We start from the raw sequence: 72,089 nt of genomic DNA on the forward strand, positions 1-72,089 counted from the left end.
GGACAATCTCATTGATCTTGCCATTTGGCTAGACCATCTGCTATCCAGATGCCCATCCCTCCAGGAGGAAGCCAAGCCTGCTATGACCCCTGATTCTCCCTCTCCCATGGAAGTATCTCATGCTGTCCTGAAATGCTCCAAACAAAATCAAAGAAAGAAGGAGGGCTTCTATTGTGGGAGCTCCAGTCACCCTCTTGTCCAGTATCCAGTCCGCCCACCACAAACCAGCTCCAAGAAGACCAAGGCTGATTCAGTGAGTCCCACGAGATCATTAAGAGCTCGATCTTTCAAGCTTCCAGTATCAGTGAAAATATCTTTCTCTACCCATGTGCTGTCTGCATTTATCGACTCAGAGGCAGAGGGAAACTTCATCACCAGCTCAGTCATCCAGAGGTTCGATATGCCCACAAGCTCACTGCAGAGCCCACTCAGCATCTGTTCCATCAGTGGAGGTCCCATAGGGGAGGGCCTTGTCACCTCCTGGACTGCTCTCATGCATATTCAGGTGGGAGCTCTTCCCTCTGAATAAATCTCACTCCTCATCACAGCTACCAAGCATCACAACATCATCCTGGGCTATCCATGGCTACAGCTTCATGACCCACTCATCTCCTGGCAGAACAAGGACATTCTCCAGTGGTCCTTGACTTGTTTTCAGAACTGCCTCCGACATCCTCAGTTAAATCTTTCCTCCACCTCCGTAGAGAGTCCTCACCCTGACTCCCTGGAACGGATCCCTGCATGCTACCTGGACCTAGGGGAGGTCTCCAGCAAGGGCAAAGCATGCAGCCTACCACCACATCATCCATACGATTGTGCCATCGACTTCCTGCCTGGTACTTCTCCCCCACGCAGCCGCATTTACCCTCTGTCCCCGAACAAACAAGCTGTTATGGAAGAGTACATACAGGAGGCCCTCAAGCAGGGGTACATATGTCTGTCCAGTTCACCAGTATCAGCAGGATTCTTTTTCGTGGAGAAGAGAGGGGGCGGACTTCATCCATGTATAGACTTTCAAGGACTCAGTCTGATATCAGTGAAATACCTGTATCCACTTCCACTTGTGCTCTCTGCATTGGAACAGCTCCGCAGCGCCACAATCTTTTCCAAGCTTGACCTACTTAGTGCCTACCACCTGGTCCGCATCCACGAGGGCAACAAGTGGAAGACTACCTTCAGTACTAGCGCCGGCCATTTTGAGTATCGGGTCATGCCTTATGGCCTCTCCTCGGCACCAAGTATGTTTCAGTGCCTCATTCATGACATGCTGCAAGACATGTTTGGGATGTATGTCATAGCTTACATCGATGACATCCTGATCTACTCCCCTGACGAAGAGTCATCTTAACCACATTCGATCAGTACTCAAACACCTGTCTAAGAACCATCTCTATGTCAAGGCTGACAAGTATGAATTTCACATGCATAAGATCTCCTGCCTGGGGTATATTGTCAGTGCTGAGGGGTCAGCGTGGACTCCTCCAATGTAACTGCAGTCACATCCTGGACTGTACCCACCTTGGTGAAGGAGCTCCAACGTTTCTTAGGCTTTGCAAACTTTTATCATTGTTTCATTAGAGGGTTTAGCACCCTCGCAGCACCCCTGACCTCCCTCCTGAAGAAGGGACTCAAATGCCTCCACTGGAACCCTACAGCCAAAGAGGCCTGCAACAGGCTCAAAATGGCTTTCACCACAGCCTCTATCCTCCAGCATCTGGACCCAACCTAACCTTTCATGATCAAAGTGAATGCCTCTGCAATTGTTGTAGGAGGGATTCTCTCCCAACACTTTGGCAAAAGGACCAAGCTCCACCCGGTAGCGTTCTTCTCCAAAAAGCTCACTCCAACAGAAAGAAACTATGATATCGGGAACTGAGAGCTACTGGCCATCAAGCTCACCTTAGAGGAATGGAGGCACTGGTTGGAGGGGGCCACAAACTCCTTTGTCATTTTTACTGATCATAAAATCCTCAAGTATCTCAAGAAGGCAAAGAGACTGAACCCATGCCAAGCCTGATGGGCACTGTTCTTCACCTGTGTCAACTTCATGATATCTTATCGGTCTGGCACCAAAAACACCAAGGCTGATGCCCTGTCATGCAACTTCAGCCTGTCTCTTCATGACCAGGAACCTTGTCCCATCCTGACACCTGAATGCTCTGTCCAGGTGATCACTTGGGACCTCGACAAGGAGATAAAGGACTCACAACCACCAAATCCTCCAGTCAACTGCTCACCAGGCTGCCTGTATGTCCCTAATCATCTCAGGAGCAGACTCATCACATGGGCACACACTTCTCCTGCCACTGGTCATACCAGCAGCCATCGCACCCACCAACTGCTGTGAAACAAGTACTAGTGGGAGAACATGCTGACTGAGATTATTTGTTTCATCTCTTCATGCACTGAGTGCGCTCAAGACAAGGTCCCTTGAACTCCTCTGGCTGACAAACTATGCCCTCTTCCTGTGCCTCAGAGACCATGGTCCCACCTGGCAATCAACTTCATCACTGACCTGCCGCCATCCCAAGGCAACTCCACAGTTTTGGTCATCATTGACCGCTTCTCCAAGGCGCTGAGACTCATCCCATTATCTGGCCTACCCACAGCATTTCAGACCACCAAATTATTGTTCCAGCATGTGTTCCAGTACTTCGGCATCCCAGAACACATAGTCAGTGACCGTGGCTCTCAATTCATCTCTCATCTGTGGGCCAGCTTCATGGAGCGGTTAGGGGTCTCAGTGAGCCTCACTTTGGGATATCATCCCCAATCAAATGGCCAGGTAGAGAAAACCAACCAAGAAATAGGATTCTTTTAAGTTCGTTTCTTAAGACATGTATTTTTAAGTATGTTACCTCGCGGCGGCACGGTGGTGTAGTGGTTAGCGCTGTCGCCTCACAGCAAGAAGGTCCTGGGTTCGAGCCCCGGGGCCGGCGAGGGCCTTTCTGTGTGGAGTTTGCATGTTCTCCCCGTGTCCGTGTGGGTTTCCTCCGGGTGCTCCGGTTTCCCCCACAGTCCAAAGACATGCAGGTTAGGTTAACTGGTGACTCTAAATTGACCGTAGGTATGAATGTGAGTGTGAATGGTTGTCTGTGTCTATGTGTCAGCCCTGTGATGACCTGGCGACTTGTCCAGGGTGTACCCCGCCTTTCGCCCATAGTCAGCTGGGATAGGCTCCAGCTTGCCTGCGACCCTGTAGAAGGATAAAGCGGCTAGAGATAATGAGATGAGATGAGATGAGATGTTACCTCGCTTGTTGACAGTTTCGGCGAACACTTCCGCCTTCTTCAAAACAGTCACCAGATGTCGAGTGGTGACGTGCCTTATCAGCTGATGTTACTCTATGGAGGCGTGAACGTCCCGCCCAATTTGACAGGTAGTCCACGCCTCCTGCTGTCAGGTCGCTGCCCCAGGACTGCGCTCCAGGTGTGTGACAGCGCGTACGCTCCCTCATCCCGGTTCATGGTCCTCTGCGCCCGCTTACGTATCTCCACTGCCTCTAAAATCCAACGCTGGTATCTATTCTCTTCAGCGCGAATGACTCTGGCCTCTTCCCAATTCATAATATGATTTTTTCGTTTGCAGTGGTCTGAAATGGCTGATTTTAAGTTTTCTTGGTGTGCTTTTTCTTTTTCGGATCTTGTGAGTCTTTTTGTTGTTTCTTTTTCACATTCTAATTGGTGTTCTTTCCTGCGAGTGTGGAAGCATCTGCCCGTTTCACCAATATAGACTTTATTGCATGAACGGCAAGGGATTTCATATATGATATTGCATTTATTGTCCAGTTGTATTTTATCTTTGGGGTGAACTAGCAGCTGTCGGAGGTTCTTGTATGGTTTGACCGGGGTGTTGATGTGGTATTTCCTCATGGATCGTTGGATGCGTTCTGTAACTCCTTTTATGTATGGTAATGTGACAAAGCCCTGGTTTGTTTTTTCTGTGTTTTTTCTTGTTTGTTTGTTTCTTTCCTTTTTTTGTGTCTGTGATTTTCCTTTTTGAATTGCCCACGGTGGATATTGGCAGTTTTTTAATGCCTGTTGGATGTGTTGTTCCTCCTCCTGTCTGTCTTTCTCCTCCGTGATGTTCTGTGTTCGGTCGTATAGTGTTCTGATTACTGACATTTTGTGTGCGATGGGATGTTCAGATGTCCAGAGAAGATATTGGTCGGTATGTGTAGGTTTTCTGTATGTTGTAATTCTGATGTTCCCTTCTTTTGTGTGGTGTATTTTTAGGTCCAGAAATGCTACTGTCTTATCCGTTTACTCTTCGTGTGTGAATTTGATGTTGCCTGTCTTGTCTATGGAGTTTAGATGATCCGTGAGTTGTTGTGTGTGGCCTGTTTTGGTTATTTCAAGAATGTCATCAACATATATTTTCCAGAAGATAGGTTTGCAGTCATCCGGTGCTGTTTCTATGGCTCGGGTTTCCAGATCCTCCATAAAAAAGTTGCATAGAGTGGCAGATAGCGGGTCCCCCATTGCAAATCCCTCTTTTTGTCTATAGATTGTACCTCTGTATTGGAAATATGTGGACGTGGAAATGAAATGTAATAGTTTTGTTATGTCCTGTGCTGTAAGTTTTGTATGTTTTTTCAGGGTTCTGTCTGCTTTTAACCGGTTTTCTACTATGTTAAGAGTGTTTGTGACCGGTGTTTTTGTAAAGAGGGATATGACGTCATGTGATACAAAGATTTCATCCTTTTTTATCTTGATTTCCTTTAGTTCTTTCGCCAGGTGTTTTGAATTTTTGCAGTGGTATTCCGTAAGTCCGAGGAGTGGTTTAATTATGTCTGCCAGCGTCTTGGAAAGGTTGTAAGTAACTGATCCTATACTGTCTACTATGGGTCTTAGTGGTGCTCCGGGTTTATGAATTTTCGGTGTGCCGTATATCCGGGGGGTGATGTCTGCTGTGGGGATGAGGTGGTTGTATGTTTGTTTATCAATTTTGTTGTCATCCATTAACGGTTTGAGTAATAGTTTTAGTCTTTTTTTCTTTTCCTCCGTCGGGTCTTTTTTGAGTATTTCATATGTGTTTGGGTCCGTGAGCATTTCATTCATTTGTTTTTCATATTGATTAGTGTCCATGATAACCGTGGTCCTCCCTTTATCAGCCGGTAGTATTGTTATTTTCTTGTTCTTTGCGAGTGTTCTGATGGCTTCCATTTCCTGTTTTGTTGTGTTTCTGGGTGGCAGTTTAGCTGAGGTGAGGATGCCTGCTATTTCGTTCCTTAATGCGGCTTTCTGTCCTTGGTCCTGTAACATGTTGCATGCTAGTTCCGTAGCCAGTATGAATTCTTCATTCGGGATTTTATTTGGTGTGATGGCATAGTTTAGTCCCCGTGAGAGTATAGTGCGTTCTGCTGTTGTTAGTGTATGTTTAGACAGGTTGCATATCCATTTTTCATTTATTTGTTTGTCCTTGCATTTATTTTGTTTCTTTTTGATAAGCCTATTTAGTTTTTTAATATGGCGTGTTTTTGTTTTTGAGAATTCTTGTTCTTGTATTGCATTTAGATGTTCTTCCATACTTTTTTCCATGTCACTGCTGAGTTTGAACCGGAGTTTGAAATCTTGTGTTCTTTGTGTTATTTCTGTATTTAAATTGTTGATTTTGTTTGTCGTGCATCTAATTCTTTCTCTTACCAGAGTCATTCGCGCTCTTTCGATGGTCCTTTCCGCGTTTTTTGTTGGTATTGGATTTTTTATGTAGAGGCTTGCTGGAATGACGCCTTCGTCCCGGCAGCGGAGATTGAAGCGGAGATGGTTTCTTTGTCGCGCCAGTTTTTTCTTTAGTTTTTCCAGGCAGCGTACCTCTTTGGCACAATCTTCTCCATAACTTATTTTTAATATGTAGTGAAAATTCATTATGTCTGATAATTATAACTATTCTTTTAAGTTCGTTTCTTAAGACACGTATTTTTAAGTATGTTACCTCGCTTGTTGACAGTTTCGGCGAACACTTCCGCCTTCTTCAAAACAGTCACCAGATGTCGAGTGGTGACGTGCCTTATCAGCTGATGTTACTCTATGGAGGCGTGAACGTCCCGCCCAATTTGACAGGTAGTCCACGCCTCCTGCTGTCAGGTCCTGACAGCAGGAGGCGTGGACTACCTGTCAAATTGGGCGGGACGTTCACGCCTCCATAGAGTAACATCAGCTGATAAGGCACGTCACCACTCGACATCTGGTGACTGTTTTGAAGAAGGCGGAAGTGTTCGCCGAAACTGTCAACAAGCGAGGTAACATACTTAAAAATACGTGTCTTAAGAAACGAACTTAAAAGAATAGTTATAATTATCAGACATAATGAATTTTCACTACATACAAGAAATAGGATGTTTCCTCAGAATCTTCTGCATGTGAAGCCAAGGGGACTGGGCCTGAGTCATCCCATGGGCCGAATACGCGCAAAACTCTCTCAAGCACTCAGCCACACAACTTACACCCTTCCATTGTATGCTCCGCTACCCACCTCCCCTGTTTCCTTGGGACGACTCACCAGCACAGGTACAGGCTGTGGAAGAATGGTTCACCCATAGCCAGTCGATTTGGGAGGAAGTTCACCAACGCATCATGCCAGTTAATGCCAAGTACAAGGAATATGCCGATAAGCACTGGAGCAACAACCCCGAGTACTCTCCTGGCAATTGGGTATGGGTGTCCACCAGGGACCTTAGGGAACCCAACACATGCTGAAAATTACAGGCATGCTACATCTGACTGTACAAGGTGCTCCAGCGCATCAACAAGGTTTCCTATAGACTTGAGCTCCCACCTCACAGTTATCTGTCACCCACCTTCTACGTCTCCTACCTCAAACCCTCCATCCAGGTTCCCCTGTCTGAGAACATGACCACCCCTGACCACCCATCTCCTGACCCAGAAGGAGAACCCATCTACCAGCTAAATCAGATCCTAGACTCAAGATGTAGAAAAGGTCAGTTCGATTACCTGGTAGATTGGGAGGGCTATGGACCAGAGGAATGAAGCTGGGTGGGAGCTAAGGACATCCTTGACACTCTCCTTACTCAAGAATTTCACAACCAACACCCTAACAAGACCACACCCAGAAGGAGGGGGTGTCCTAGGAAGAATATAGCTCCTGGAGGGAGCTCCTCGGGGGGGGGGGGGGGGGGGGGTCTGTCAGTAATGAGATAGAGAGCGCCACTTCCAGTCAGACTACAAACATCGCCAATCTGAACTACAACACCCAAGAACCACAATGCCCTCTATCACCTGCCTATTAATTATACCTGCCATTCATTTCCTGGTTTATCAGCCCACGCTATATAAACACCTCTCCCACACTCACTTGATGCAAAGTATCATTCAGTGTCATACCAAGCCTTGTTATTCTGCCTACCTTCTCGTGTTCTCAACCCTTGTTATTGTCTCGTTCTCATTACTCTTTATTCTCGCCCTTATTACTCTGTCTGCTGATCAATCAACCCCTGCCTGTCCCTCTACTTTGATTTCATCTAGTGTTTTGGATTTTTTTTTGCCAGTCTGCATTCCCCGCTCTCCTCTGCACAAACATCCGTAAGTGTCTGCATCCTGACACAGGATAAACTTGAGAATTTTCCTTTTTTTGGTAAAAATTCCTAATGTATTATTTTCTATTTGTACTGGAGTAAATTTTCTCTGTCATAATAGTACTTCTCTTTCACGCCCTTCACTACATTATTTATATCTGTTCCCAGATGTTTACAGATTAAAAATATACCTCACCCAGCCAGTCATACTCAGATATATTTTTAATGACTAAAAGGCAATTACACTCATGTATATATTTACTGGTGGCTTTAGATGTCTTAAAATAATAAAAAAAAGAAGATATAGTGAAATTGTTAAAGACTATCTTCTTCTTTTAAGAATTCTCTCTTTAATGAGACTAATGCCATTTGAAATGCAAAATCCCCAAACACACTTTACTCACACTACAAAACTCACAGCATTTATTTCATCTTGAATAATGAATTAAAAAAAAGGCATTGTATTAGTACTGATGGTTGACCCACTGCATGGAGAAGAGTGGAACTCAAGTTTTTAACTGAAGTTCCTCTCTCTACTTCTAAACGCATACACAGATTTACCCACTCTATTTCTCTTTTATTCACTCTCTTTTGCCAGTGATCTGGCTCGCTGGGAGATGCTGCTGGGAGGTTAAGAGGGGAAAGGGACCACAGGGGGCAGCTAAGAAGGTGATAGGGAGCGTAATTGTGCCGGCTGCGTGGGGCTTGAGGAGCTCACAAGGAGCCGAAGGGGAGGCGACTACTCAATTACCTGTGCTCTGTATAACCTCCATCCCTCACACTTTCTGCCCCTTACCTCTCACAAAAGACCCAGTGTCTGAGCAGTACATCCCCTGCACAAATTACTACTCACTTGCTTTCTGAAATATAGTGATACAGAATGAAGGTGCGAGTTGGTGAAATAATCATGTCATCATGTTCTCCACATTATTGTCATTAGTATTATACTGATGTTGTTTCTGGATTACATTTACTGGATAGTTTTTTTACAGGATAGTTGGTCAGCTTTGTTATCATACCAAAATGTAAGATGCAGAGAACCATATCATTTACACTTAATTTTTCCTACTTTCAAATTTTTGTGTCAAACTGTTTGGAGCTATAGGAGGAGTACAAATTTATAGGATAGTTGTGCTACACCAAGTCAGCTAATTTATAGCCATGGTAGATGTGCAGGGTGTGATGAGCTGTTTGTAACAATTTATTGTTTGCTGTTTCCCCATCTAAATAGGTTTCCTCTAAGTGTCCCACACACAGCCTTGATGTGATGTCTTAATACTCTGGCCGTGTTGTTTGGACAGGACAGCCAGGCGTGTTGGAGGAGGGCTACAGATCCTATCATTGTGCTGCTGTCAAGCCTGCACCTCATAAGCAGATGAAGCTGTCAGATTATTCATATATGTATAGTGGAAGCCTTCCCCACCCCAATGTTCATACCCCTCCAAAAACCCACACTTGCCTCTGTCAGTGTTTCTCTCAAAAACAAAAGCAAAAAAGAAGAAAAAAAAAGCTTGCATTCAAAGAAAAGGGTTGAGAGGCTGGACACCAGGGGTCAAAGGACAAATACATTTTGAAAGCAAAATTCTCTTCCTTTTGCAACCTGTTTCACTATGCGTCTGACATCTCCAGCTCTGTGTGAGATTCAGGGTCAGCTTTAGTCATGACTTCAAGCTCCCGGCTTGCTGAGCCACCACCACCATGTGTCCCAGGGAGCCCAAATTACAATGTGAAAAGCCTGGCTGACCGGAGGCATTCCTCACGCCCCCTTCCCACACAAACGTTTGTCCTTTCTCATGACAGTTCCACTGAGACTGCTTTATGTTTTTCTTTCATGTTTGCCACCCCCCAGCCTATTCTCTTTTGACTTGATTATTAAACAACATAGAATTGGGCCTGTCAAGACAGCAAGACACTTGACTGACAACTGGAGGCATCAGTGCAGACAACATGGGGTTAAATTCGATTTTCTGCATGTTCCCCTACTGTTGTCTGGAGGCATTTAAAGCCATTTGCCTGATGTGGTTTTGATGGATCAATTATCTATCATAATGTGAAGTGTAGCTAGACTCTAAACAGAGAGGGACACAAGACATCTGTCAACACTGTCTATTAGCAAGAGGAAATTAAAATGATTCAGTGACAACTAATTAATCTGCAGCAGTCTAATAATTGGTTGGTTTAAAATAAATGTTAAAAAAATTTACAAGTCATAAATTAACACCTTAACATAAATGTTTGAAGTACAGTAAAAGAAAAAGTTAAATTAATAATAATAATAATAATAATAATAATATCAGTTAACCTATTAAAAAACACTAAGTGCAAGTATGTAATATAGCAACTGACAAATGACTAGTAATTACTAGAACTTATAGCAGTACTCATTACAGTATGTATAATTTTGTGCAATATTGCAAACAATCTCTAAAAATAAAACAAAAACCAAATAAGCAACTGCTGTATGTATGTGAAGTCTGCCTTCTTCAAGAATTCTTACAAACACTAGAAATGTGAATGTGTGTCATGTGAACGTGAGAAAGATGCGTGGGAGCATCTTGACCAGGATATGTGCCAGTGTCTCAGGCTTTATTGGGATTACTGATGGTATAATTTACTTTCAATCAGAATAAGAAAAGATGTGAGGAGATTCTTAGTTTTCTCAGAGGAATGCACTGAGTTGTCTCTCCAGACCCTTTTGAAACAGACCTGCTTGTGTCAGACCCCCCTCATTCTTTGCAATGATCTCAAAACTAATTTAGAGGAGTCGTTCAGGGTCCAGTGCGTGTGTGCATGTGTATGTGTGTGTATGGGATGTGAGAGATAGATAGAGCTGTCATCCTTCAGATGTGGAGGGGTAATCTCTAGCCAGGCCCAGACCAGCAGGCCTCTAGCCTAAAGGGATTGATTCAGTGTCAGCACCTTTGGCTCAGGGGTCATTTTCTTCTCTAGTCTGTTCCCTCTGACAAAAGCAGATTTCTCTCTTTCTGTTTCCCTCTCATTCACTCCTCACTCTCTCCTTGCTGAATTTATTCCTCTCTATTGAAATCATCAGTTGCGAAGGCACCTTCATTTGAGATGTGAAGGTTTTTTTTTTATCAAAAAGTGGCAAAGGAAGAGAGAGCTGAGGACTGGAGACCGAGGAGTGAATGACAACTTTGCAGATTATTTCTCTCTGGGTCGCGCGCACACACACACACACACACACACACACACACATATATACACACACACACTGTTTTCTCAGGACAGACTGATTGAAATCAGCACTATGCCAGGGCTGTCAAATTGCACACAGCCATAAAACAAGTGGGAATATCAATAAGCAACAAGCTCATGACAGCTTGTCCACACATGGTGAATGAACTAGGAGAGATAGAAGGTTGAGGAATCTAGGGTTTAGGGATAAAACCCTTTACATTTTAATATGTCTATTTTGTTTTCTCCAAGACCTCATGTTATTGCTCATATCGTTTTTGGACAGCATGGCCACTGAGACCATTATTGTGCAAGCCCTTAGCCAGAATATCTAACATCTAAAGTCAAGGTTGATCTAATGTACAGTGTCTTGCAAAAACGTTCATCCCTTTGGTGTTTGTCGTGTTTTGCTGCATTACAAGCTGGAATTAAAATGCATTTTTTTTTTTTGGGGGGGGGGGGGGGGGGGGGGTGGTTAGCACCATTTGATTTACACAATATGCCTGCTACTTTAGAGGTGCAATTTTTTTTTTTTTTATTGTGACACAAACAATAATTAGGATGAAAAAAACAGAAATCTGGAATGTGCATAGGTATTTGCCCCCTTTTGTATGAAACCCCTAAATAAGAGCTGGTCCAACCAATTAACTTCAAAAGTCACATAATTAATTGATTAAGATCCACCTGTGTGCAATCAAAGTGTCACAGGATCTATCACATGATGTCTGTCTAAATCAACCTGTTCTGGAAGGACCCTGACTATGTAACACTACTAAGCAAGCAACATGAAAACCAAGGAGCCTCCAAACAGGTCAGAGACAAAGTTGTGGAGAAGTATAGATCAGGGTTGGGTTATTAAAAAAAATATATCCCAGGGAGCACCATTAAATCCATTATAGCAAAATGGAAAGAATATGGCACCACTACAAACCTGACAAGAGAAGGTCACCCACCAAAACTCACAGACTGGGCAAGGAGGGCATTAATCAGAGATGCAACAAAGACACCAAAGATAACACTGAAGGAGCTGCAAAGATCCACAGTGAAGATGGGAGTATCTGTCCATAGGACTACTTTAAACCATACACTCCACAGAGTAGGGCTTTATGGAAGAGTGGCCAGAAAAAAAGTCATTGTGAAAGAAAATACATTTGGAGTTTGCCCAACAGCATGTGGCAGACCCACCCAAACACATGAATGAAGATTCTCTCGTCAGATGAGACTAAAATTGAACTTTTTGGCCATAATAGGAAATGCCATGTGTGGCGCAAACCCAACACTTCCCATCACCCTGAGAACACCATTCCTACAGTGAAGCATGGTGGAGGCAGCATCATGCTGTGGGGATGTTTTTCATCTGCAAGGACCGGAAAGCTGGTCAGGATTGAAGGAAAGATGGATGACACTAAATACAGGGCAATTCTGGAGGAAAACCTTTTTGAGCTGGCCAGAGGTTTGATACTGGGACAAAGGTTCATGTTCCAGCAGGACAACGACCCTAAACATACTGCAAAAGCTACAGTGGAGTGGTTTAAAGGGAAACATTTAAATGTCTTGGAATGACCTAGTCAAAGCCAAGACCTCAATCCCATTGAGAATCTGTGGCATAACTTGAAGATTGCTGTACAACACCGCAACCCACCTAAGTTGAAGGAGTTGGAGCACTTTTGCCTTGAGGAATGGGCAACAATCCCAGTGTCTAGATGTGCTAAACTAATAGAGACATATCCCAGAAGACTTACAACTTTAAAGTGGTAGGCATGCTGTGTAAATCAAATGGTGCTTACCCCCCAAAAATAAATTTTAATTCCAGCTTGCAATGCCACAAAACAAAACAAACACCAAGAGGGATGAATACTTTTAAAAGAAAGAAAGAAAGAAAGAAAGAAAGAAAGAAAGAAAGAAAGAAAGAAAGAAAGCAGAACTTTATTCATCACACACTTGTGAAATTCCTATCTGCATTTAACCCATTTGAAGCAGTGAACACACACATGCACACACAGGTGAGCAATGAGCACAAACACATACCCAGAGCAGTGGGCAGCCATGCTAACAGCACCCGGGGAGCAGTTGGGAGTTAGGTGCCTCGCTCAAGGGCACCTCAGCCCAAGGTCATCCCATATTAACCTAACCGCATGTTTTTGGCCTGTGGGAAAAACTGGAGCATCCAGAGGAAACCCATGCAGACAATGTGCAAACTCCACACAGAAAGCCCCCCCCCCCCAGCTGCTGGGCTCGAACCCAGAACCTTCTTGCTGTGAGGTGACTGTGCTAACCACTTATACCACTGTGCCGCCCAAGACAATGTAATGACACTCATTCTCATTATCTCTAGCCGCTTTATCCTGCTCTACAGGGTCGCAGGCAAGCTGGAGCCTATCCCAGCTGACTACGGACGAAAGGCGGGGTACACCCTGGACAAGTCGCCAGGTCATCACAGGGCTGACACATAGACACAGACAACCATTCACATTCACACCTACGGTCAATTTAGAGTCGCCAGTTAACCTAACCTGCATGTCTTTGGACTGTGGGGGAAACCGGAGCACCCGGAGGAAACCCACGCGGACACGGGGAGAACATGCAAACTCTGCACAGAAAGGCCCTCGCCGGCCACGGGGCTCAAATCCGGACCTTCTTGCTGTGAGGCGACAGCGCTAACCACTACACCACCGTGCCGCCCTAATGACACTGTATGACAGTTTTCCAGGACATTAGCTTTTAGGCAGAGAGTAAAAATATGTTTAATATGTTTTAATATTTATGCACTGTTATAGATACCTTGGTAATCATATCTTCCATCTAGCACATAAATACTGACGAGTTAGCTTTTGCTACCTTGTTAATGTAATGGAATATCACTGATAATAAGGGCATGAAAAACTAAAATTACCCAGCCACAGAAAATCTCACAAAGTCTACCTTACCCACAAGAAATCAGTAGGCTAAGTGGCATTTTCTCACTTTTTGCAATGTAATATAATTGCTGAAGCAAACACTCTGCACTTTCAGGTAGCTAATGGTCAAGAGAAAAGTGACAATAGCGCAATGAAGTGAAAAGTCACAAATAATCACATCCACTGGCTGTCTTTTGCGGCTGGGCTTTAAGACACTAATAGGACTCCAGAGGGACAGCACACACCTTCACACCCTGCCTCAAACCTGTTAGCGTTGCTAATGAGCAAACTTAGCAGACCAGCAGAAGCACTGAGTTGTACTATTCAAACTAGACTAATAAAGAGCTTTCCTTTTTTTCACATGACTGACAGTAAAAGTAATCAGTTAGGGCAGAAACTGACTATACTGTATCTTTTCAGATACAGTGACTGCCTTAATGAGATGTGAGTGCAGTTTCAGCACAAAGAGTGTGGCTATTTAGTGCAGCTTATTCGTACATGACAGAAAGTTTCCTCACTGTGGCAGTGACAGTGTTTACATGTCTGTGGTAAAGGTAAACATATCTTTATGGACTTGAGCCCATCTGCCTGTCATGTGGAGCCATCATTTATCATTTGGTATCTGGTTAAGGTTAATCTCTCTCTCTCTCTCTCTCTCTCTCTCTCTCTCTCTCTCACACACTCACTCACTCACTCACACACACACACACACACACACACACACACACACACACACACACTTTTTGCTCTCACTTACACACAGACCTGTTCTTTCTCCATCTGTCTGCTGTCCATTGATCTGCCTACCCACACATCAGTCTGTTTAACATCTGCTACAAGTAGCTGGAGCTCAGGTAACTAGCTCTCAGCTCTGCACTGCTTATTGATCCCTGTGTCCACCTGCATTAACATCTGTTCCAGCATGTCTTTTGTCAAACAAACATCCACCTTTCACTTTCTCCCATTGTGCTGACAACAATCCTGCTGCTCCTGCAAAGCTCCACTCATTCAATATACACATATTCCTATGCATACGTGTGTCTCTGTTTGCATATGTGAGTAATAAACTATCATTTCTTATTATCTTAATAATTGCCATATAATATGTAATGATAGTGATTGGTATTAATAGTATTAAATTAGTCATCCAACAGCAATTACAACTTGATCAATATATAATTACAGAATAGGAAATCAATTTATATTGTGACATTTTTTTATACAAGCTTTCAGTTCAATTCAGTTAATTAAATTAAACTTTATTTTCATCATACATACACTGGTGTACAATATAACAAAATATAGGTTAGTTATCCTCAGTTATAAACACATAACAAATAGCAAAAGCAAATAACATAGCACACAAGACATAGGACAAGTCTATACCCTAATACAGGTCTAGTCAAGGTTACCAAAATTTCTTTGTATGTATTTTGGCCAGCACGTGCATACACACACACACACACACACGCGCGCACACGCACACTTTATATATATATATATATATATATATATATATATATATATATATATATATATATATATATATGGGGAGATATGCAAAAAGAAAAAGACAGAGAGACAGAAATAGAGTGAAATCCACCAGGCATCTATTCAGAAATTTACCTTGGCAGGCTTACATTGCCAATAGGAAACATGGTTGCAATTTTAATTTGCTCTTTTGTAATGGTGGGGCGTAGGTTAGTTAATTTCAATTTCTGAATTCAAAAGCTATCAAACAGCGCTCAGATGAGAAATCAATTTTCTCAGCAGCTCGGGCTTTGTGTCAAAAATATCTGCTGCCATTGGAGGACAGACTATCACATGACCTAGCCAGGGATTAGTTCAGTAGGCCCATGTTGCAGCCACCTCAATTACAGTCTGCCTCTTGTAATTTACCTTTATAACATCTAATTCCGAGACAGAACTCATATTTAATTCATGAAAGCCTCCACAAGAGTAATTGTAAAATAAATTGCCATCGAAAATATCAATTTGTGACTACAATTTTTATTAGGTATGCAAGTGGCTTTCTACAGTGCTCAACTGTTTTATTTGTAATGAAAAAAATAAAGACAAAATAAAAAGAGACACAACTCTACCACTATTTTCAATTATGAAAAAAATATATATTTCAAACAGAATACTTTCTGAACTTGAAGACTCACTATTAAACACCGTCCATCTACTTGCAGTTATCCCTTGGAAGTGGATGACTTGATTGTATTTAACCAAATATTTTTAGAGTGTTTTTAATTGATCAAAGATGAAATGATAATTGTCAATGAAGTTAATATGTCATAGATAGATAAAAAAAAAGATAATAGGGTATATAATGAGAACTTCCTAATTCATGATGGAATTTTTAGAGTTATAGTGCAGTCTTGTGTATTGTAGTCTTTACACAAATACAAAAAAAAACCCTTTTAAAAATCTGCTGGCTAATTGTGGTTTAAAATTACTAGACTTGCACCTTTAAACACTGAAATACATGCAGGTTATTTTTGCTCATTTTTTAAATAAAATGTTATTTATTTAAAATATTTAAAAATTAAAAAATGCTTACAAACCTACCTAACCCAGCCCATGTGGCAAATGTTTCAGAATTTAAGGAAGGGGAAAAAAGTCACCCTTACCAGTGCTGAGGTGTTTGGTATGATGCTATCTGCACACCACCCCCATCTATAATTATTTGACAGTAAGGTTACTCTGCATTGTTACCATGACGACTGTTTGGGTGAGTCCTCCTCTAACGCCACCCTCAGCTGTAATCTCTTCACCTAAAAGCTTTGTAATTGCTCTCATTTGCATACTACAATTAAGTGGGTTAGCTCACAGAAAGACAAATCAACCTTTCCTCTCACAACTGTGGATGGTATTATTATTTTCATTCCATACACAAAGAAAGCCACAAAATGAAATAAAATGTACATTTTTTACATTTATTCAAAAATATTTGGAAGTAATTTATTATAAAGTTTAAAATGAAAAAAAGATCAAAAGAAAAATTCCATGGAGTGCAGATTCCTTTACATTCTGGTGAAGGTTTTTCATTTTATTTATTTACATATTATATACAAAAACATTTATACGTGAAAAATGTAGTTGTTTCTAGGGGACACACACACACATACATATAAACATTATTATTATTATTATTATTATTATTATTATTATTAGTAGTAGTAGTAGTAGTAGTAATTAACAAAAGCAATGAAAAGAGTTTATAATGCCCAGTGTGAGGTGAGGCCAGAGGTGAATATCACAGCTCAGAGTTCACAAATCCTGCTGCTGACTTTTAGTGTATAACCACTGCAATGTGAAAGTCACACAGTCATCTTAATATTTAACAGTTACAGCATGAAAAGCATTGTTCATCCCTTAGTACAAACCTTAATACATAAAACTAACCATCCTTGACTACTACTACTACTACTACTATTATTATTATTATTATTATTATTATTATTATTATTATTATTAATAATAATAATAATAATAATAATAATAACATGGATCAGTCTTAAAATAATATGAAATGACATTTGTTAATTTTTATATCACATCCATTGTGGAATTCCATGCTGGTAAATAGCCTCAAAGCAGCCTAAATAAAAGCAACCACTGAATATAAAGACTCAAATAAATTTAAAAGAATATATTGAATATCAGATAATCGAATAATCAATTTCACAAATTAAATTCTGTATTTTAAATTGTGAAAACTTGATAGTACAAATTAGACGTGTGTGTGTGTGTGTCTGTGTGTGTGTGTGTGTGAGCACTTGTGTACTCGTGTGTGTGTGTGCGCGCGTGTGTGTGTACAGCAAGGGGAAATCTGTCAGTTTGGTCTGATAGCAGGCCTGGGGAGCCTCAGCAGTGTCTTGGAGAGCAACTCCCACAGTGCAGAGACACAATGTAGTTGGAACTGGTGATTAAATGGAAAGGTTACAGGGCCTGGGCTGGCCACACTGTTTGTCTTTGCCCTAGACACAGCAGGGTTCTAATGAAGAGCTCTTGAACTGTCAGTCAGGCAAGCCATGACAGGGTTTCAGGGAGGACACCCTTTCTTTGAACTGATCTCTCTCTCTCTCTCTCTCTCTCACACACACACACACACACACACACACACACACACACACAGAATACGTGTACACTCATGTAGACAGACACTAATATGCACAGAAGCACGTATATACACACTGTCTTTCTAGTTACCGTTAAAAAAGGAACAAATTGGAAATGCTGACACCAAGAGAGAGAACAAAGGAACAAATAATATTTTTGGACACTGGATATGCTTTCCCATTTTTTTAATTTCTGAAAAGAAAAATTACACATTTACTATTTTGCAATATTACAATTATCAATTTCACTGCAGTGTCTTCGTTTTGACACTGATACTAGTCAAGTCAATTTATTTGTATCGTGATTTTCACAAAACACATTGTTGCAAAGCAGCTTTACAGAAAAATAAAGATTGTAAACATATGAACTAATAATTTTTCCTCTAATTATTTTATCCCTAATCAGCAAGACTGAGGCAATGTTGGCAAGGAAAAACTTGTCCTATATGGTCACAAAGTACAACTGTGTAATCAGGAAATTCATTATAGTTTAAGCATGAAGTCTATTTTGTTGAAGTTATCAACTGTTCATTGATGGTGACTTGACTGCAAGACGTACCATACTACAGCTACCCAAAAGCACTTGGTAAATTAACACAAAGTGTACACAAATGTCTCACATATTTTTGAAATATATCCCATCAGTAAATAAGAAAGTAATTTTCTCACAGAGGCCATTTTACTTATATCAGGAATTTATGTGGTGTTTTCATTTCAGAAGACACGAATACAGCTCCCACTGGTTTATTTAGCTCAATGGGGGTTTTATCCAGTTATAAAACAGATGCAAGCTGAGTCTATAAAGCAGTTACATTACTCAGTCTACTACTACTGGGTCTGTACAGCAGGTACAAGCTGAGAGACCAAGGCTTGTTCCTCTCATCTCTCTCAACAACGCCTCCTCCCCCGACAGTCTGGTCAAGCAGAAATAAGCCGTGCATCAAATTTCATTTGCATTTATCCTGCCCGTGACCCCGCTCTTTTCAGCATGCTGTAGGAGCCACAAATTACACCCATCATAACTCACATTCCGATGGGCCACTATCAGAAAATTAACATGCTTATGTATCAGCCACGGGTTCAGAGTGTCACAGCACAATTATACAGTCATGCTACTTTCCCGACTGCTTGGCTGACTAGCTAGGCCCTGGGGCCCAACACACACACCAGACAGACAGAGAGAGAGAGAGAGAGAGAAAGAAAGAATGGAGTGGAGGAATGTCTGTAGGGCAGCCTTGTCTATCACACAGAGAGCAGGGCCAGATAACTTTAGTTCAGATGGCCATGCTCCACATAACGCTATCAAACATCACAGGATGCAGCACTGGCACTTGCAGCTAAATAGTTATGCATGTGTGCTTATCTTGGCATTTCTTCTGTGTGTGTGTGCATGTGTGTGTGTGTGTGTGTGTGTGTGTGTGTGTGTGTGTGTGTGTGTGCATTCGTGCATGTGTGTTAGTTAGAATGAGTATAAATGACGAAGCTAACAGGGTATGTTTTACTGCTTGTAGAACACAGATAGAAATACAAAAATATTTTATATGAAGCTACCACTGATGCAAGAGAATCTGCTTTCACCTGCTGTAATTCCCCCACTACACACACGTGCACACGCATGCACGTACACAGACACACACTTGTACCGTACTTCTATCTTTGTGGGGACACTCATTGGCATTCCCAACCCCTTACCCTAACCAGAACCATCACAAGTAAACACCTAACCTCAACCCTTACCCTAAGCATAACCTCAACCAAATTCTAACCTGAATCCTAAAACTAAGTCTTAACCCCTAAACAGCTCTTTCAAAAAGCAAGCAAAATGTCCTCGTGACCCCAAAATATCCCAACTCTTTTGGTTTAAAAAAAATAAAAAATTCCAGTCTTCAATATGTAGCAAGTACACACACACACACACACACACACACACACACACACACACACACACACACACACCTATAATCCTAAAGAAAAGAGAGAGAGAGAGAGAGAGAGAGAGAGAGAGAGAGAGAACACTTCCGTGCCCGGTACCCTGGTGTGCTCCGAATGTCAAGCCATTAGAGGCTGTGAAATGAGGTGCCACTCATGAGTGATTATGCTGCTGGCTTGAAAAGGAGAGGGGAACATATAAACCCTCACATGCTGCAGCTACCCTGAGTCTGAGCCCCTCAAATGAGGCCACTCTGATATCAAGGTGCACACACTCCCCACACACACACATCTTCATTTCAACTAGTATTGATACTGTATGAGAAATGCCATATCCGACAACTCCACTGTAATCCCTTTCAAAATGGCTTTAAGTTTAATTGAAAAGTTAAGGTTGTTTGTGTGTCCATTAGTGTGTGTTTAAGGTTGTTGTGTGTTGAGTGTGTGGATGAATTTTTGAAGAAAAGTACAATCTTGTGAAAATAAGGGGGACAACATTGTGGTCAGATATAGTCAATTAAAACTAAAAGGTAGAAAAGAATAAGGGAGAAGGCATGAGCAAAATGACTTTATCTTGTCTATCTGTAGTTCTGCCATATACAAAATCTAAAATCTTACTGTAATAAGAAACTAATATCAAACAGCAAAAATAGTAAATGACAAATTTTCATTTAGAGCAGGGGTTTTCAAAGTGAGGTCTGTGAAGCATAGCCATAAGTCCATGACTTTTTAAAATGTTGTTACACTGGTGGAAACCACATATTAACAATGTTATTATATTTATGGGTCCAAAGACCAAAGTCAACTCAGACCTAGTGTGATCTATCAGTGGAAATTTCAGGAATAGAAAGCTATATGGCTCCAAAAAAAGCTCATTTAAAATTTTAAAAATAATTTTCATGAAATAAATCTATGATGTGGGTGTCTGTGGAATGTATCTTACGGTTTAAGGGGTCCCTGGCTACAAAAAGTTTGAGAACCAATGATTTCGAGACTAAGCAGTTACTGTTGTGCAGTTTTTCAAAGAAAAGAAAATCTAACTAACTAACTAACTAACTAACTAACTAACTAACTAACTAACTAACTAACTAACTAACTAACTAACTAACTAACTAACTAAGTCTCTCTCTCTCTCAATATATATATATATATATATATATATATATATATATATATATATATATATATATATATATATGAACTATTCATTTTATTATACATGTGTTTCCTTGTTTCACACTAGTCTGCTACATTACATTTACAGAAAAAAAATTACAATCAGCCACCCAAATACATTGTGTACTGTGGCCTCTCCTATTGCTCAAAGGGAATATATAAAAAAAATCTCACACTGTTGGGCATTTGAGTTACAGGCACAATAACATATTGCAGGCTGCCATTGTTGATCCAATCTGTGGAATCAGCTCACTGCTACTGTGGTTATTACTTGGAATAGGGAGGTATGAACTTGGTGTGACATACAATGCAATTTGCAGTTGGTGCTTTAAGGCGCTCATCTCCTTTTCGCCCCTCTGCTCTAGCTCCTCTGACAAAGTCAATAGGGGGCATCCCTCATCTGTCCAAAAGACAAACAGCAGAATACTAATTAGATTTATATTCAATGCGGCTGCCAACACTCACTGGCACTCACACAGAGCTGTCTTTGTCCTCCAAAGTTGTAACTAGCCGTGTCTCCTGGAGTGCACTTCTAATGTGTTAGGTCGCTTATACATCCGAAGCGGCTGGCTGTACTAGGCTCCACAGAAATAAACACATGAGGAATTAAAGTGCAGTTGGGTACATGCTTGCTAAGGGCATGTTGTGAATGTGCATTGCAGCAATGCTTGTTGTAACACCTCCAGCACTGTGGGATGGAGACTGACCCTCCACTTACTGCCTAACCCAGAGGCAAGACAGCACGGCTCTCTGTGTGCAGTCCTCTGCAATCTGTGGGCCAGATGGCTGCAGGCTTTGGGCAGGTAATAGACGCCTGAGAATCAGAGTCAGAGGGTATAGACTGCCTTTAAAAGTCTGCTTAATACCTTCCCATGACCAAGGTACTGGCAAGGGGTGTAAGGGACTCTGTCAAAATATTTGGATTAAAAAAACTCTATCTATCTATCTATCTATCTATCTATCTATCTATCTATCTATCTATCTATCTATCTATCTATCTATCTATCTATACAGTTGTGGTCAGAAATTTACATACAGTGATATGAATGTCATCTTGGATATGAATGTCTGTGGCAATATTTGGGCTGTCAGTAATTTCTTTGAACTTTTCTTTTTCTGTGGCAGAATGTACAGCAGACATCTTTAATTAAAAAAACCACTAGAATTTGGTGCACAAGTTTCAGTTTTCTTTGGGTTTTCTGAAATCAACTCAGGTTCAAAATTATACATACAGTGTCAAAAATTTACATATGCTCAGATTATTAATTCAGAGGTGCTGAAACTTCCAAAATGTCTCTTATCTTGCCAAGGCTGAGGTCTCTTAACTTCCTGTTAGTGTTCATGATTGACTACAGCTGGTAGCTTCTCTGTGCCTTCATAAAAAGGGTTTGTTTACAGCACTCACTGACCAAACACACAGTAAGATGGGAAAGTCCAAGGAGCTCAGTGCAGATCTGAGAAAGAGGATTGCAGATATACACTATATACTCTGGAATATACTCTGGAATGTCTCTTGGAGCCATTTCTAAACAACTGCAAATTCCAAGATCAGTTCAAACAATTTTATCCATGTTATTGTGAGGTGTAGTCACTTTGTCAAGCCACTTTGGTTCAAGAAAACCCAAGCTGGAAATTGGTTTGGATGGTCAGGACAAACCTGGGAACCACCATAGTACAGCTCTGCCATGAACTGGAAGCTGATGGATCACTGTCTACAGTTCAGATCACCATGGACTAAGAGGCTGTTATCCAAGAAATAATCCCCTGCTCCATAATTGACACCTTCAAGCTTCACAGACAAAGAAAAAGCCTTCTAGAGGATAGCTGTATGGTCAGATGAGACAAAGATTGATTTGTTTGGCCACAATGACCATCTTGTACAGAGGGACACTGTACCAGCTGGTGGTGGTGGTAGGATCATAATGCTCTGGGGCTGTTTTGCTGCCAGTAGAACTGGTTCATTGCACAAAGTGGATGGAATAATGAAGAAGGAGGACTACCTCAGAATTCTTCAGCATAAACCATCAGAAACTTGAACACGACTTGGGACTTGGGAGTTATAACAGGACAATGAACTCAAACACGCATCAGAGCTGGTTGTGGAGGATAAAGCAAGCTAACATTAAGCTTAAAACAAATCCTGACTTCAACCCTATTGAAAATATATGGACTGTGCTTATAAGTCGAGTCCATGCCAAGGAAAAAACTAATTTAATTGAACCCTATCAATTCTACCATGAAGAGTCATGAAACATCCAACCAGAATTCTGCCAGAAGCTTGTTCATGGTAAACAAAAATGTTTGGTCAAGGTGAATCTTGCGAAGAGACATTTGACCCAAATATTAGGTGTGCTATATATATATTTTTGACCCTGTGTTGATTTCAGAAAACCCAAAGAAAATTAAAACTTGTGCAGCAAATTCTAGTTTGTTTTTTTTTAAATTAAAGATGTACGCTGTACATTTTGCCACAGAAAAAGAACAGTTCAAAGAAATTACTTAAAGCCCAAATATTGCCAAGAACATGATATATATATACACACACACAAAGTTGTGGTCAGAAGTTTGCATACAGTGACATGAATGTCATCTTGGATATGAATGTCTTGGCAATATTTGGGCTTTAAGTAATATATATATATATATATATATATATATATATATATATATATATATATATATATATATATATATAAAATTAATCCACTATAATTTATACGAATATGATTAATGTCTTATTAATAATAATTACAATTACATCTTACATCAGTAATATTATGTCTAAAATGTAGTCATCATGATCACTCAGTCTAGTCTTTATCTATGTGACTGAAATCATGTTCTCCTTTTTTCCATTTGTTTCTAATTTACATACTTCTCAGAATGTCTACAACTGTAAATTCCACTTCAAAATAAATCAAACCAAACCTGTCCAAGTGCTGCAAAATATATTTATCAATAAAAATTAAAATAAAAAATAACCTGACCTTTGTGTGCTGAAATGTGATCTGCATGAAAACAAATGTCTATGTCATGCTTTTTATTAGACTGCCTGTCTGAGCTTTGCATAACTTCATTTGTGTGTGTGTGTGTGTGTGTGTGTGTGTGTGTGTGTGTGTGTGTGTGTGCTTCCAATTGCCACCTGGATTTTAATAGCTGTGACTAGCATGCGGGAACCCAAGCAGGTCATGCCCAGGGAGGTGAGATTGGCGCCACCCTCTCGCTCGGTGTATTATGTGTGGAGTGGCAGCAGGCAGAGTGACAGACTGCCCCCAGAGATGACACCTGTCACAGAGAGGAGCGCTGCTAATCTGCAAGCCTCATTTTGTCTGAACTCTCCATCACCTTGCTGTCAAATCCTCATCTTCTCAGTCACTGCCAGAATCCCTCCCCTCTGCTTCAATCTATCGCTCCAACCACCACCAACCCCCGGCTTTAGCAACACCCAAACTACTACCAGTGTGACCAAAACCACCCTGCACACACACACACACACACACACACACGCATGCACGCACGCAAGCCCACTGAGCAGACACGCATTGCTGTCATATGCACATATTCACACACATATGCACATAATACTACTATCAGGGCAAATTTCATATTGCATTTGATGCTTTTTTGGGACACATCTGGTCTGTCAATGATGGGGTTATAGCTATGGTCTGTCACTCACAACGAGCAAGCATCATTACAATGAAGGCTAAATTCAGCAAAGGGAGACTGACATAGATGGTGATATATCTCCTAAATTCACCCTTAATTTTAGGAATGAATTAATTCATGTACAAAATAAGGCTACATGTGTGTATTCATTAAGGTGATTTAAGTGTTATTTTGAAAAATAAAATAAATAAATCAATGAAAAAAATATCTAGTCTAGCAATTGGAAAAATTACAATGCAGATGGAAAACTATGTCTAAAAAATATAACCTGAGCAACTGACAAACATATTTAATAACTTCATCTGAAGAGCAGCCTTCTTTATTCATAAGACAATTCTAAAAGCTTGAGATGATTCATGGCTGCACTGACGTTTGTGGTTAAACAGAGTGAATGGCCATGGACTAAATCCTTAGTTTCATTGGAACCACTATCTCCACCCCCAGCTCAAATATCTGTTTTGTCCCTTTTTGGCCCAGCCTGTATTGTAATTATAATATAATTCATTATGTCTCCTCAGCACATGGTACAAAAGTGGAGTCCTCCCCCAAAGTCTGTTCAGACTGTTCAGGTTGACCCAACACGTTCTGTCTCACCCTATATTATACCCACTTCTCAGACTGAACTACACCCTCACAGACGTGGATGAATAAAGTCTCCTTCCATGTGTTGATTAAGATATCAAGGCCCCATTGACAGCTGGACACTGAGACCTGAGAGACAACTAGCCCTGCAGTAAGAACTTGTTGCCCTTAACACTGCTACATAAAAATGTAAAAGTGATGTAAGCCTCAAAAGAAAGAAAGAAAGAAAGAAAGAAAGAAAGAAAGAAAGAAAGAAAGAAAGAAAGAAAGAAAGATTGTATTTGTATAGGTGTATATTTTAGTAACTATGATCATGGGACTGTAACCCATGTTACCTGGTACCTACTTTTGCACATGGTTCTGGCAAATATTTGCAAATTATTAAAATGAAATGGCAGCATAATCATGTTAATATTGTATTATTGTTCATGTAATTGACAAACTATCAAAACGAAAAAAAAGCTTTCCTTTTTGATTATTAATTTTGTAACATTTATCATGTGTTAATTTACTTAATGCATTCAATAAACACGTTAATACACACTGGCTGTAAATATCCATTAAGCAAGCTCCTGAATGTAGTCTGGTATAATACACTTGGTGAAAAAATGTTATATGATTTCAAGGTCCAGTGTGGCTCCAGTCAATTCACTAAAATGCCTCCATTAAGAGGAATTATCTTCTCAAGACACATTTTGTATGATTGTGTCACAAAAAAGCTATTTCTTTTGGAATGTGTTCGATTAAATTAATTTTTTTTGTAGAAAAATGGGATGCTGCATCAGTGACAATGGGGAGACTTTTACCTATTGAATGTAATGGCTCAGAGGTTAAATTGACGATTGTGTGGATTCTGAGGATAGGAACATTTGTTGTGCCAGGGAAGACAAATAACATGTATAAATAGAACTAAATACACATTGATTTTTTGCAACAAAATCAACAACATATCCATGTATGCATATGTACATATACATATACAATGCATACACATATACGTATATAACAACACAGGAGAAAAATATATTTGTTTGTTTGTTTGCTAGCTTGCTTGTTTATTTATTCATTTACTGTATAGTGGTAAACTTCCAGTCCATTTAGAATTTAGAATAGTTTAGAATTTAATTGAACTTTCTTTTATAGCCTTACGATAACTTAGGCTCCTAAATTTCATTCATATGACATTCCTTAAACAAATTACAAGTTACACTCTCTACTGAAAACAGAACAAATACCACATTGCTTGGTTTGATAATGTACAGTTGGGGGAATTCATCTTCTTTGAAATAACAACATAGTATATTGAATTTTGCATTTAACACCTTGCCTGCCAGTTGCGATTACAGCATTAGGGAAGGCACCACTGGCATCTACGTCCTATCCATGCATGCTCACATTTAGTATAGATTCATGCCAGTCCCCATCCTTCAGATGCCCACAGAACCTTAGCACTGCCTGTGCAGTGGTGAGATATGCTAGGGCTTCCAAATGGAAGTTCTCTGGGGTTAAGATTTCAAATGCATTCTGGCCCAGTGTCAGCTATTGTGTCAGCCACTCTTTTAATAATAATTAGACTTCTGGATGAATACGTGCTAAGCCAGAATTAAAAGTCATCCTAATTTGGCTTAGAATGAACACCTGATAAAAGAATCATTTTGATGGCCACCTGGGTGCTGAAAGATATCACATTAGCTAAGACCTTAATAATTGTAATAAGTTACTGGGGCTTAGCAAGGGGCCTTTTGTGTAACAGATGAAGTGTATTCAATTGAATATACCCAATTTCCATAAACACAATGATCAATAAAAAACTGCTGAAATCATTGAGGCCTCCTATTTTGTATTAATGTAGATTATTAAGATTACATGATTAATTAAAAGTGATTTCTTGATGAGGCAATTTTATATTGTCAAATGCTTCCTCTATTCAGATATACAAAAATCAAGTAAAATCTAAAGAACATTTGTGTTTCCATTTCCTTACAGCACGTTTGACTTAAACCATTTTCATTTGTGTTGTGTACTGCTGAATATATTATTTGTTTCTTAACTAGAATACATTGTGACTGGTAACCTGCAAAAAAAAAGTAATCAAAATCTAAATAAATTTTAAAAGTCATTTGATTTGTTGTCATATATTATAAATAAAATGTTAGATGTTGATAAATGATCTCTTTTAAATCATTTATGTAATCAAAACTCTTACTTTTAATAAGAAGTTCCAAGTTTTTATGGCATTTATTACATGGTGGACATCAAAGTAGCCAGACTTTATATTATAACATATGCTTCACAGCCAATTTGTAAGGCAATTGCAAAACCAAAGCTTTACTCATTTTCTTATAAGACAAATAGGTAGAAAACACAGGTCAGGCACAATGTATGTATAAATCTACATTTATAATTTCTTTTAGCAATATTTCCATGAAAGGGTTTTATAAGCTAGACAACGATTCAACAAGGCAGTTGATAACATATCCAGGGTCTCGTCTTCTCAAATGGCATTTTTTGCTACCTTCATTTAAGTCTATAACAGTATGCCAGTCATGCATTCCATATTCATGTAAGCTTGTATAATCAATAATGTAATATTAATAACACAGAAAATATCATTGAAATATATACTTTATAAAAATTAACCATAACATTAAAACCACTGACAAGTGATGTGAATAAGATTGATTATCTCGTTACACTGGAACAGTGGCACTTATCAAGGAGTGGGATATTTTAGGCAGCAAATGAACAATCAGTCATCAAAATTGATGTGTTGGAATCAGGAATAATGGGCAAGTGTAAGAATCTGAACGACTTTGACCAGGGCCAAATTGTGATGGCTAGACAACCGGGCCAGAGTATCTCCAAAACAGCAGGCCTTGTGGGGTTTTCCTGGTATGCAGTGGTTAAGGCCCGGTCCCACTGGCCGATGGACACAAAACGTATGCAAAAAGGACACAGCGGACGAGCAAAATTTCAGGGGTGGCTCTATCCGTTTTCATCCGCTCCAGAAATGGACAAAATTGGCGAAAATTTGCGAAAACAGAACGGAAAAGAACGGACGTGGGTAGTATATAGCGGGGATGTTAAACGCATGTTCATAGGAAGCCTAGCGGATGAAAGCGGATGGAAGTGGATGACAGCTCCGAAGGGGTTACCGGTGATAACTGAGAAGCGGACGCATAGCAGAAAGAGCGGATGCATAGCGGATGAAGGGGATGCATCACGTACGCCTAACGGAAACAAAGGGGATGTTGCGCGGATGTATATCGGATGCAGACCGTTCACTGCGCATGCGGGGGGTATGAATTGCGTCTGCTTCGCGGAAATAAAGGGATGCAGCACGCACGCTGTCAGCATAAAGCGGAAAGACGTGCTGGCGGCTACATCGATACATCTCTACTACTAGATGATTTTCTCCCCCTTTTTATACAAAATATCGATTGTCCGCTAGGTGTCCTTCTACATACTCTAGACATACTCCAGACATCCTAAATATACGAGATACATCCCAGATATAAACGCTTTGTCCGTTTTGAATACTTTATATACGAGATGCATACGCTTACATCCTTTCTATTTCCGTGCTACTAACGATGAATAGACGTTTCATGTACCTTATCTTTCCTCCCTCTTTCCGTTTTCAGCTGCAGCGGATGTGAGTTGCGAGGATGCCCAGAGGATGCAGAGAGGATACAGCAGACGTTTAACGGATGATGACGGACATAGAACGTTTGTTGCTCGTATATGTCGTGGATTTACATCGTACACGGCGGAAAGTTCATCCGTTCTAAAAGTTTTGTGCAGCTCAAAACTTTTTGCGCGGATGAAATCACAGTGGACGGATGCTCGATGGATAGAGCGTATGAAGCACGTATGCAATGAGTACACAACGGATGCATAGCGTTTTCCAACGGATGGCAAAGATTTTTTTACGTTTTACATCCTCTTTGCATCCGTAAGTGCAGTGGGACCGGGCCTTTAGTACCTATCAAAAGTGGTCCAAAGAAGGAACTGGTGACAGGGTCATGGGTGCCCAAGACTCATCAATGTGCATGGGGAGCAAAGGCTAACCTGTCTTGTGTGATCCCACAGAAGAGCATCTACAACCCCAATTCCAAAAAAGTTGGGACAAAGTACAAATTGTAAATAAAAACGGAATGCAATAATTTACAAATCTCAAAAACTGATACTGTATTCACAATAGAACATAGACAACATATCAAATGTCGAAAGTGAGACATTTTGAAATTTCATGCCAAATATTGGCTCATTTGAAATTTCATGACAGCAACACATCTCAAAAAAGTTGGGACAGGGGCAATAAGAGGCTGGAAAAGTTAAAGGTACAAAAAAGGAACAGCTAGAGGACCAAATTGCAACTCATTAGGTCAATTGGCAATAGGTCATTAACATGACTGGGTATAAAAAGAGCATTTTGGAGTGGCAGTGGCTCTCAGAATTAAAGATGGGAAGAGGATCACCAGTCCCCATAATTCTGCGCCGACAAATAGTGGAGCAATATCAGAAAGGAGTTCGACAGTGTAAAATTGCAAAGAGTTTGAACATATCATCATCTACAGTGCATAATATCATCAAAAGATTCAGAGACTCTGGAAGAATCTCTGTGCGTAAGGGTCAAGGCCGGAAAACCATACTGAGCGCCCGTGATCTTCGGGCCCTTAGACGGCACTGCATTACATACAGGCATGCTTCTGTATTGGAAATCACAAAATGGGCTCAGGAATATTTCCAGAGAACATTTTCTGTGAACACAATTCACCGTGCCATCCACCATTGCCACCTAAAACTCTATAGTTCAAAGAAGAAGCCGTATCTAAACATGATCCAGAAGCGCAGACGTCTTCTCTGGGCCAAGGCTCATTTAAAATGGACTGTGACAAAGTGGAAAACTGTTCTGTGGTCAGACGAATCAAAATTTGAAGTTCTTTATGGAAATCAGGGATGCCGTGTCATTCGGACTAAAGAGGAGAAGGATGACCCAAGTTATCAGCGCTCAGTTCAGAAACCTGCATCTCTGATGGTATGGGGTTGCATTAGTGCGTGTGGCATGGGCAGCTTACACATCTGAAAAGACACCATCAATGCTGAAAGGTATATCCAGGTTCTAGAGCGACATATGCTCCCATCCAGACGACGTCTCTTTCAGGGAAGACCTTGCATTTTCCAACATGACAATGCCAAACCACATATTGCATCATGGCTGCGTAGAAGAAGGGTCCGGGTACTGAACTGGCCAGCCTGCAGTCCAGATCTTTCACCCATAGAAAACATTTGGCGCATCATAAAACAGATGACACGACAAAAAAGACCTAAGACAGTTGAGCAACTAGAATCCTACATTAGACAAGAATGGGTTAACATTCCTATCCCTAAACTTGAGCAAATTGTCCCCTCAGTCCCCAGACATTTACAGACTGTTGTAAAGAGAAAAGGGGATGTCTCACAGTGGTAAACATGGCCTTGTCCCAACTTTTTTGAGATGTGTTGCTGTCATGAAATTTAAAATCACCTAATTTTTCTCTTTAAATGATACATTTTCTCAGTTTAAACATTTGATATGTCATCTATGTTCTATTCTGAATAAAGTATGGAATTTTGAAACTTCCACATGATTGCATTCCGTTTTTATTTACAATTTGTACTTTGTCCCAACTTTTTTGGAATCAGGGTTGTAACTGTAGTACAAATTTCTGAAAAAGTTAATGATGGCTATGATAGAAAGAAGTCAGAACACACAATGCACCTCAGCTTACTGCATATGGGGTTGCATAGCCACAGACTGGTCAGACTGCCCATGCTGACCCCTGTCCACTGCCACATGAGCATCAGAACTGGACCACAGAGCAATGGAAGAATGAGGCCTGGTGTGATGAATCATATTTTCTTTTACATCGTGTGGATGGCTTGTTGTGTGTGCATCACTTATCCAGGAAGAGATGGCACCAGGATGCACTATGGGAAGAAGGCAAGTTGGTGGAGGCAGTGTGATGCTCTGGGCAGTGTTTTAATGAGAAACATTGGGTCCTGGCATTCATATGGATGTTACTTTGACATGTACCACCTACTTAAACATTATTGCAGACCAAGTACACCTTTTCATTGCAACAGTATTCCCTAATGTCAGTAACCTCTTTCAGCAGGATAATGTGCCCTGCCATACTGCAGAAATTGTTCAGGAATTGTTTGAGTAACATGATAAAGAGTTCAAGGTGTTGACTTGGCTTCCAAATTCCCCAGATCTTAATCTGATCATGCATCTCTGGGATGTGCTAGACAAACAGATCCAATCCATGGAGGCTCCACCTCACAAGTTATAGTACTTATAGGATCTGCTGCTAAAGTCTTGGTTACAGATACCATTGCACACCTTCAGAGGTCTTGTGTAGTCCATGCTGCAATGGGTCAAATCTGTTCTGGCAGCATAAGAGGGACATATATCAGGAGGGTGGTTTTAATGTCATGGCTGATGATTGTATATGGTTGATGATGATGGGAATAATGATGATATTATCATTATATGATAATACAAGATATAATAACATGTTAGTACAATTATTAAATTACAGTTATAGCATAATTACTTATTTAAAGTAAAAATAAGCATTGAATTATTACAGTTTTTAGTAAAAGTTATTTTTATTATGAATAATATTTTAAACATTTAACAATCATCATCATCATCATCATCATCATCATCATCAAAATTGTATAATGAATGTAAGAATAAAATGATTCTGAATTTTGTTCTAATTGAAGTTAATTTGACTTAAAATTAAAATTATGTAAAATAAATTAAAATGATAGAACATTATTGTTTAACATAATTCACAACAACAGTAAGAATTAATGATGCTATAATGATGCAGATAATGATATCCAGTTTCATCATCAACCATATTCTTATTTTGCCTGAATGAAGTGGACTACCTAAAATTATATAATTTAGTACTTGCAGCAATAACAACAATAACAAGCTTTAGACTATATTATGTATTTTCCAAATTCACACCCAATCTTTTCTAAATTTTATTATGAACAATAATAATCACATTTGAACACAAATAGCTAAGACATTTGTTATTTTTCCTACCTCGAGATTTTTGGGATCAGCTTCTTGTTTGCTGCTTACCATATCCCCTTATGTTATGTTACATTAATTAAGTCATGTTATTTCTATCAAGCACTTCCACTGCAAGAGCTCAGTTTGATTTTCACTTATCAGGCCAGAAAGTAAACACTGCTAAGTTAAGCTATCCCATTTTGCTCATGTTCCAGTATATCTGAATTCATCCTATATATTTAGATGCTATTTTAAATTTAATATAATTTTTAAAAATTTTATATTTGTATTAATAGTTGTTATGCACTAAAAAAAGCCCTCACAGTTTCACAGTGATCACAGTACAAGCTCACAGTTGAGTACAACAGTCTCTTTGACTGACCCACTGTGGCTACAACGAAGTACTCTTTAGATCTGATTGACAAGAGCATGCAGTGAGCTATTAGGTGAAATAAAAGTAGAAACTAGTTCGATAATTGACAGTTCCCAGCTGATTATCTGTTTATGGAAGAATGGAGGTCACTCAGGTAACAGACAACCTGCTGCCTCACACCTGTAATATGAGCTAAAACAGGGAACATGTTGGAATACCTTCTTACATGCTGCACACCACAAAGGCTCAATGAAGCCTTTGCTTACTTATTAGGGAATGAGATCTTGCACAGTGTAACAGTCTTAAAGCACAACTCAGTATTGAAAATTCTTCCAAACTGCACAGGGGAATTTCAGGCAACATGTGGGCCAAACACTGAAAACATGAGATCTCCATTGCTTACAAGTTTTATATCACTGTATTGAAGCAAACAAAACATATTGGAAAACAAAAAGAACTGTTTTTACTTTCAATTGAAAAAGGATCATCCTCTTGAATATATTATCTTATTCATTCCAATTAACAATTTAACACCCCATTATGTGAGAATTGGTATTCTTTGCTCTTGGAGTTGGGTGGCACAGTGGTGTAGAGGTTAGCACTGTTACCTCACAGCAAGAAGGTCCTGGGTTCAAGCCCACCAGCTGACGGGGGCCTCTCTGTGTGGAGTTTGCATGTTCTTCCCGTGTCTGTGTGGGTTTCCTCCGGGTGCTCCAGTTTCCCCCACAGTCCAAAGACATGCAGGTTAGGTTAACTGGTGGCTCTAAATTGACCATAGATGTGAATATGAGTGTGAATGGTTGTTTGTCTCTGTGTGTCGGCCCTGCGATGGCCTGGCGACTTGTCCTGGACAAGATAAGCAGCTACAGATAATGGATGGATGGATGGATGGATGCTCTTGGACTCCCCCTACAGTTTTGGAGTGTAATTCACTTTTCCACCATTGATGTAAATGCAAGTTGCACTTTGAACTCCCTTCATGGACACCTGTGCACGTGTGTTTGTTTACATGCTGAATCCAGTTGAACAATAACACCAGCAGAAGCAACATATTGACTGACAAGGTAGAGTAATATTACAGAATTTTACACAAATATGATTGCATAATTTTACTTGTGACATTGAAGATGAACATTAACAAAAACAATGAATAAAAACAATTACAAAGTTTTAGTTTTGCTGAAATACTGAGTTTGATTTTCAGGCCATATGTAACTGATGTATTCAGTTTATAGTTTTTTGTTAATTTCACCATAAATCCAGTTTTCTCTTTTGTTCACATTTTGTTATTGATTTCAATGCATATGGTACTTGTTTTTTTATATTTTTTATGGGGAGCTTTTATTTTGATAATTTTGTTGATTGCGTGACCTGTAGCTTATTGGTGATGTCACATCCTGTCGATTCACGCCGTTCTCCTCAGTTGGTCTCCAGGCTTGCTGAGGAGCGGTAAGATAACAGGGTGGTCCTGTATATAAGTTGTTAAAATGAGTTAAAAATGCTAAATAGAGACTTTAATGTTATGTTGCGCAGGTCACATGTGGTTGTTCTTTTGTTAGCAAGATGTATATTAGTATGTGTATGTATTAATGTATTTGTGTATGGTACTTCGCAGTTTGATAGTTATGATTTGAGCTAAGCTAACTGCGCTTGCATAGTCTCTCATACCGCTGCTGTCTTCCCCTCTCCTTTAAAGGAGTGTGTGAGAGGCAGCGAAGTGACTGTACCTATGTATATTTGTTTACATACAGGTATGTGAGCTCTCTTTTATTTTAGATTAATTGTATTGTTTAGATTTGTATTATTTGTTTTGATATCTCATTCATATTGTGTATGCTCATACAGCTGTTGCTGGTAAAATGCTAATCTGTAAAATGTATAAAATTGCCGCTAATGGTTGGGGGAGATAACAAAGCATGATTTTGTATTATGATCAGAGTGATGAATATGATTTGTTTGATTGTTTTGTTGAATGGGATTGTAAGTCAGTTGGTCTCCAGGCTTGCTGAGGAGCGGTGTGTGTGTGAGAGGCGGCAAAGTGACTGTACTTATGTACCGGTATATTTGTTTACATACAGTTGGTCTCCGGGCTTGCTGAGGAGCGAATACCCCCCCCCCCCTTCTGGCTGGCAAACAATGGTTGTCCTCGTTTCCATCAAATCACAACACAATGCAGAGAGGAAGACTTTTTAGCTAGAGTTAGGTCGCACCGGTTACAATGGTGCCATGACCCAGATCCACGCTGCTTCGGACCAGTTCATCGTCGTTCCTGGAGCTGTGGATCAACACCAGCTTGGTCATTTGGGGTTGCTCATTAATGTTAATGTATCTTTTGGTATTGAAAAGCTGTTTTATATTTCCTGTTTTGAGGGTAAATGTGTTATTTTAGTATATCTTATTGTGTACAGTTGTGTTGTATAAGAAGTTTAAAATGGCACACTTTACTGGGAAAATTGATGAGGACAAAGTTTCAGCTGACAGTTTTAGTTTTGCTGTTGGAAGGGGAAGACTTATCAGTGAGTTACTGAGTACTTCAGTCAGAGGTGAGGTTAATGTTGATCCACCAGCTCTCTGCTCCACACGTATACCTGGCAATGCAGCACCTAGTCCCCATCAGGGTGTCACACTTTCAAGCCTTCCAGACACAACTGATCCAGTGTTAAATAATTTGATAACACATATTGCTCAGCAGGTAGGACAGACTATAAGAGACCAGCTGAGAGTTGAGTGTAAAGAAAGAGATGATAAAGGCACATAAGCTTAGAGCAGTGCAGGCCAGATACCCAGTGACTCTACTTACCTCAACTTGACTTGTGCAAAGTTAATCCTACAGTCAGACATTAAAGAGCCTCCAGTCTTCAGAGGAGATGGGTCTGACAAGAACACGGTATGTGAGTGGGAAGAGTTGATGGAAGTGTACTTCAGGAAACGAGCCACACCCCTGAAAGAGCAGTGTGCAGAAATAATGTCTAAACTAATGGGCAAGGCTAAAGATGCAGTAAGGATAACTCTGAGAAGCAGCCCATCCATGAGGCCTCAAGAAAATCCAAAAATCATATATGACATCCTCAGGCAACATTTTAGTGAAGTGACTTAGTCATGTATGCCCATGGCTGATTTCTACAGCACAGTCTCAGTGACGGGAGAGACTCCTGTAGACTACTGGCTTCGCTTGAACAAGGCAGTTGATGCAGCAGAGGAAGGTTTGAAGAGGTTAGGTAGACATATGGAAGATCCTTGTCAGGAAGCAGCCATGATGTTTGTTAAATACTGCCCAGATCCCTCCCTCGCTGCTATTTTCAAGTTTAAAGCACCAGATAAACGGACAGCCAGTGAAATCCAAGAGCACATTGATTGCTTTCAAACTTAAATGAAAGAACAGGCTCTCTCCAAATCAAAGCGTCTTAAGCCAGTTACAGTCCATGTGCAAGCTCCTGCACCTGATGATTTAGGGAAAAGCTGCCACCCAGGAGAGTCACCTGTGCTGAGTGAGAGTAGTGCAACATCCAAACCCCCTTGTAATGATAACTGTCTGAAAGTATTAGTCAGCCTTTTCAGTATTAGTCAGTGCATTTTCAAAGAAACCCTCATTGAAAATGCACTATCACAGAAGAGCCATGCTGCACAAAGGCCAGTTTCCTCTGACCAGTTTCTACACAGCTCCTGCAGGGTTTGTCAGTCCATGGAGCATTCCACCTTTGCACACTGCAGGCAGAAACACTTATGCCTAGCATGCTTTGAGCCAAATCACATAAAGAGAAACTGTCCTAACCATCAGCCTAACAGAGCTCAGAGTGTCTCTCCACCACAAAATACTCAGCCTTTAAACTAGCTGGCCTGCATTTGGTGAGGGGATTTGTGGGCAGAGAAGAAGAAACCCTCAATAGTGGTGTGGATGAGCAATATTACATAAAAGCATGTGCAGCAGCACTAGCTGGTGCTAAAGTAATAGTCCAAAACATACAGAGACTGGGTCCTTATGATGAACTGTTTTACACCCCTGTCAGCTTGAACAACACATTTCAGGTGCAGGGGATGATTGATTCAGGTTCCATGTCCTGTACACTCAGTGAACAGGCAGAACAAAAGATGTTGAATGAAAATGTACTATCAGAACCTACTCCCCTGAATCAGGAGGTTGTGCTAGTGGGATGTGGAGGGACATTTACCAAACCTAAGTGCATGTATGAGATTGAAATGAAACTGTATGGAGAGACCTGTATTGTCCCCGTGCTCGTAGTGCTTGGCCAACGTGATGATTTGATCATAGGCACAAATGTCATCAGGTTCCTTATGCATCAACTGAAAGTAACCAGTGACTATTGGCTTCTTGTCTCCAGTGGCAGTCTTCTTCCAGAGTGTGAGCAGTTCCTTGATCTCATGGCGAACTCGTCCCAGTGGAGAGGTGAAGAGCTCCCAGACAGGATCGGGACTGTTAGGCTCCAGCAGTCAGTCAACCTCTTGGCAAGACAAGAATATCTAGTCTGGGGTAAATTGCCAAATAATACTCCAAAGTCACCAGGCAGCACAATGATTGTCGTACCCACCTCATCCAAGTCCATGCCTCGTAACATCATGGTCAGTCGTGTAATCACACCATTGTGGGGTGATAGGTGGATTCCCATGAAAGTTACTCACATGTCAGACAAACCTATCACCTTGAAGAGAAACAGTAAGCTGGCAGATGTATCTCCCTGTTTAGCTGTGGAGGATTTGGGGGTTTTTCAGGGTACCAGTCAACCTGAAGTAGCCAAACAGGAGAAAAAGCATGATGATGACAAGCATACAGACCTCAAACAGTGACTACAACAGGTTGGGCTCACTGACATTAATATTGATCAATGCCATGCTGGTCCCGGGGGTAAAGAGAAATTAGTTGAGCTGCTTGAAAAGTACAATGACATCTTTTCCAAGCATGCACTGGACTGTGGAGAGGCAAAAGGGTTCGTGCACCACATTCAGCTCACTAATGAAAGACCATTCCGCCTCCCCTACCAGTGGGTACCACCAGCCCATTACCAAAAGCTGTGACAGGTTCTGTCTGAAATGGAAGAGCAGGAGATAATAAAGAAATCAGTGAGTGAGTATGCCTCCCGTCTCGTACTAGTGTGGAAAAAAATGGGAGTTTGAGGCTTTGCACTGATTTCAGGTGGCTTAATGTGAGGACTCTCAAGGATGCTCACCCACTGCCACACCAATCAGACTGTCTGGCTGCGCTGGGTGGGAACACCTATTTCAGCACAATGGACTTGACCTTGGGTTTCTATAATATCCCGATGGCAGAGGAGGATGAGAAATACACTGCATTCACAACCCCCATGGGATTATATGAGTACAACAGGATGCCACAGGGTCTCTGTAACAGTCCTGCTTCATTCATGTGGATGATGCTGAGCATATTTGGAGACTTGAATTTCAGCAGTCTGTTGTGCTATCTTGATGATCTGCTTGTCTTTGCTCCAACAGAACATGAGGCCTTGGAGAGGTTAGAGACTGTCTTCCAGCAGCTTAGACTCCACAACATCAAACTGAGTCCCAAGAAATGCCATTTAATGAGATCCTCAGTCAAGTTTTTGGGTCACATTATAGATGGCAGTGGTGTGGCAGTGGACCCAGCAAAGATTGAGGTCATATCCAAGATGTCAAGAGCAGATCTCATGGAGGAAGATGACTGCATGCCATCAGTCAGGAGGATAAAATCCTTTTTAGGGATGGTATTTTATTACCAACACTTTATCCCTAATTGCTCCTCTGTGGCCAAGCTGCTGTTCGCTTTCATTGCTGGGCAGAAGGAACGTGGTAAAGTCAGAGCAAACTCCAATGCTGGCTCTTACAGGAAACTCAAACCCTCTGATTGGACAGATGAATGTGATGCAGCCATGTGTGACTTGAAAGAGAGTCTCTTGAACTGTGTTGTCCTCTTGCATCCAAATTTTTCGCAGCCTAACATTCTATCCATCGATGCCTCACTAGATGGACTCGGAGCTGTACTGTCACAAATACCAGCTGGTGAAGCAAAGGCACGCCCCATTGCTTTTACCAGTAAGACATTGAGCATCTCTCAGAAGAAATATCCAGCCCACAGGCTTGAATTCTTAGCCTTGAAATGGAGTGTGTGTGAGAAATTTAGTCATTGGTTAAGAGGTCATCCTTTCATGGTATGGACTGATAACAATCCTCTTACCTATATCATGACACAACCAAAGTTGGATGCATGTGAACAGCGCTGGGTGTCCAAGCTCGCCCCTTACACCTTTGACCTGAAACACATACCTGGCACTAAAAACACAGTGGCTGATGCTCTCAGCAGAGATCCCTTTGCAAAAACAGTCAGTAATAGGCTCATCACAGAGCAATACAGTCACCTTCTCGCTGAAGCTGAGGCTGTGAGTCAAGATGGCATCCAGGTCCAGTGTCACCAGGTGAAAAGAACAGCTCGTGGCAGTGTCAAGTCTCAGTCTGATTCCCTCAAGTGTCACTGTGATGCTGTAGCTGTTAAAGCTGTGTTTGACATTCATGACCAGTGTGAGGCTGCTAGTGAAACAAGGGCTGTGAAGCTAGTCCAGTCTGTCCAGAATCTACTGCCACCAGGGCAAGATGCACTTCCTGTGTTCATGCTAGAGGAACTCCAGCATAGTCAGTTGCTTGATCCCACCATTTCAAGCATCATGCCATTTGTCATTTGTAAGAGGCGCCCTTCCAGGCGTGAAAGACCAAAACTTGATGGAAAAGCTATGGTACACATCAAACAGTGGGAGAGACTCAGGGTTCAAAATGGAGTCCTTTACAGAGTCACTAAAGATCACATCAGTAAACAAAAGAGATACCAGTATGTTCTGCCTGACAGCCTCAAAGAAAAAGCATTACATGACATCCATGATGTTGCTGGACACCAGGGACAGGCAAGGACACTGCACCTGATGAGACAGCAGTTCTTCTGGCCCAAGATGGAGTCTGATGTGAAAGAGTATGTCAAGTGCTGTCAAAGGTGCATTCTGGCCAAAACACCAGACCCTTCAGCTCGAGCCCCACTTGAAAGCATCAGGACTTCTGCACGCATGGAGTTAGTGTGTCTGGACTTCTGGAGTGCAGAGGACAGTAAGCAGCATTCGGTGGATGTTCTGTTCTTGTTATACAGACCACTTCACTAAGTTAGCCCATGCTTTCCCATGCACAAATCAGACTGCAAAACAAGTAGCTAAAAAGCCATGGGATCACGTCTTCTGTGTGTATGGGTTCCCTGAATGTGTCCATTCTGATCAGGGGGAAAATTTTGAGAGCAAGCTCATAGCAGAGCTGCTGACACTTGCTGGAGTCTCAAAATTACACACTACAGCCTACCACCCCATGGGAAATGGAGGAACTGAGAGATTCAACTGAACACTTGAGAGCATGTTATGGTCTCTTCCTCTAAAAGAGAAACACAAATGGCCTCAGCAGATACAAACTCTGACCTTTGCATATAATGCAGCAGTACACAAGACTACAGGATATGCACCATTTCAGCTCATGTTTGGTCGAATCCCAAGGCTTCCTGTGGATGTGATGTTCAAGCAAGTGCTGTGAGAGCCAGTGGTCATTGATCACATGAGTTATGTGAAAACACTCGTGTCATATCTCCATGAAGCAGCCAGGATTGCACAAACACATGCAGTCAGAGAACAAAGCAAACAAGCAAAGGGCTACAACAGAAAAGTAAAAGGCACTCACCTAAACATAGGAGACAAAGTACTCACTGTGAACAAAAATGAGAGGGGAAAGAAAAAACTAGCTGACAAATGGAATGCAACAGTGTACACCGTCAAAGACAGAAACCTGCAGACTCACATATACAAGCTGGAAGACATTAAAGGTGACACAAAGACAGTACACTGCAACTTGGTTTTGGAGATCAGCTTTTTGCCTGCGGTGATAGATGGAGAAGGGCCGTGTGACACTGAAGGCCTCTGCATGCTCTTGCGACAAGGCTTTTGCAGATAGCTTTTCGCAGACAGTTGTAATTTATCATTGAGCGGGGAGTAATAGGCGTGCGTGATGTTATTCACCGCCACAACGCAAGGGGGCGCGAAGTCAGTAGGAGTAGTTGGTGGGTGTGGTTAGTGGAGTGTTTATCCTCTGGTTACTTATAATGACTAGAACTTTTTTTTAATAATGACTAGAACTGGAGTCGTATAGATGTACGTACTTCCTCAATCAACCGCTCTTCGTGCTGCTCCATCTTCGCTCGTGTTTTTAAAAATGCCGGTCGTGAAAACAAACCAAACCAAACCAGGAAAGTAGGGAAGTGGAAGTGCGTGTACAGCGGATGTAGAGTGGACCAATCAGAGCCCTCTTGTCTGTGACGCTGTCTGCGAGGCTTCTGCGGTGGTCACAATTTTTGGGAGGTGCGTGCAGAGCGTCTGCGAAGGTGGGGGGGCTACGCAGACACTGTCTGCGACGCTATCTGTGAGGACTGGGTTGTCAGCATAAATTGGCCTTGAGTCAGAGGATCTGGATTCTTTGAAGGAGGAGGAGGATACAGGAGACAGAACAAGTGATTGGATAATGAGTGGATCAGGGTACATTCAGAGCCAGGAGGCTCTGAGTGAAGGATGGGCTGAGGCAGATCAGTCAAGTCAGGGCACCCCAGAGCTGGACTATGAAGAGCAGTCTGTAAATGGCTGAATCCAGTGCTCTCCAAGTGACCACAGCCACTCACGGAGAGACAATGACATGGACAGTATGGTTGCAGAGCCTGACTCAGACTTGCCACTTTTGTCAGATGTACTTTCAGGGCACCTTGACACTTAGTTACATTCAGGAGAGTCAAACGCTGACACAGAGACAAAGTCACGACTAACAGACTCTGTACATGACACAGTTTCTCAGATGCATTCAAGACATGATACTGACACACAAATGCACTCTTCAGCAGACACAGAGAATGTGGTTAGGACACAGGCAGGCAGGGTCAGTAAAAGGGTCAACTGACTCATTGAATCCATGGTTCAAAAACCTTTTCATTTCAGAGACTTGGCAAGTTCAGTCAGCAGAAAGTCTGTCACTCCTTACAGTGTTTTAAGGGGACATACATTTCTTTGATTTCTTTTGTAACTCTTAATTTGTACTTTTGTATTCAAGGGACATTGAGACCAGTATAGCCTTTCACATGTATTATGTTTGATAGAGGCAGGTAATTGTATGGTGTAAAAGGTATCATATTAATCTAAGAGGGACTGAGGCTTGATCACCCTTAAGTTTTCTCTGAACCTATATTAATAGGTGGCTTATACAGCTGATGTTAAAGTTTAGAGGCTTCAGTGCATCCTAGCCAGATTTTCACATTTTGGGTCTGTTGTCCCAGTGCTTTGGTCCATGGTTTATTTGGTTTATTCAGAGGTATGGTTTGGATTTTGGTGAAATCTAGGAGGGGAGGATGTAACCGATGTATTCAGTTTATAGTTTTTTGTTAATTTCACCATAATTTCTCTTTTGTTCACATTTTGTTATTGATTTCAATGCATATACTTGTTTTTTTATATTTTTTATGGGGAGCTTTTATTTTGGTAATTTTGTTTAGATTGCGTGACCTGTAGCTTATTGGTGATGTCACATCATGTCGATTCGTGCCGTTCTCTTCAGTTGGTCTCCGGGCTTGCTGAGGAGCGGTAAGATGACAAGGTGGTTCTGTATATAAGTTGTTAAAATAAGTTAAAAATGCTAAATAGAGACTTTAATGTTATGTTGCGCAGGTCACATGTGGTTGTTCTTTTGTTAGCGAGATGCATATTAGTGTGTGTATGTATTAATGTATTTGTGTATGGCACTTCACAGTTTGATAGTTATGATTTGAGCTAAGCTAACTGTGCTTGCATAGTCTCTCGTACTGCTGCTGTCTTCCCCTCTCCTTTAAAGGAGTATGAGAGGCGGCGAAGTGACTGTACCTATGTATATTTGTTTACATACAGTTGGTCTCCAGGCTTGCTGAGGAGCGAATACCCCCCCCCCCCGGCTGGCAAACAACGGTTGTCCTCGTTTCCATCAAATCACAACACAACGCAGAGAGGAAGACTTTTTAGCCAGAGTTAGGTCACACTGGTTACACATATACATTTTTTGACATGATATAGATACATATTGCACATTATAGACACTGAGCAATGTAATTTATTATGAGCTAGCTGAGACAGGTTTACAAACCTGCACATTTTCAAGGCTTATTTGATGTGAGGTTGATAAAGTTTGACCAAACATTTTGGCCTGAGATGAATTTATTGATTTGTATTTATTAACCTGAGACGGAAGCTAGCTGGAGTGCCATAAAGTGTTATGCAGTTCTCATGAGATGTCTTAGGCATGCCCCACTAGAGTTACAGTGCTGTAACTGGTGAACTGGGTGCAGACTCAAAATGGAAGACAAGTCATTCTCCCTATTACAAGTCAATGTACCATCAAAATGATTTTGAAGCTGATATTTTCAGCTAAACTTCCTACCTAGTGTTGTTTTAAAGGCATCATGACCACCACCAGGAAGTGGAAGGAAAATAAATGAACAAAAGTATATTAGTTGACTGCTGCAATTATGTTGGCTTTTCAACTATATTTAGTCTGTCAAGAAGTAGCTGTCCTCAAGTCTTGTTTTTTGCTTCTCTGGCATTGGAAGGCAGAAAATGACCCAAATTATGTTGATTTGGATAGTTATCTTTCACATAATTCTAGACAGACTGATGTCAACTGAAAAATCATAGTGACTCTTCTTATAATCTTTTACTTTGACACCAGGTTATAAATAATGTACAAACCCAAATCAGAAAAGATGACTAATGCAAATAAAAAAAATAATGCATTGATTTCTAAATTTACTTTGATTTGTATTCCATTGCAGACAGTATGAACCCAAGATATTTCATGTTTTGTCTGGGCATCTTCATTTCATTTGTTAATATACTTCTATACTTGCATTTCAAGCCGACAACGCATTCCAAAAAAAGGTTGGGACATGGCAATGTGATTTGAAACAGGTGATCTCAACAGGTGATTGTAATCATGATGTAGTATCCACAAAAGGCTTAGTCTTTGATGAGCAAAGATGGATTGACAATCTCCAGTTAACAAATGCGTGAAAAATTATTGAAATGCAAAACCACATTCTGCACACATTACAAAGGAATAGCTGTGGAAGAAGAGGGTGCCTGTTCTCTCTCTCTCCAATAGAGAATATGTGGTGAATTGTGAAGCAAAAAATATGACAATGACAACATACTGTTGCACACCTTAAGACCTGTTTGCAGGAAAAATGGGACAAAATAACACCTGAAATGCTTCATCACTTGTTGTCTTCAGTCTCTAAGCAACTTTGTGAGAAGGAACAACAACATTATAAAGTGGTAAATGATTTACTGCCCCCCCTTGTTTTTTAATGTGTTATAAGAATCAAAATTGAAATGTGTTTATTTTTAAAAACAAACAAATAAACAAAAAAAAAACAAAATTCATGAGGGAAAACATCAAATAATATGGTGCTTCATTGTTTTGAGTGCAACACAGGTCAAAGATTATTTATAAATCATTGTTTTCAGTTTTAATTTCAATTTCAACATACTGTCTCAACTTTTTTGATTTAGGATTGTACATAAAACAAAATAAAAACAAAACAAACAAAAAAGGACAAAAATTAAAAATCTGCTCTTAAATGTGTTTGGATTCTCCCTGATGTTTACCTTACAATCATGGTGACAGAGAAAGGCCTTGAAGTATACACATATTGCTCCCTGAACACAGAATTCCCTGAGACTCTCAGACTGGGCCAGGGGGTGTGTTGTTGGTTTATGAGAGGGAAAATAGCCCTGGCTGTCTCCAAAAGTGAAACGGGATTAAGGCCTTTGTCCAATCCACAATGGTGAGGGGAATTAGCAATAGTTGTAGGCACTTAGAGGGGCTCTCATACCGAAGCTTATCCCAGATTTTACACAATAATCATTTGAATATCAACAGTGTTTTGCAACTGCGGCACTAATGTATAAACTACTCTCTTTTGGGTTATCTCAAATCCCCCAAGTTGGTAGTGCAGAGAAATTTGTGCATGCTTTTAAAGCACATTTTTATGTATTAAAAAAACAAAACAAAACTGTAATGATATTTCACTCATTAGACTATTCATAGAGCAGTACTTTTTTGGTGTTGGTGTGCTTTTTTCTATTCTTTTCTCATCTGTTCTTTCCAAAGCTATCTTATCTAACATTAACATTACCCAATCAAAATACAGCCATGCTCAACTTTCCTCAGGGTGTTTATAACTCTTCAAAAACAGGCTCTTGTCAGCATATAGATAATAAATCATGGGAACGCAGTGTGAGTAGCAGCAGTATACAAGCTGCTGGCATCTGCTTATCTCCCTCATTAGACTGTTCTTTGCTGGGGCTGAGACGGGGACAGCCACAGGGATCTCACAGAGGGGAGCAATCCTGCACTTCTTCCTCACCACAACATTACACTGCCAAGCGCAGAGGAGTATGACGCCCCTCAGCAATTTTCCCTCCACAGAGACTGATAGAGACAGAGAGAGAGAGAGACAGAGAGAGAGAGAGAGAGAGAGAAATAGTATTGTCCATATTACAAAACATTGAGTGAGATCAGCAGCCTTGTCAAGTGGCCTTGGCTTGAATATGAATGATGAGAGGAGAGCAGGGTGGTCTGGGCTACTCGGGCAAGAGAATAAGCCAAACTGTCCCTGCCAACCTCACAGCAGGCAAATCAAACAGAGTTGAGACACCTACGGTCAACTCTCTGATGACAAATCAAGACAGGAATGCAGCATTTTACTCACATTAGAAAAACAAGGCATTCAATATAATCAGTGTTTTAAAAACAAGTGTAACACACACACATATGTAACATATATATATATATATATATATATATATATATATATATATATATATACATACATACATACATATATATATATATATATGTGTGTGTGTGCGTGCGTGCGTGCGTATGTGTGTAAAACAGTAAGTTACAGTCCACTAATTTGATTCACTGTGCATATCACTCTGCTTGTCTGTGTTTGCCACATAAAATTCCACTTCCTAGTTTGAAACAGTTACTACAGGACATGGTTATACTTGTCAGAATATAACTTTTTTTTTTAATATGAAAGCTCATCGGATGAAGAAGAAACAGAAGAAGGGATGCCAATTTTATCAGAGGCACTTTTAATTGGAATGTGAACTAGTTAGTCAGCTAGCCACCAGGCTATAAAGTGAGTGTGGATTCTTTGGGATCTATTTCTGCTAGCAAAGGAATAATAAACAGAACATTTGGCCATACTTTGTCTGAAATGTCACTTACTGTATATTAATTTATTGTTTATAAAACTGTTGTATAAAAGCAATATCACACTTGAGGACATGCTGTTGTTCTGGATATACAGTATATCTAAACTAATATTTATATACATGTATATATCTCCCCCGTCTCTCTCTCTCTCTCTCTCTCTCTCTCTCTCTCTATATATATATATATATATATATATATATATATATATATATATATATATATATATATATACATATACATACACACACACACACACAGTACTGTGCAAAAGTCTTAGGCACATGTAAAGGAATGCTCTTGACCAAAAATGACTTAAAAATAATGAAATTAAATGTTCCAACATAAAAAAAATTCTATAAACAGCAGTAAGCCATAATAAATGAAACAAAGCCAATATTTGGTGTGAGATGACCCTTTGCTTTAAAAATAAAAATAGTAGTCTGAGATACAATTAGTGCGGTTTTATAAGGAAATGAGCTGTAGGTTTTACTGAGCATCTTGCAAAACCAGCCACAGTTCTTCTGGACACTTTGTCACGCTTGCTTCTTAATTTTGCAGCAAAACCTAGTAGCCTTCATTATTTTTTCTTTTTTTTAAATCTGAAAAGTGGTCTATTCTGTAATATGCTGCTCAGATACAAACAGTTTTTTGTTTGTTTGTTTTTCTTCTGTAACATTTAATTTTGTGCTGGAAAATGAACATGCAGAACTCTAAAATGTTTTTGTACTGACTCAGTAATGTAGAAGTCCTAAAATATATAATCTATATTTATCTTTGTTGCCACTCATGCATTTTTAGTGTTCTCTGTAAAACAAGCCAACAACATAAGCATCCCTCAGTCCACCATCTATTTAAGCTGCTGAGAGCTGATTCAGCTTAGGTTTCCTCATTTCTTTCCTTCACTCTAAATAAAAACATTGAGACACCCCCCACAAAAAACCTCCCTTTCTCCAGTCCACACATACTTATTCAATTCAGGAGAGTGTCCACATAGTTCTCCTCATTCAACTGGATACAATGATGCACAAGATGAATAAAGTTATCTCTGGATGTGAATGGGATGTTGCGGGTAGAAGAGGAGGGTGAATGCCTGAAAAGAGCCCCGTTTGAGGGGGCAGAACTTAGAGGTCAGGCCCCAGCTGCCTGATCGGGTGAAAGGGACACCAGCGGACTGGACAAACCCAAGAAAATACCACACAAAAAAAGAAAAAAACAAAATCCTGTCAAATAAAGACATGCCATGACAGACTCCTTGTGCAAAAAGAGTTGCTGAACACTCACATTTCTCACAGAGAGTACCATACATCACCACCAATTTTGACTTGTCAACTCGCACTCAGCAAGTTTTACCCTCCATTTTTTAAGGGGGGAGTTAACCATAGATGGCCCAGTTAATTTGATGAAAACATCAGGGCTACAAAGGTAGGAGCTGTTTTGAATTATCCATTTTTTCCCATGTAAATTTTGATTAATTCATTTGGATAAATTCATAAAATTATTTCAGGGTTGTCTGTAGAATTCTGCATGGCTAATTGGTGATATAGTCAAATCAAAGTCTGAAAGTATAAAAGGAAAGCAATAAAAGGTTTTAGTTTGCCATTTAACAAACAAAGGATTTTGCAGAAAAATGCATAAAACCTTGGAAAGATTGTATTTGTCTGAAAAGTTGCATAAATGAAAATATGATCACAAGAAGAAGAAGAAGAAGAAAAAGCAGAAGAAGAAGAAACACTGCCTGTCTTGAAAGACAGACATCTGTATGAATCCAAGTTGCTTTCCAGCCAATCAATGTGTTAAACATGTTTATGTTTGAAATGATCCCACTCCGATATCTCTTGTCTTCGTTAAAAGGCACATTGATGGGAGGGTCACATCTTTACTGGGGTTACAGCATTTCCTAGATGGCACTGAATTGCTCCAAGTTGGAATTTGCAGGGGGTAAGTAGGATGATAATCAGGCCATATTATAAGGAATGGATGGTTCATTTTCCCTGTCAGCAGTAGCAGTGCCTCACCCGAAGATGTGCCGACCTGTGCAGATGGGGTTCAAAGCCAATTTCCATGTTAAAAACTCCTCATGCTCCAAAAAATCCCCTCGGTAGGGGTTTACTGAAAGGAGCAAGAGCCTGTACAGCTTCTTGAGCAGGCATCTATGTTAGGCACTGCAGGGGAAAAAAAATTAGATGAATGAATGAATGAATCCGCCATTCAAACTGCTAAAATACAGTAATATTGTGTTTTATTATTCATCTTATGCATGAAAGGAATGGAAGTAATTTACCACATAATATTTTTACATTTGCTTTCTGCTGTCATGAGCCAAGAAGCTTGTCAGAAAGCTTGTAACTTTGCTTTTTGAGCATAGACCAGAGCTGTCTTAGGTATTGCTTTAAGCTATTTTTTTTCTTATTCTGTCTAATTTCTTTCTTTCCTTGCTTTTACTACCCAGATCAAACATAAGCCATGAAGCTCCTGGAAGCTTTCTGACTGCCAAAGAATCCACTATTTGTCATTCATCATTTCCAATGCATTGAAACTCATTTACCTTCAGGCTGCAGGATTTGTGCATGTGTGCAGTTTAACAGGAAACATAAAACCTCCAGAAATATGCAATTGGTGCAAATGGCAAAAATGTTTGATGACTTATAGGATGAGTTCATATGAAATACAGAAAGCAATGATAGTGTCAGGTATCATTGCTTGTGTCCTGAGGACATGACAGTCTTTTTTTTTTAATTTCCATTTTCCCATCTGCCAGATTGGTCTGTTTATGTGTGATTGCTGTAGTGCAACACATACTGCAATACTATGGACATAATTATCCAGACCTAGATTTCACTAATTCTAATATTGTGTTCAGACTCCTATCTTAATTATAATCACACATATCTTTAGAAAAAGAGGAACAGAATGTCTTTATTACAGGCTTTGTGGAAATTGCTAATATCAAACAAGGCTGCTTAATGCCATTGGGGGGAAAATGTGCCTTGGTTTTTACACTTTAGAAGAAGATGTTAAGGAGATATTATTGTCTTAAGCTGAAATGTGACAGTCCAGACTATATTGCAGTAACAAACAAGCAGGACCCACTGCGGATACAAGAGTGAGCAGTATGATGGCATATTAAATTGAACAACTTGGCTTTTTTCATTACTCTCTCTCTCTCTCTCTCTCTCTCTCTCTCTCCTCTTTATCTCACACTAAACCTTGGTGGCTCATGAAAAAAACTCCCACCATGTAATTCTCTCTCCCAGGCTGCTTTCATCAGGCAGTTTACTGCTGAAATATGAAGCCGATTTTATCTCTCTTTATAAATTCACAAAAGGCCCCTAGAGTGCCCCTGTGGAAGACACAGCCCATCACAGCCATGTGCCACCACTATCACTGATCTCCTGCAACTGATAACACCACCTCTCTTTTTAATGATTTGACAGGCTTCAGACGCCTTGTCCAGCACTCACATTGGGGTTTTAATATATGTTTCTTTATGCCATTGACTGTTTACACTGTGTGGACCAGAAGAAAGAAGGTATTTGTTCCTATCTTCTCTCTCCTATAAGTGAGATTTAAATTAAAACCTGGCCTTTGAGTACAGAATCTGAGAAAATAGTCATGCTATTTTGACAGTAATCCTGATATATTTCTTTTTCCTTAAAAAATACATGTAGATTAAACACCCTACAACCTACCCCACCTGTGCTGACTTACATTACGAACAAGTGCACTGCACTGGAAAAATCCACATTTCACACAGATTTTAGTGCAACTCAAAGTTAAACAAACAAACAAACAAACAAACAAACAAACAAACAAACTAATTACTAACTAACAAACCATCAAATATAATTATATACTACTTAAAATCAGTGCTTTTTTAAGTGGTCTAAAATAATTAAATATATATTTTTTACTGTGTAAAATAACTTGTTCTTTATCATTTTGCTTGGAATAGAATGATGAAATAATGTTGCATAAAATGAAACTTTAATAAAATGTATACATTTTAATTATTTCAAGTTCATTGTACTGATTTAATACATGGCAGAGAAGACCAGCAAAGAATGTTAATTATAAATATGATGCAGCAGGAATGGAAAACATCCATTCCTCAGTCCACCCACTGTTACAAATAATCTTACTACTACTACTACTACTACTACTACTACTACTACTACTACTATTATTATTATTATTATTATTATTATTATTCGTGGTAGTGGTTGTAGTATCAGAAGTAGTAATTATCCAATGATTTTGCTTTTAAATTATATCAGAAATACAATGTAAATAAGTGTATTATTATACAAAATCAAATATTGTAATTAGCAGATTTTAACACAACTCTCACAAAACAAATTTATGTTAATTAATGCATTACTAATATTAATCAATTCTGAAGCAATACATTGAATGCTTAATATAAAAACAGTATGAAATTTCATTTTCCCAGGATGATTGTGTATGCATTAATATGTCGAATTCATTTTAATTATAATTTAATGAAGTTATTTAAAAACATGACTTTGTAAAATTTGGGCTAAAAAGAAAAGAAAGAAATCATAGAAGTTACCCCAAATAAGACATGACAGTTTGACATCACAGAAATTTTCTGTTAACATTCGTAACTGTTTATAAAACCTATTGTACAACAAAGGCACTGGAAATTAATCAATCATTAGATCATTGAAAATTAATTTATTATTCCCAGCATTCTTAAATTTTCATTTTAGCTAATTAATTTGCTGAAAATAGATGCTGGCTATAAAAGCAAACAAACAGACAAACAAACAAATAAAATGAATACTTAACACTTGTTACCCCTTATTTAACAAAATACTACTACTAAAACTACTGATGATGATGATGATGATTATTATTATTATTATTATTATTATTATTATTATTATTATTATTATTATTATAAGATCAATAAATATATAGATAATTAAGACAGTCTAATTTGACCTAAAGATAATAATAAGATTAAGAATAAGAAGGATGAGAGTATGTATAAAATAAGGCTGAGTAACGAAGCTAGGAGTTGAGAGAGGGCAGAAATGTTTATTATAGTGCTAGTACTGAACACATTGCGGTGTAAATGAACTTTGTCCACCCCGCCTTGTGCTTCCGAGTGAAAGACAGGCTGACTCCCCGGGGGAAGGTTACTTCTGCGAGCTCCCTTTACACCGCTTTCGCTCTCTGTTTCACACACTTTCACCAACACGCCACGGAAACACTCACGGTTATTTCATTAAAGAATTCAGTGTTTTCACAGAGACTTTTCCCCCTTTTACCTTCATCAAGCTGACAACCCTGCTTAAGTGACTGCTCCAGGCTCGCCATGTAGACAACAATCTCTGTTATTATATACACTTTCTTCACGGTCTGTTGGTTCTAAATAACGCCTTTTTCATCTATTTTACCTCGTCATTATTCTTCCCTATCATATATCTAAATCTAAATCTTATCATCTTAAAAGTGACAGCTTATTACATCTGAACACGTGCTGATAATTTACAACCCCGTGAGTTAGCTTCAATTTTCCCATCCTATTACCAGCTAATACCGCATCACACAGTGAAAGAGAAAACTGATGAAAAATCCACACAGAAAGAGGAGAAAGTATTACAGCTATTATCAGTTATGGCATAAGCTATAATATATTGCATCATATTGCATATTATTAGCATTTATTTAAACTGTTTCTTTTTCATTATTATTATTATTATTATTATTATTATTATTATTATTATATTTTAATTTTTTTTACCTTTTTTTTTTTTTACCTTTTCCATCAGCAGCGACGTCACTAGTCTAGTACGAACCGACTGCAGCGGGTTTATTATTATTATTATTATTATTATTATTATTATTATTATTGATATTATGAACACCCGAATGAGCGCAGGAAGAGTAATTGTAGTCATTGTGAGCACTGGGCAAAGAATGCAACATATTTATTTTGATTTGGACCATAATGTAGCTTATCACTATTAGCCTAATTAAACTGATTACCATTCCTTTTACGCAGTTGCATTGTTTGTTTGTTTGTTTGTTTGTTTGTTTGTTTGTTTGTTTGTTTGCAGTCCAAATGTTTTTCATTTGTATTTACATCTTTCCATATCGAGTGGGCTTTGTTAGCGTCTCTCTACAAGACCTGCAGGAGAAATTCTGAGCAGGGATTAATTGCTGAGATACATATTACTGAGAGAAAATATTATTGTGCTTAATCTTTTAAAATATACAGAGACAATATCCTAAAACTAATAAGTCTCCTTCAACATACACGTGCATAAAAGCTACATGTAGAGCTCCGAGTCTCTTATTTCCCAAAAATAAAGAGGGGGAACTGCGTGCTCTTTATTATTTGCTTTGATGCTGCCCTGAATAGCACTCAATTAACAATGTGACTAATGAGCCCATTGAGGATGAAAGACTTCTCAACAGGTATGAGAGGACGCTGCCGCTGTTCCTACACTCTGAGAGCTCAGTGCGGTTTATGAACTTCACACTGCTCTTAACTGCAAAGCCCGTGCGCTAATATCACACAGAGAGAGAGGAATTAGAGGCGTGTTTACCTTTTGTGACTTTAAGACTTCATTTGACTATTAACCGATGCTTAATTGAACGTCAAACACGAACGTCATTTCTTTTCTTTCTTTTTTTTTTCACAAGAGTATATTCAAATAAAATATATGACAGTGGACTACTCGTTTTTTTTCTCGCATATCATTTTAATAAGCTAAAAATCTTAATTTATAAGTACTTCAGCAAAATCTGCAATCTCAAACAAACAAACAAACAAACAAACAAACAAACAAAGATTTTAAAAAAACCTTCATGGCGTTTCCGTTTCAAGGAGAATTTCCTAATGTGTGTTTAAAATGCCAGTGTTGTTTCCTTTGGCGAATTAGGAACAAGTTCTTCACTGCGTGTCTACACTGTGCTGTCCGGAATGTTCCTCGGGAAAGAAACACTACATTTTATCTTCTTGTTAGAATAATTTAATAAGCGTTTTTGTATTCCCTTCGATTTCTAGATGACAACAATGAGCCATTGGCAGGAGATGTAAATGCGATTATTTTTAATAATATCGAATTACATAGTTATTAGTAGACTAATGACAATTTGATTATTTTGTGTCAGATGGTTCTGTGCCAAACTTTGTATTAAGGCAAATGGATTTGTTCAGAGGATGGGGCCTGACTGATTCATAAAAGGCACAGGGCAGCATGGCGTTTTAAACTCCCAACCTCGGCACTTCACTTTGAACATATCTCTCTCGGAACAATTTTCCACTATCCTGCACCAGCCTTCTCACTCCTGGATACATTCCAGGTTTTGCAGTGCTGATGTGCTTCCTCCCTGGCATATTAGTTGGACAAATTTGACTTTCAGCTTTATCTGGAAATCAAACTGTCCACCAAATATCCTGATTGTCTATTGAAGGTTCCATACTGCCTACATAAACCTTATACATGGATATACAACAGCACAGTCTTGTTAGCCTTATGTGCTTGAAAGCATATAATTTTTGTCAATATTATTTCCTCTGTCACCTAATATAATATGAACAGTCCTCGTAATGTGTCCTTTTAGTGTTTTATGTGCAGTATTCAGCCCATCTGATAATACAAAATTAACTCCACAGGCTCAGTATGTAATAATGTGCATTACACAGTAATCCAACAACATGCAATTTTCTGTTTTAGCCAGCCACCTACTGTACATTACTGCATTTTCTGCATTTGGAATATTTTGAATGGAGAGAAAGGATAGAAGAGAAAAGCAGATAGCGTCACTTGGTTTCAAAATAAAATACACTCAATGGAAAAGGAACAAAGCAAATTACATGGCATTCATAATCCAGCCAGCGCAGACAGTGAGATGATAATAAATAAATAGACAGATAGGGAAGGCAAGGGACAAAGTTATTGAGATGTTAAACCTGCTTGTTCAGGGAAGTTTCAGAATGTTATCTGGAGCCTCAGCTCAGGGATAACTGGAGGTGTTTTGCGGTGTGAATCTGTCTAAAGCTGGCAATGCAGCTGTACATGGCATATGCTAAATACAGATAAGAGTGTACACAAATAGATCTGCAGAAAAGTCCCATCCACATGGCTCAGTGGAGGCACTTTGAATGCACTTGATAAGTTGGCTTAAGCTGAATGAAGTGTCCCATGCAACAACGAGTTGCTGTTTGAGCCTATCACAAACTTGCTGTTTGGTTAAGCCTTTGTCCAGGGGAAGGATTAGTGCAAAGCCTTCAGGATCAGCATGTGTTTCCAAAATTGTTTCATCCTAAGTTGTTGTGTGCTCCTAAACACAGACAATCCATTATTTATGGCATAATAATACTGTGAAGAACCATACCCTTCCATGTTTACAACATATAGGTATATAAGAAAATCTCATATATGTCAATATATTAGTTTCTATTTTCAATTTTAGAATTGTGTACTTTATTTGGACTGTGATATAAATATATATAGATATATTTTAAGATTTAGACAATAAATATTATCTGTGTATGCAAATGTAAAGCTTAAAGTGTTACAATGTTAGAAATTTTAAATTAATACTTAATTGTACATATTTTGATATAATTTATGAGAAAATGGAAAAATGAGTTGTTGGTGAACAGCGGGCTGTTTAATATTTAAAATGATTCTCAACATGTACTGTAGTCAAGGTAAATAAAATTTAACTTGATTGAAAAAAGCCAAGCATCATCTTAATCCCGGTTGTTATAATTTTACTCTGTAATGAACATTTGTATTATTATTCGATATAAATTTATTTCTTTTATACAAACTTTTATTTTGCAAATGACTGGTAAACATAAATTAATACATGTATAATACAATATGTAGTATTTGTCGCAAATTATGAAGTCTAGTAATTTCCATATGTTATTCTTGTGTATACTTCTTTCCTGTCTGACTTTTAGTTTATGTCTAATGTAAGGTATAAAAAGATCTTTTAGGCTTCTCAAGCTTGAATATATTAGATTCTGTGACGATAAAAGGAAACATGGTGTATATCTTCCATGCATATATTACACTATGGGGTAATTTGTGTTCATGAATAAAAACAAAAAGCCAAAAGCCCCCCCAAAAAAAGAAAGAAAGAAAAGATTCTGACTGTGACATTAAACTGCAGTGGGCAGTGAGAAGATACAAAACAAAATACATGAAAAGTTGGCCAAAGAGCCATCCAAAAATTGTTAATATTAAAGTGAGAGATTACATTGCATGTTTTTAGGCTTCCTGTATGAGTATTTATTCTTTCTTTTTTCCAATGATTTAGTTCCTACATACAATTTTTCTTTTGTTCAGTATATGTGTTATGTACAGAAACATTAATTCTGACTGAAGGCCATGTTGTCTCTTCAATACTGCCAATTTCTGGTGGATTTTGGCATATTGGCTGTAAAATCAGTCTGTCTCAGCTTAGTTTGTTAAAGTTCAACAGTTTCAAATGGTGCAGAGAGAGAAAGGAGGTAGTGGTGTAGTTTGTAGGATGCTTCAGGCAACGGGCTTCAGGAGAGCATGATAAGTGAGGCTGTACTGATCCATTTTTAACAGATGATTGGTGTGCATGAAGCCTCACTAATTCTGAGGGAGAGCTGTTGTTTCATGTTTTTGGCCAGCTAGTCCCTGTTTTCGTTTGAAGTCGTTGCTAGTGTGTGTGTGTGTGGGGGGGGGGTGTTTGAGCTGGGGCAATGTAGCTTTTCCCATTATTTCTCATGTTGGCTTACCTTTGGGGGAATTGGTCGGTGGGTTGGAATGGACAGGGGACAGGCAACGTGACTAGTGTATTTATCAGAAAAGAGAGTTGAAATGTCTGGTAAAACACTAGAGTTATCCTACATCTCCAGTCTTTATTAACACCTGCAAAGAGTCTAGTCTCCAAGCATGTGCCAGGGTTGGATGGAGTTAATTTGAAAATTCACAAAATCAATTAATTAATTAATTAATTACTTCTCTCTCTCTCTGTGTATATACGTGTATAAATGTGTGTGTGTATATATATATATATATATATATATATATATATATATATATATATAGAGAGAGAGAGAGAGAGAGAGAGAGAGAGAGAGAGAGAGAGATATTCCATTGTAGAATGAAGATAAAGTTTATCTTCAAGTGTAGTGAATGTATATTTCATGAGTTCACTTTGCTCACTCGTGAAGTTTTGAACATGAAAAGATAAACTTCATATCTTCATGCAAATATGTATATTGTTTACATTATATAGACAAATCCACAAATAAATGCAAGTTAATCAAAGGAATTTTAATTTTGAACCAGTTTGCAATTTTGACAACATGCCTCATAAGCAGGAAAACACTGGGAGTGATGTCATCAGAGTGAAATACTGGGAAAATGTAAAACTGTGTAAAATTGGGAAATAACGTTGGGTTTTGTATTACCAAAGCATGGTTATAACATTTTCTGTCATTTTCTGCATATAAACCTAAACATGGAAATAAAGGGTATTTACATAATTAATGAAATTATTCACTGTCTAGGTGGACCACATACACCACTATAGAATTGCCTATTTTTTGTTAGTAAGCATAATATTGGAAAAGGAACAAATTTAGACTGCAGACAGAAACATATTCAAAGCCCAATTCCAAAAAAGTTGGTATGCTGTGTAAACTGGAAATAAAAACAGAATGTGATAATTTGCAAATCATGGAAACCATACATTTCACTGAAAATAGTACAAAGACAACATATCAAATGTTAAAACTGAGAAATTTTATAGTTTTTTGAAAAATATATTCTTATTTTGAAGTCGATGTCAGCAACACATTTCAAAAAAGTTGGGATGGGGGCATGTTTACTGAGAAGAACAATTGCTCTAGTTTTGAAAGAGAAATGCTGTTCCATTCTTGCCTGATATGAAATTTTAGTTGCTCAACAGTTCGGGGTGTCCTTTGTTGTATTGTACACTTTATAATGCACCAAATGTTTTAAATGGGAGATAGGTCTGGATGGCAGGCAGGCCAGTTTAGCACCCGGACTCTTTTACAACAGAGCCATGTAGTTTTAATATGTGCAGAAAGTGGTTTGGCATTGCCTTGCTGAAAGAAGGAAGGCCTTCTCTGAAAAAGATTTTGTTGAGATGGCAGCATATTGCTTTGAAACGTGTATATACAGTACAGCATTAATGATGCCTTCCCAGATGTACAAGCTACCCATGTCATGTCCACTAATGCACCCTACTTATCCACTTTTAGGGCTTGTGTGAAAATCTGATGATGCTTTAGGTCATATTTATGCAGAAATATAGAAAATTCTAAAGGGTTCACAAACTTTCAAGCACCACTGTATATAAACTTGCATTTGTGGATGCGGTAATGAACCAATGTTCTCCCCAGAGCACTTTTGTGTGTCAGGGCCAACACGCTTTGATTTCATGCTGACACACTTTAAATTTGCTGACACACTATGTTTTTGCTCCAACACTTGATGAAAAATCATGTCAGATTCCTACCTTGCAATGTTTGGGGCATATTTTGAAGGAAAATCAGTGTTTTGGGCTGGTTTGCTGCCATGATGCACTCAGGCAGACCGGAAATACCCCTGGGAAATCCCCAATCACAACAAATACCCTCAATCACTTTGCTGCTGCACTGGTACCATGATGCTTCAGTGCGCGGGTGAGCACCCTTGCACTGACATCACATTTAACTTAGCAACCATTGCTACCTTATGCCTGGGGGTCAAGAGAACATTGTTTACATCCTGTTCAAATACTGAAGCCAAGCAAAGATGTCCGGCATCTGTTGACCGAAGGAAAAAAAAAAGAAAAGCTCTCTACCTTTAATGCCTTTGATGAAATTACTCCTAAAACAGTTTACACTATACTAGGAGGAAATATATATATATATATATATATATATATATATATATATATATATATATATATATATATATATACACATTCATAAATACACATATAAATAAATAAAATGTCTTAATACAAATACTAATATAAAGTCATGAAGAAATATACATTTTAACTTCATTAGTTGTAAGAGGCAGCACGGTGGTGTAGTGGTTAGCACTGTCTCCTCACAGCAAGAAGGTCCGGGTTCAAGCCCAGCGGTCGGCGAGAGCCTTTCTGTGTGGAGTTTGAATGTTCTCCCTGTGTCTGTGTGGGTTTCCTCCAGGTGCTCTGGTTTCCCCCACAGTCCAAAGACATGCAGGTTAGGATAATTGGTGGCTCTAAATTGACTGTAGGTGTGAACGTGAGTGTGAATGGTTGTTTGTCTCTGTGTCAGCCCTGCGATGATCTGGCGACTTGTCCAGGGTGTACTCTGCCTCTTGCCTATCATCAGCTAGGATAGGCTCCAGCTTGCTTGCGACCCTGTAGAACAGGATAAGCGGCTACAGATAGATACTTGTAAGACTTGATGGCTGAAAGGGCAACAGCCTTGAAATGATTTTTGTTTACTTCATTAGTTATTGGCAAATTGTTCCATGTTACTGCTGTCCTTGGATAAAAGGAGTACTTCTAAACATTATTAGATACACTAAGTTGGTGGAAAGGACGACTGTTTGGTCATCTGGTAGCTCTTGTTATTTGATGCACCTCAGGAGGGAAGCTGATGCCAACATGTCCTATCAAAATGTTGTAGAACATGCTTGTTTGGAAGAAAAGTCAATGATCTTCGAAGGAATCCCAGCCAAGACGTTCAATCAATGGTGAAACCTGACTGAAATGTGAATAATCATTGAAAACAAATCTCACAGCTCGGTGTTGGACCATTTCAGTTTGGTTGATGTTCTGTTTGGTGTTTTGGTGTTTGCTCTACTCCCGGATTACTTGGAAAGAAGCAAAGGATATATATATGTAGAAATTAGAATTTATTAGCAGTTATGATCCGTACAAAATTCTTCAAAAAGATTGGAGTGACGGTGCACATTTGTGGCCTAGCATTAGCATTAGCTACATGTTGGAATATACCTTCTTTTTCCCAAAGAGCCCTGACATGGAAGAACAGTTTAAAAAACTACAAAAGCAAGAAAACCTTCTTCGTGTAAAGACTTTTTCCTAACATCAGCTTTTGGGAACAGAATTTTGCAGAACCTAAAGGATTTACTCTCAAAGGACTCCTACCTGAACTGTGGGCTAGATGGTTTTCCTGGCCCTCCATGTCTCAACAACCTCATGGATATTTAGTTACACAGCTATTTACACTCTATTATTTATACAGTGATGCTTATTATTGTTAAATCAATATCTGAAGTGTTATTTTTTGTAAAATAACCAAATATCTTGCTCTAGACTTTCAAACAATATTGTAAGATTTTATTTTAATTTTCTCTAATAGTGGATGGTACAGTAATTACACACGCTAACAGAATCAGCACATTCCAGTTGTAGCTATAGTCATATAGTAACTATAATCACCCTTGTGATAATAATTTCAATAAACAATTAATGTTCAGTTCCCTCATCAATTATTCTCTATTCAAAAGGCACAACTGAGTCACACAGGTTGATAACTGTGTAACAGACAATAGCAATTTTATCCAAAGTATGAAGTATTAAGTAGGCCTAAGTATAAAGGGCATTTGTGGAGTAAATGCAGTCTGCAGGGGGTATTATTATTTTTTTTCTAACTGCAACAGAACTCATTTAAACTTTTGGTTAGTAGTGTTCTGGCAGTGGTTCCGGTAATAAAACAGCATTATTATATAATACATTGTTGTCAAATGATGATTTGATTTATTGCTCATGTGAATCCCATGCTGCAAACCACAGCATCACAGACCTCTCCTTGTTGTAGCAACCTTTACAACCATGTTAACAATAAAAAGTGACAGTACCACCATAAAATGCTCCTACAAGTCACCAGATGCCACCAAATGGGCTCCCTTTTTTCAAAATTTTCAGGGGGAGGCCCCTGTACCCCCCCAGCAAGAAGGGCAACCCCTCCTAGTCTGGCTAACGTGACAAAGCTCTATGAGCTATTGGTCTGGCCAAGATATTAAGCCCAACCGTTTCCCAGAGCCCGTGGTTGACCCGCCTCCCTGAAGTGCATCAGTTTGCTGCTGGTCGAAGCCAGAAAAGGCTGTGACGAAGCTTAAACCAATCACATCACTCTTTCCTCTGACGTATGCGACGCGACGGGGCTAACTGGTAGATTAAACTCTTACCGAAGCCGGTCGGGAGCAAGGCGAAAACGGCCTTCCTTTCAATAAATACCTCCAGGGCTGCTCTTTGCTCCGTTTTCAATGAGAACTTCCCGTTGAATGCTTTCAATACAGCATCTATGCGTAATAGATGCGGAAGCGTGAATGAAGCGCTTCCGGCATAGATTCTGTAAACAATCTATGGCTTCCGGTCGCAGTTCTACTACGTCAGTGCCTTGAACACGCCTCTACCCAGGGCCGTTGGAGATGCTCAAAGTTGATTGGTTCCCGATTTTTCGGGAGCTTGGAAGAGCTGTAGATAGCTTGCCTGGCCAGACTAAGCTCGCAACAGGCCCTCGTGTTGCGTCACGCTTAGGATGGGCGTGCCCAGGCTAAACCCCTCCATACTCTCCCCCTGTGCACCTACATACTCTCCACCCTACAGGCCACACAGGGTGGACTGTGGCTACCCAAAAGTGAGGACTTTATTTTAATCCTGGGGAGAACACTGTGAACTGTTTTCACAGATGATGGCTTTCTGAAGTGTTCCTGAGCCCATACAGTGATTTCCACTACAGACGCATGTCTGCTTTTAATGCAGTGTTGCCTGAGGGCCTGAAGATCACAGGCATCCAATTTCAGTTTTCAGCCTTGTCTCTTGCATACAGAGATTTCTCCAGTTTCTCTGATCTTTTCATGATATTATGTACCATAGATGATGTGAGCCCCAAATTATTTGCAATTTTACACTGAGGAACATTATTCTTAAATTGTTGCACTGTTTGCCCACACAGTTTTTTGCAGAGCAATGAACCCCTCCCCATCTTTACTTCTGAGAGCCTCAGCCTCTCTGGGATGCTCTTTTTATACCCAATCATGTTACTGACCTGTTGCCAATTAACCAAATTAGTTGTTGTTTTTTAGCATTACCTAACTTTTTCAGTCTTTCAGTCCCAAGTTTTCTGTAAAGTGTTGCTAACATCAAATTCAAAATGAGCATATGTTTTTCAAAAAACAAAGTTTCTCAGTTTCAACATTTGATATGCTGTCATTGTGCTATTTTCAAAGAAATACAGGGTTTCCATGATTTGCAAATTATCACATTGTTTTTATTTACAGTTTACATAGCATCCTAACTTTTCTGAATTGGGGTTTTATGTGTGTGTATATATATATATATATATATATATATATATATATATATATATATACACTATATTGCCAAAAGTATTTGCTCACCCATCCAAATTATCGGAATCAGGTGTTCCAATCACTTCCATGGCCACAGATGTATAAAATCAAGCACCTAGGCATGCAGACTGTTTTTACAGTTTGGAGCTGGCCCCTTCTTCCAACATGACTGTGCATCAGTGCACAAAGCAAGGTCCATAAAGACATGGATGACAGAGTCTGGTGTGGATGAACTTGACTGGCCTGCACAGAGTCCTGACCTCAACCTGATAGAACACCTTTGGAATGAATTAGAGTGGAGACTGAAAGCCAGGCCTTCTCGTCTAACATCAGTGTGTGACCTCACAAATGCGCTTTTGGAAGAATGGTCAAAAATTCCCATGAACACACTCCTAAACCTTGTGGACAGCCTTCCCAGAAGAGTTGAAGCTGTTCTAGCTGCAAGGGTGGACCGATGTCATATTGAGCCCGATGGATTAGGAATGGGATGTCACTTAAGCTCATATGTGAGTCAAGGCAGGTGAGCAAATACTTTTGGTAATATAGTGTTTATATATATATATATATATATATATATATATATATACACACACACACACAAAACCCTGATTCCAAAAAAGTTGGGACAAAGTACAAATTATAAATAAAAACGGAATGCAATAATTTACAAATCTCAAAAACTGATATTGTATTCATAATAGAACATAGACAACAGATCAAATGTCGAAAGTGAGAAATTTTGAAATTTCATGCCAAATATTGGCTCATTTGAAATTTCATGACAGCAACACATCTCAAAAAAGTTGGGACAGGGGCAATAAGAGGCTAGAAAAGTTAAAGGTACAAAAAAAGAACAGCTGGAGGACGAAATTGCAACTCATTAGGTCAACTGGCAAAAGGTCATTAACATGACTGGGTATAAAAAGAGCATTTTGGAGTGGCAGTGGCTCTCAGAATTAAAGATGGGAAGAGGATCACCAGTCCCCATAATTCTGCACCAACAAATAGTGGAGCAATATCAGAAAGGAGTTCAACAGTGTAAAATTGCAAAGAGTTTGAACATATCATCATCATCTACAGTGCATAATATCATCAAAAGATTCAGAGAATCTAGAAGAATCTCCGTGTGTAAGGGTCAAGGCCGGAAAACCATACTGGGTGCCCGTGATCTTCGGGCCCTTAGATGGCACTGCATCACATATGGGCATGCTTCTGTACTGGAAATCACAAAATGAGCTGAGGAATATTTCCAGAGAACATTATCTGTGAACACAATTCACCGTGCCATCCGCCGTTGCCAGCTAAAACCCTATAGTTCAAAGAAGAAGCCATATCTAAACATGATCCAGAAGCGCAGACGTCTTCTCTGGGACAAGGCTCATTTAAAATGGACTGTGGCAAAGTGGAAAACTGTTCTGTGGTCAGACGAATCAAAATCTGAAGTTCTTTATGGAAATCAGGGACGCCGTGTCATTCGGACTAAAGAGTAGAAGGACAACCCAAGTTGTTATCAGTGCTCAGTTCAGAAGCCTGCATCTCTGATGGTATGGGGTTGGATTAGTGCATGTGGCATGGGCAGCTTACACATCTGGAAAGACACATCAATGCTGAAAGGTATATCCAGGTTCTAGAGCAACATATGCTCCCATCCAGACAACGTCTCTTTCAGGGAAGACCTTGCATTTTCCAACATGACAATGCCAAACCACATACTGCATCAATTACAGCATCATGGCTGCATAGAAGAACGGTCCGGGTACTGAACTGGCCAGCCTGCAGTCCAGATCTTTCACCCATAGAAAACATTTGGCGCATTATAAAACGGAAGATACGACAAAAAAGACCTAAGGCAGTTGAGCAACTAGAATCCTACATTAGACAAGAATGAGTTAACATTCCTATCCCTAAATTTGAGCAACTTGTCTGCTCAGTCCCCAGACGTTTACAGACTGTTGTAAAGAGAAAAGGGAATGTCTCACAGTGGTAAACATGGCCTTGTCCCAACTTTTTTGAGATGTGTTGTTGTCATGAAATTTAAAATCACCTAATTTTTATCTTTAAATGATACATTTTCTCAGTTTAAACATTTGATATGTCATCTATGTTCTATTCTGAATAAAATATGGAATTTTGAAACTTCCACATCATTGCATTCTGTTTTTATTTACAATTTGTACTTTGTCCCAACTTTTTTGGAATCGGGGTTTTATATATATATATATATATATATATATATATATATATATATATATATATATATATATATACACACACACACGTGTGTGTGTGTGTGTGAGCAATTTATTTGCATTGCTTTTTTTCACAGACGGCTGAATAAAGGCTACTTACAATGTGTCATATTGGTGAGGTTTAACTGGTTTTGCAAGTGCTCTTCTGCTTTCCCTAACACATCCAAACACATCCATATATTTACTCAAGTAAAGCCTACAGGCAAGAATTTTCACATTACATCTGGTGATCTCCAAATAAAATCCTTGAAATGTATTATTTCATTTTCTGAAAAGTTGCTTCCGTATAGGATTTCAGCGCTAGTAAATTTTCCATCACTGAAAATTCCTACAATTCCTTAGCTATCACTCTTGAGGTAATGTTTGTTTAAGTGGGTCTATTATTGACTCTTCATAAAACCACAGATATTAATATGCTGTGAAATAAAATCTTGGCTTGCAGTAATTTATTCCTTAATATGGAGATGTGTGCAGTGCCAGAAAGATGTGTCACAAGGTCATCTCTTTCATGCCCCCACCTCTTAATAAGGCAGCTCAGCAAGCCTCAACTGTAATGTATTTTACCAATAAAGCAGCTCCAAAGCCCAGGTGGCCTTTTGACCACCACTGGGTACTAAGAAAGCAGCAGGCAGTCCATGCTAACTAGGCTCTTCCATCCTCTCTAATATTAGCCATCCACTTGGCTTGTCATTGAGAAGTGGCTTAGCGCTTAATATTTTTATTTGGGCACTGCCAAGATGTGATACCCTCACTTTAATCTTTGCATTTGATGTTAAGCATTGTGCTGGTGAGAAAGTTCACTGAACTCTGACCTTGGGGCAGTGCTTGTCATATACAGATGATATGGCTAGGGAGTGGCAGCGTCTGGTCTGTCCTTGACCCAACTATTGGTCAGTCAAAGCCTTTCCCCATGGCCATTTAAAAAAAAAAAAATATATATATATATATATATATATATATATATATATATATATATATATCTTTTAGGTTGAAACTGCATTCTCTTCCTGACTGCTTCTGGCATACTCTGGTGAACAAAGTAGCTTTTAAGGTTTTGTTCAAAAAGAAAATAGAGTGAATCTTACCAAAAGAGGATGAGGCAGTGTCAACGTTTAATACTAACCTCTGCCATGCACATATCATCCATGGGCTGATGGCCAGTGATGTCTATATTCATATTCCAGTGTGGAAGATTGCAAAAATGAAGGTGAAACCATGTGTTTCAAGGAATCTGTAGTCCTTATAAGATTTGATCTCTCATTTAATGGTGTTCGATTAAAAAAGCAAAACAAATTTTAAAAACTCCTCTATAAGGGCATATGTAATGTATTGTCTCTGAATATACAGAGTAATTGACCTGAAAGTAAATAAAATACCAAGAATTGCATAAAAGAGCTACGCAAAGGTGCACCTTCACGCTCAAATGTAATAATTATTTTACATAAGAAGTGTCAGTAGTCAGAAGATACAAAGCTAATTCTTCCATTGTAAGAGAAACTCAACCTTAGAAAACAAGCAACAGTTCATCCTACTTTGTAGTCTCTCTCTCTTTCTCTCTCTCTCTCACACACACAAACGCTTATATTGTTATGCATAATTCTGTCACATAAAATAATGCCACATATGCATGCGCGCGCGCACACACACACACACACACACACACACACACACACACACACACACACACACACACACACCAAATCCCTGCTGCCCCTTCTTCCTCATTATTTAGCTCAGTCTCCAGCCCGCTTGATTGATGCTGGGAAACCAATTGCTCACCATGGCATCCATGTCAGTCTATTACTGCACTTGGTAGTAATGACAGCCTGTCTCTTTAGCACAGATTATAGTGCTGTGTCTCAAAGCAGCAAAGTGTAGACTCTTCCTGACCCATAGTGGGATGAGTGTAAACACCTTCATTTAGCCACCCAAAACAGAATACATTTCCTTGATTAGGGAGTCATTTTCTGTCAAACTAATCATGAAGTGCTTGTTACAGGTGTGGGATAAAAGAAATGTATTATTGATCTATCTAACTGAAAGCATATAGTCATCAAAAGTCATTGCAGTGGCCCCCTTGGTAACAACCGTTATTAAATATTTGCGTTTGCATAAATATTGGATTGCATGCTGATGCGATGCCAGATGTAAGCATGTAACTCTTATAATATTTGTTTTTTGGGGAAAAAAAGGACACATTGTTATATAAAGCACCATCCTCTGGTGTCATTGCACTGTATGTGGTCCAGTTAGCATATCAGGTGCACAGCAGGTTTTTATGGAGAGGACATGATAACAGTGAGACATTGGGTCTAACTTGCAATGCACCAAGGGCAAACCCTTTAACCATTCCATCATTATCAGGATGACAGGCCTTTGTGAAAGACACCACTCTCCTTTCTTTCATTTAGGCAGAATGGGTAGTTGATCATAATGGAAACAATTTTTCCCTTTACATTACCATGTTGCCAACTATCAAAAGCCTGGAACAGTGACTCCATTTAAGACTCCAACACACTTGCTCCACATAGAGCACATTGTCCTGACCCTCATTATCTACAACCAAACAAGAAGCTGTGAGATCTTTGATCAGCTTTTGATCAGATATAGGCTAACTGGAAGCTGCGTGCTCACAAGTACAAAGTATTCATCTGTACTGACTAATTGAATAGAGTTGGCTTGACTCGGCCATGACATAATAAAGTAATTGACGTATTTCAACAAGTTGACATAAATCAGCAAGATGAAGTGAGATGCATAACAAGAAAATATGGATGACAAAAAGAATTCTACTCCATTTGAATATTGTTTGAATTGTCAGGATATTATTTTGTTGTTTGTTGGTTAGTACTTTTAGATATTAAAAAAACAACAGTGACAAGAGACTTGTTAAAACAAAATCCTCAAGCTATTAATATGACTTGTTAGTGATGCTAATATATGTAAATATTATTAATTACAGGCACATATCTTTCATCTGTGCCATTTGGCAGCTAAGTAATTAAGATGGGAATACCAGCAGTGGCGAAGGCAAACATAATCAAATGAGTAATAAAGGAAAAGATAAAAGTCCCCTTTTTGAACTCAGTTCTGTCATGGGCAACCAAGGCCTCATTAGAATCAGAGACACCTGGTTGATCATCAATTAACCTGATTTGTATTTATTTGTTGATAAATGTCTGACACCAAGCTAGCTTTTTACCCCTTGTGATTGGGCTCACTGTGTTTTGATATGGCAACAAGGTTATTACAACCATGTTGTTTTTTGTTACTGCTTTACATCACCATTTTACTCCAGAATAGTCCAATGTCAAGTTGTCAAAAAAGTTGTGGTCACCATTGTCCTTCATCTGCCACAAGTAGGAATGAATACTGAAATATTTATACTTCCTTTAAACAATAAATCAAACCTGAAAAAAAAATCAATACATGTTTATATTTTTTAATCAAAGAGAATGTGATCTTTCTACCATCTCCCTCTGTCCACTCTGTTACACACACACACACACACACACACACACACTTCAGATACACTGTAAAAAAAATGATTTGTTGTTTGAACTTAAAATAGTACCTGGGCTGCCTTAAAAATTTGAGTTCATTGAAATTCATAGAGTAAGTTAAATTGTTTGCCTCATAGTGTTAAATTACTATATTAATTTCAATGAACTCAAAATTTTAAGGCAGCCTGCGTACTAACTTTTATTAAGTTAAAACAACAAATCATTTTTTACAGTGAGTCATGCAGAAACGAACAAGAGAGCATGGATGATTACTAAAAGGAAAGGATAGAGTGTTTTGAAGTTTTTGTACACATACAAATAATAAAGAGGCCAAATGTTTACTATGATACTATGACAATATTTTCATAAATATTTGTCATCAATTTTCGAAACCAATGAGTGAATAAATATTATTATTAGTATTATTATTATTATTAGTAGTAGTAGTAGGGGCAAACAGTGAAGCTGTATAGGTAACCATTATGTCTCTACCTTTTCTGTTATGTGACAGTGAAGCAATCACATATTGTCTTCAATTTTTATTATTCCATCAAAATTAATGGCAGCTGTGTCTTGTTAGGATGTTTGGACCCCTCATTGCTGTTTGCAGCTACATTTGGGGGCCAGGCAGGGGAGCTCCATAGGCACCCACTGTGTTTCTACCATTTTTATGATGTGATTGTAAAGAATTACAGATTGTTCTTCTGAAGTTTTATTATTCATTTTATTATTTTGGGAAAATTGGAGCGATTTCTTCTTTCAAAGTTTACAAGATATTGATCCAAATCCAACTTGAACATATCCATCTTGTGCCTGAGTAGTGTGGTTGTATACAGCTCATTGATAGGTCTCATGTTAACTGCTCTTTTTTTCACAAATGTTTTCAGAGACAATGAATTGAGACAGCTTTATGTGTTTCAGTAAAAAAATGGGGCAGAATTTTTTTTTCCTGATACGAGGTCCCATATGTGAATTAATAAAAGTCTATTTTTCAGTGGACATTTTGTTTGTAGTGATTCAAGCTGTTACAGTACCTCAGAAAAGCTAAATTTGGTTTGTTGCTCAGTTGCTAGCAATCTAAGAAACATAGTGCTGTGGTCCCCCATGTTGCAATTAAATTAGCAAACAAAGCCAAAAGTTCTGGAATATTTTCAAACAGCTATTCATTTGCATCTGTATAAGGGGTCATCCATAATTTTCATCATTATTCACGAGCGTACAAACCGTATGCGGAGGGGAGGGGGTTAATGACCAGGCGTACACTTTTTAAAAATGAAAAAATGATGATCCGTCAATGTACGAATCGGCAGCCGCCATGTTAAAAATTTCGCGCCACATCGGTGTTGCCAGCTAGCTCTACACGCTTTCTTTCTTCAATACAACAACAATGGCTGACCCAGATTTTGACCAGATTTACAAATTTGTGAATAGCAGAAATACCGCTATTCACAAGACTCCTTCAAACGAGTACGAGCAGTTTTTAAACGTTTATTGTTTCCTGCATTCATCTGAGAAGCGGCAGAAGGCAGTTAGGGCAGGACAGGCTGCTTGGAAAGAATAAAAAACGAACGTTTCAAAGCCAAAAGGCAACAGCTCCCCTTAAAAAGACAGTCCCTAATTTTCAAAAATGAATCGCCTGCTTTCTATGAAAACTTCTGGACATGTCTTGTGTCTTCTTTTCTTCTCTTGTGAATCGGATGTCCTGTCATCCTATTTTAATAAAAAGCAATACAAGACATGGTTTTATTTTGAATTCCTATTCCACGTAGATCCATCACCTTTTTTTGTCCGCTAATGTACACTTTGGGGGGGTTGCTCAAAAGTCTACTCTTTGTAGACTCATGATAATGATGAAAATTATGGATGACCCCTAAGCATATGTAGAGGAAAAAATGATGGACTGAAGTAAGAGCTACACAAACTCAGTGTTTCCTTATAGGGGTATGTACAGTGTGTATATATATATATATATATATATATATATATATATATATATATATATATATATATATATATACACACACGTCAACCTTTGGTCAATCAAACCTGTATAACCAACCTCCAAAATCCGTATTTCCCTCATAAAATCCATATAAGATGCAAATTAAAATAATTTAACTAAAATTTGAATGATAATTAACAATGATATATCCCAGTTACTTTTTATTCAATATTAATAACAATAAACCTTCAGAATGAATACAAAGCTTCAATGTTTGACAAAACCACAAAGTGTTATCAGCGTAGTTACGAAGGAAATACTTCGTTGTTTGGAGACAGGTTTCACTGAGCGGCAATTATGCACGAGACTTCATATTAGCCACAAAGTGAGGAAAATCTGTTCGTAAAATTACATTATAATGACCAAATACAATGAAAAGTATTTTTTCAGTCTCACCTGTGAAAGATAATCCCATGTGATCTCGTTTGGATGGTAAACCTGTTGGTACAGTTAAACGCAGCACATGAATGAGGCATCTTTATTCTCGGCTACTGTCTAGACGATATACCAGAGACGGTTGAAGAATCTCAACTTTGCCACATCCAATATGGCGGCAAGGATGACGTATGATTCTACGCAGAAGGCAGCGTCTATGTTTATATGTCTATGACTTCACAGTTGGCGGGATTCTCGCAATGCGGTGTGCACATGATCAAAAGTGGAACAAAGTCTCGCTACCACAAGATAACGCGTGATTTCATAAGACTCTTTACTGGCTCTCTGTGGTGTACAGTACGTTTGTAAATGTTATGCGCTCTTTTATCATTGTGGGAATTGATTATAGCTCTAAATAAATATTAAAGTTTTTTTTAAAGAATCCATATAACTTTATTTATATGCCCGTATACTACGTTTATTGAATGAAATCCGTATAAAATACGGACATTCCGTATAGGTTGACATGTATGTATTTACTTTTTAATATATATATATATATATATATATATATATATATATATATATATATATATATATATTAGTGCTGCCAAAAATGTTGCGTTATTAACGCGTTAACTTGACTCAATTTTAACGGCGATAATTTTTTTATCGCGAGATTAACGCCCTGTGACATGATGTAGGTTTTTCATAAGCTTTTGAAACTGCCAGGAACTTGGAACAGAAAACCGATAGCAGCTAGACTGTAATGCCACGCCCCGCACAGCCAGAGTCTTTTGCCCTCCTCCCCCCAAAGAACCAGCGCGGGCAGGGCGCGCTAGTAGAGATGGGATTTATGGCTCCTTGATGGGATCCGCATCTTTGTGATCCGTTCTTTGAAAAGAGCCGTTCAAAAGACTGGCTCATTTGGCTCTTTTTAAATATTTATTCAGTTTTAAGAAGACAGCGTCTAAAGAGCCAGATCCCTCTGAACTGTAAACTCAATGCTATCTCAGAAATCCTTCCTGTAATATGCAAATTTGGCTGCCTCTGATTGGACAGCGCGATGCATCAACAGGAAGAAAGTGTAAAAGTACAAAATGTGTTAAGTGAGCTGAAACAGTAAAGATCAGATTCAATGCAATATTTATCAACAAACAACTTAAAGTTAATATAATAGTGTACTTTATATTATAATCAAGCATGTCAAGCCTACCGTCACTGTGAGTTGTAGACTAACTCAAGCAGTAGATCACTTCACTCCTGGTTCTTTTGCTAGCACTGGTGCTCGGCTTAGGTTCACTTTGCAGTGGCTGTGTCAAGACGTGTTATGCTTTGCAATAAAAAAAACATTGGTACAAAGCAAGCCCATTCACTTTTTTATGCTGATAAGAGAATTACAATGGTTTTTCATGTAAAAAAAATGTGCGATTAAATTGCGATTAATCGCAAGTTAACTATGACAGTTGCGACATTAATCGCGATTAAATATTTTAATCGCTTGATAGCACTAATATATATATATATATATATATATATATATATATATATATATATATATATATATATATATATAAATAAAATAGAGTAAAAAGTATCTGTCAGCCAACAACCAGTCTGTCCAAAAGGATCCAAAGGATACCACGGGTCCCAGCAGTGTGTGTGTGTGTGTGTATACAGTGGTGCTTGAAAGTTCATGAACCCTTTAGAATTTTCTATATTTCTGCATAAATATGACCTACACCATCATCATATTTTCACACAAGTCCTAAAAGTAGATAAAGAGAACCCAGTTGAACAAATGAGACAAAAATATTATACTTGGTCATTTATTTAGTGAGGAAAGTGATCCAATATTACATATCTGTGAAGGGTAAAAGTATGTGAAGCTTTGCTTTCAGGATCTGGTGTGACCCCCTCAGCAGCAATAACTGCAACTAAATGTTTCTGGGAACTGTTGATCAGTCCTGCACACCAGCTTGGAGGAATTTTAGCCCGTTCCTCCGAACAGAACAGCTTAAACTCTGGGATGTTGGTGGGTTTCCTCACATTAACTGCTTGCTTCAGGTCCTTCCACAACATTTTGATTGGCTTAAGGTCAGGACTTTGATTTGGCCATTCCAAAACATTAACTTTATTCTTCTTTAACCATTCTTTGGTAGGATGACTTGTGTGCTTAGGGTCATTGTCTTGCAGCATGACCCACCTTCTCTTGAGATTCAGTTCATGGACAGATGTCCTGACATTTTCCTTTAGAATTCGCTGGTATAATTCAGAATTCATTGTTCCATCAATGATGGCAAGCTGTCCTGGCCCAGATGCAGCAAAACAGGCCCAAACCATGATACTACCACCACCGTGTTTCACAGATGTAATAAGGTTCTTATGCTGGAATGCAGTGTTTTCCTTTCTCCAAACATAATTCTTCTCATTTAAACCAAAAAGTTGTATTTTGGTCTCATCCATCCACAAAACATTTTTCCAATAGCCTTCTGGCTTGTCCACATGATCTTTAGCAAACTGTAGATGAGCAGCAATGTTCTTTTTGGAGAGCAGTGGCTTTCTCCTTGCAACCCTGCCATGCACACCATTGTTGTTCAGTGTTCTCCTGATGATGACTCATGAACATTAACATTAGCCAATGTGGGAGAGGCCATTAGTTGCTTAGAAGTTACCCTGGGGTCCTTTGTGACCTCGCCAACTATTACACCCCTTGCTCTTGGAGTG

This window comes from Neoarius graeffei, chromosome 6 (assembly GCF_027579695.1).
Source record: "Neoarius graeffei isolate fNeoGra1 chromosome 6, fNeoGra1.pri, whole genome shotgun sequence".
NCBI classification, from domain to species: domain Eukaryota; kingdom Metazoa; phylum Chordata; class Actinopteri; order Siluriformes; family Ariidae; genus Neoarius; species Neoarius graeffei.